Raw genomic sequence first — 72,089 nt, 5'->3', positions numbered from 1 at the left:
TTTAATTATGATAATTCTTGTTTGATAGATTGTATTTCCTTGTTGCAATCCATGTTGAATTCTCCTCATGCTTATAATCAAAATAAAGCTTTTACTAAACTTCACGTTGATGCTATGATGAAATCCTTTGAATAAAAACTTGAGTTGGAAGTTTCTATACCTAGAAAGCTTGATGATGAGTGGGAACCTACTATTGAGATTAATATCAAAGATTATGAGTGCTTTGCTTTGTGTGATTTAGGCGCTAGCGTTTCCATGATTCCAAAAACTTTATGTGATTAGGTTTCCGTGAATTTGATGAGTGTTCTCTGAATTTTCATCTAGCGGATTCCACTATTAAGAAACCTATGGGAAGGATTTATGATGTTCTTATTGTTGCAAATAGGAATTATGTGCCCGTACATTTTATTATGCTTAATATAGATTGCAATCCTACATGTCCTATTATTCTCGGTAGACCTTTCCTTAGAACGATCTGCAATTATTGATGAAACATTAGATTGCAATTTCCGATAAGGAAGGGCATGTAACACTTCCCAAGAAAGAAAATTAAGTTGCCATATGAATCTATTATGAGGGCTACTTATGGATTGCATACCAGAGATGACAATACGTAGATTTATGTTTTATGCCTAGCTACGGGAGTTAAACAATAGCGCTTGTTGGGAGGCAACCTAATTCTATTTTATGTTTTTGTTTTTGGTTCTATTTTTAAATAAATACACATTATTACCTCTGTAATAACTGAGTTTTGGTGTTTTAGTTAGTGTTTGAGCCAAGTCAAACCTTTGGGATGGCTTACGGTAATAGTTGATTTGATCTTGATGAAAAACAGAAACTTTTGCGCCCAGTAAAACAATTTTGAAAAATCACAAAAATGTGCTTTTGATCTGATATTTTCCCACAAGATTGATATAAAAATTGCCCGGATTGTCCTAAGTTTTTAGAATTATTGGAGTTACAGAAGTATACAAAGTTATCAGGTTGCTACAAGTTGTTCTGTTTTTGATAGATTCTGTTTTCTATGTGTTGTTTGCTTATTTTGATGAATCTATGGGTAGTATCGGGGGGTATGAACCATGGAGTAGTTGGAATACAGTATATATAACACCAATATAAATTTAGAATGAGTTCACAATAGTACCAAAAAGTCATGATTTATTTTCTTATACTAACGGATCTCATGAGTTTTTTGTTTAGTTTTGTGTTGTGAAGTTTTCAAGTTTTGGGTAGAGATTTGATGGACTATGGAATAAGGAGTGGAAAGAGCCTACGCTTGGGGATGCCCAAGGCACCCCAAGGTAATATTCAAGGACAACCAAGTATCTAAGCTGGGGATGCCCCGGATGGCATCCCCCCTTCCGTCTTCGTCCATCAGTAAATTTACTTGAGGCTATATTTTTATTCACCAACTGATATGTCTTTTGCTTGGAGCGTCTTGTATGATATGAGTCTTTTCTTTTTAGTTTGCCACAATATCCTTGTTGTATACATCTTTTCAGTGGGACACACATGAATCGTGAATTTATTAGAATACTCTATGTGCTTCACTTATATCTTTTGAGCTAGGCAATTTGCTCCAGTGCTTCACTTATACCTTTCTAGAGCACGGTGGCTTTATTTTATAGAAATTGTTGAAATCTCATGCTTTACATATATTATTTTGAGAGTCTCTAAACATCATGGTAATTTTCTTAGGTTTTGAATTTAGTCCTAATATGATGGGCATCTAAGAGGGATATAATAAAAACTTTCATATAAAGAGCGTTGAATACTATGAGAAGTTTGATGCCTTGCAGTTGTTTCGAGATATAAAGATAGTGATATTAGAGTCATGCTAGTGAGTAATTGTGGATTGTCATAAATACTTGTGTTAAAGTGTGTGATTCCCGTAGCACGCACGTGTGGTGAACCGTTATGTGATGAAGTCGGAGCATGATTTATTTATTGATTGTCTTCCTTATGAGTGGCGGTCGGGGACGAGCGATTTTCCTACCAATCTATCCCCCTAGGAGCATGCGTGTAGTACTTTGTTTTGATAGCTAATAAATTTTTGCAATAATTATGTGTGTTCTTTATTACTAATGTTGAGTCCATGGATTATACGCACTCTCACCCTTCCACCATTGCTAGCCTCTCTAGTACCGCGCATCTTTCGCTGGTGCATTAAACCCACCATATACCTTCCGAAAACAGCCACCATACATACCTATTATGGCATTTCCATAGCCATTCCAAGATATATGGCCATGCAACTTCCACCGTTCCGTTTTATTATGACACGCACCATCATTGGCATATTGCCTTGCATGATCATGTAGTTGACATAGTATTTGTGGCAAGGCCACCGTTCATATTTTTTATACATAATTGAAAGGATCGAAAAGAGGTGTCTAGAGGGGGGTGAATAGACACTTAACAAAGAAAAGTTGTTGTTTTTATTTTCTTCAAGTTAAGGTAGAGTTTTGGCACAAGTTTAAACATTCACAATACATTCAAGCAAGCATGGTAAGAGTATATGAGCAACGGAAAGTAAAGCATGCAATTTGCGATAATGTAAAGGGATGGGATTGGAGTGTGAAAATGCAATTGGAGACACGAAGATTTTTTTCGTGGTTCCAATAGGTGGTGCTATCATACATCCATGTTGATCGAGACTTCAACCCACGAAGGGTAACGGTTGCGCGAGTCCACGGAGGGCTCCACCCACGAAGGGTCCACAAAGAAGCAACCTTGTCTATCCCACCATGGCCAACGCCCACGAAGGACTTGCCTCGCTGGGGTAGATCTTCACGAAGTAGGCGATCTCCTTGCCCGTACAAACTCCTTGGTTCAACTCCACAATCTTGACAGAGACTCCCAAGTGACACCTAACCAATCTAGGAGACACCACTCTCCGAAAGGTAATAGATGGTGTGTTGATGATGAACTCCTTGCTCTTGTGCTTCAAATGATAGTCTCCCCAACACTCAACTCTCTCTCACAGATTTGGATTTGGTGGAAAGATGATTTGAGTGGAAAGCAAGTTGGAGAAGGCTACAGATCAAGATTTATGTGGTTGGAATGGAATATGTTGACCTCAACACATGAGTAGGTGGTTCTCTCTCAGAAAATGTATGCTGGAGGTGTAGGCATGTTCTGATGGCTCTCCTCACGAATGAAGAGTGGGTGGAGGGGTATATATAGCCTCCACACAAAATCTAACAGTTACACACAATTCACCAAACTTGGTGGGACCGAATTAGAAAATTCGGTCGGACCAATTCAGTTCATAATGTGACCATTAGGCATTTCGGTGGGACCGATATGATCAACTCGGTGGGACCGATGTGCTAGGGTTAGGGTAAACCTCATCTCGGTTTGACCGATTACACAAACTCGGTGAGATCGATTTTGGTAATGGGCTAACCAGAGAGTTGCTCAAGCAAACTCGGTGAGACCGATTACAAATCTCAGTAATACTGATCTTATTGCAATAGGAACCAGAGAGTTTGCAAGCCCATCTCGGTGAGACTAGGATCCCATCGGTGAGACCGAATTGATTATGGTTTCTGGCAGTGGCTATGTCAAGTGAACTCGGTGGCGCCGGATATAATATTTCGGTGGGGCCGAGTTTGACTTTTTGGTTTGGGACATATGTGGATATGAGAAAGTGGTTGAGGGCTTTGGAGCATATCACTAAGCACTTTGAGCAAGAAGGCCATTAAGCAACACCTCATCCCCTTTTAATAGTATTGGCTTTTCCTATGGACTCAATGTGATCTTGGATCACTAAAAGAAAAAGGCAGAGCCTTGAGCTTTTGAGATTGAGCCAATCCTTTATCCTTAGCATCTTGAAGGGGTTCCACATCCTCTTGTCCACACCACACCACTCCATCTGAAATATACTAGATGAAAACATTAGTCCAACAAGAGATATGTTGACATTAATTACCAAAACCACCCACGGAGCACTTGTGCTTTCAATAACACTCTTGATTATTGCACATCCCAGTACACCACCGGAGGCATTCATATAGAGTCATATCTTGTTCTAGTATTGAGTTGTAATTCTTGAGTTGTTAGTAAATAAAAGTGTGATGATTATAATTATTAGAGCATTGTCCCATGTGAGGAAAGGATGATGGAAGCTATGATTCCTTCACAAGTTGGGATGAGTCTCCGGACTTTATAAAATATAAAAGAGGGCAAAGAAGCCCAAATAAAAAAAGATAGGCCAAAGAAGCCCAAATAAAAAATGAGAGAAAAGAGAGGAGGGACAATGTTACTATCCTTTTTCCACGCTCGTGCTTCAAAGTAGCTCCATGATCTTCATGATAGAGAGTGTCCTATTTTGTCACTTTCATATATTACTGGGAATTTTTAATTATATAACTTGGCTTGTATACTTCAATGATGGGCTTCCTAAAATTACCCTAGGTCTTCGTGAGCAAGCAAGTTGGAGGCACACCCACTTAGTTTCTTTTTGTGCTTTCATACACTTATAGCTCTAGTGCATCCATTGCATGGCAATCCCTACTCACTCACATTGATATCTATTGGTGGGCATCTCCACATCCCATTAATACGCCTAGTGGATCTAAGACTTTCTCCTTCTTTTTGTCTTCTCCACAACCACCATATTCTATTCCACCTATAGTGCTATATCCATGGCTCACGCTCATGTATTGCGTGAAAGTTGAAAAAGTTTGATGTCGGTGAAGAAACAACACCTACGGGACCGCGTGGATCCCTTCTACGGTTTGGCAGGGAATAGGAGTGGTGCAAAGAGCAGATCTAATGATCAATACGACAGATTTTTACCCAGGTTCGGGCTGCTGAGAAGCGTAAAACCCTAGTCCTGCTTGAGTGTATATTCTGTGTTCTTGAGCTTCGGCTAGCCGCTCCGCACGCAAGCTGGGACGAGAGGTTCAAAAGTCTGCATCCTCCTCCAGTATTCCATGGGCCTCCTTTTACATGTCCAAGGGGTTGCCACAGTGGCACACAGGAGGTGTAAAGTAGCTAAAGTGCTTATGTTTATCATCGGTGTCTTAGGACAAACACATTATATGTGTTGCTTACGTGCTCTTCAGCTTTATCAGGGAAGGGAGTAGAACTCGTCCTGTCCGTCGCCGCCTCACTCTGTCTTGACACGCGTCCATGCCAACGAGGCATGTAGTGACAAGTTGGCTGGCCAGCTGCTGCGCTTGAGAGGTGGCAGGGTCTTCACGAAGATCTGCATGCCACCACGCAGGCGCTTGCTAGGCTGGCAGGTCAGCCACTACGCTAGAGTGGTGACGGGGTGGCGGAGCCTTGCCGCGGTCTTGCCGATGTCCCCGACAAGGATCTTGCCGGGGCCCCGCAGACGCCTCCGGCAAGGATCTCGCTAGGTACCTCGTCTTCTGGCCTTCACAAAGATCTGCACGCCACTACGTGCGCGCCCATGGATCTTGGCCTTAACATTGTCGACGGTGTCAGAGCTCGCAACCACCAGGGTGGTGCTCTGGTTAGTGCCCTACAAGTCGTCCCGGTAAGGATCTTGCCGGGGTCTCGCAAGCCGTCTCGGCAGGGATATTGCCGGGGGTCCAACCCGTCCTCTGTTCTCTGGTCTCTGGCTTGGCCGCTTCTCTTCGCCTTGTATCTCGTTTTTATCCTTGATCGCCCTCTTCGTGCCTCGCCGTGGGTGTGGCTACGACTGCCCGTGCACAAGTATGGGGTGCTAAAGGGCCCAAACTTTAGTACACCGACATTTGAGAACACCAAAAGTATGAAACAATTGCTTGGCTTGTCATCGGGGTTGTGCATGATAAAATACTTTGTGTGATGAAGATGGAGCATAGCCAAACTACATGATTCTGTAGGGATAACTTTCTTTGGCCATGCTATTTTGAGAAGACATGATTGCTTTATTAGTATGCTTGAAGTATTATTGTTTTTATGTCAACATTAAACTTTTGTTTTGAATCTTATGGATCTGCATATTCATGCCACAATAAAGAAGACTACATGGATGAATATCTTAGATAGCATTCCACATGAAAAATTATGTTTTTATCATTTACCTACTCGAGGACGAGTAGGAATTAAGCTTGGGGATGCTTGATATGTCTCCAACGTATCCATATTTTTGTTGTTGTTCCATGCTATTATATTATCTATTTGGATGTTTTTTATATGCATTAATATGCTATTTTATATTATTTTTGGGACTAACTGATTAACCTCAAGCCTAGTGCCAGTTTTTTTCCTTGTTTTCGAGTTTTACAGAAAAGGAATATCAAACGGAGTCCAAACGGAATAAAACTTTACGATGATTTTTCTTGTACCAGAAGACATCCACGGAGTTTGGACAGGGGGCCAGAAGAGTTCCGAGGGACCCACAAGCCCTGAGGCCGTGCTGTAGGTGGCGCACCTCCCTGGCTTGTGGGCTCCTCGGGAGTCCTCCAACCCTAATTCTTGTGCTATAAATTCCCTACAGGTCCATAGCTAGTAGCTAGATGGTTTCTTCTCTCTCTTTGATCTTCAATACAATGTTCTCGTCGATGTTCTTGGAATTCTATCCAATGTAACATTCTTTTGCGGTGTGTTTGTCGAGATCCGATGAATTGTGGATTTATGATCAGATTATCTATGGATATTCACTACAAAAAAATACACTTCCGTGATGATACGTGTTTGTCACAGTAGGTCGCGTTTTTTGTCATGCATGTACATCCATGACAAATTTATGACAGAATCAAGATAGTCATACCTGTGCTATCGTAGAAGTGTTCCATGACATTACCAAAATTATCATCACGGAAGTGTCCACTTCCATGACGACAAATCGCGCGTCACAGAAGTGCTTTCGTCATGGGTGACCGACACGTGGCATCCACCATAACGGAATGCCGTTAAGCTATCGGGTTGGGTTTTGGATCCGATAACCCGTTAACAGCCCCGTCCAATGGGGATTTTCCACGTGTAAAATCATCATTGGCTGGAGGAAACACGTGTCGGCTCATCGTTGGGACAGATGTCATCCACTCATTGGACAGAAGGTGCCTATGATACATCGACACGTGGCACGGCCCAACAGAGGCCCATTCCTGTGAAAAGGCCGGCCCGTTTGACTTGGTCAAAAGGTGGCGGGCCGGCCCATGGAAAGCGTGTTAACGGCCTGTTCGCATATAGCCCATTTATAGCCCGCTAACCCAAGGCCCGTTACGCCCTATCCGAATTAGGCCCAGTAGCGTCATCTCGGCTATCCAATATGATTCCAGCCCGTTTTCACTTCTGGCCCATGTATAGCCCATGACGTTTTTCGGCCCATATGAGGCCCTATGTAACTCTTGGCCTATTAACGACCCGTGGTGAAACTGGCCCATAATGAACAGTGTATCACTTTACACCCATTAACGGCCCATGGTGAAACTGGCCCGTAATGAACAGTGTATCACTTTATACCCATTAACGGCCCGTTATTCCGTTGGGCTGTTTCCAGCCCATGTTATCTTTCGGCCTTCTCAGAGCGCATTTATTCTTGGGCTCATTTCCAGCATTCGTTTACTTACGGCCCGTTACTGTCATTTTCTGCTTGTGGGCTAAATTCAGCCCGTGGTTACAGTCGGCCCGTTTGTGGTCCGTTAATACGTTGGGCCATTTTCATAGCGTCATCAAATACGGCCTATTAACGATGGCCTGTTATGGTCGGCCCATGAACGGACGATTCCAACTCTAGCCCGTTTACGACCATAATGCGGTCTGTTTGGCCCATGTTTGGCCAATCGATCATACGGCCCATATAAGGCCCATTGATGATACGGCCCGCAGAAGGCCCATTGTTTCTACGGCCCGTAGAAGGCCCATTGTTTCTACGGCCCGTAGAAGGCCCACTGTTTCTATGGCCAGTAGGAGGCCCAGTGTCACTACAGTAAATATTAGCCCATGGTTATTGTGGCCTAGTTTTAAAAAATAGGTTATTGCAGCCACTAGCTAACCGCGGAAAAAGAACTGCAATTACTACAAGCAAACAAATAAACAAGACAACAAGGAAATAAATAAGCAAGCAACTAACGCTAGGCTATCACGGCTATTACACATATTACATCCACTGGGCATCAAAGTTCGCCACCAGTGCAAATATAGGGAACAAAGCAGCATATCATATACACTGGTTGTCAAAGTTGGCGACCAGCGCAAATAAACGCCGCAGCAAAACAAATCCAGAACTGAAACCACTTCAGAAGATCTCAAGAAACAATATCCTGGGTACCCATAATGCTGGCAAGATGCTTAGCAAGCTTATTAACTTTGTCTTGTTTGGCGCTTAAATCCTCCAGCGCTTGCTGTTGCACCAGAAAATATGCATCTGAATTCTACAGGGACTTCCTCAGTCCTTCAGCTTCCTGTCGCAACACATCTGATCGATGTCTTCCAACTTGAGGTTGAGACTCAAGAAGACGAACTGATTCAGGCAGCGAGTTCGAAGAGCTTGTGCCAGTAGTAGTGGCCAGTAACTCAAACACTACATCAAGACAGGACTTTTGGGTTCCCTCACTGTCGTCAAGATAGTTTTTATCAGCTTTCTTGGAGACCAACAGGGATGTCTCACTATCTTGAACCTTATCTGCATTACTTCCTTTACCATTGGATAACGCGGTACTGTTCTCCAATATTTTGTCCGCATTCTAAAAGAGAAACAAGCAGACACATCACATGTTTACCATGTTGTATATGAAACTCATTTTGGTAAATGAGTTCAGTAGTAAAGTGGACAGGATAACAACATGAAACAAACATATATCTATGTACCATGGTCACTTTATGGTCTATATCATTCTAGTTTTTGTTGCCAAATCAAGATAGAGACACAGTTCAAATAATATTTGTTCAAGACAAAGCAGAATAGACAAAATATAAGTGTGGGTAACTATAGAGCAATAACAACACTTGTAATGTGCATGACATGAGAACATATCTGTTTATTCAATTGAAACTGAAATCAACATAGAGCAGGTTACAACAGCAAACTAGTTAAAGAATCAGGTTTAAAACATACCTGTTGCGCCATTGGAGTTTCAATTCCATCCTTCAAATTTGAAAATAGTTGGTATGAGTAAATACAGTAATGTAAGAGCAAAGGAGTATGAACCATAGCTACAGAACCTGACCTGAGAACAAATCTTCTTCTCCTTTAAGCGTTGAGTTGGGATTCGGAGTGGTGGTCCTCGTGCTTTGGGCACTGCAGTTCCCTTACTAACTGCTCGTGTTTGGGTGCTCTGTGGTGGAGACGGTGCTGTGTCAACTGGAACTGGGTTACTATCTGCCGGGGTTGGGGTTAGAAGGGGTGTAGCTAGTTCTCTGTCCAACTGGGTAGGGGTACAATCTGCGAGAGTCTGGGTTATGTGTGGTGGATCTGGTCCTTGGGCATGTACAACCGTGGTTCTATCTGCATCAACTGGTAGCACTATCTTTTCTGAAGACCGTGTTGTTTCTCCCTTAGATACTGCCATCACGCTCTCCAATTCAAATGGCTGATAAACAAGAAAAGTAATTGAAAGTATAGACATTGTATGATAGACAGGTGCAATGGATAGTGGGGAATAAAAGAGGCATTAAATAATTCATATTTATGTTGTCTAACCAAATAGGATAGCATGACACAATTTCACATATATGATGGCTAACTAAACAGGATAGCATGACACAATTTCACATTATGATGGCTAACTAAAAAAGATGGAAAGACATAGTTCAAAATATGAGACTATGTAAACAGGATGACATGACATAACTATATAATGTGTTTATTAAATAGGTTGGCATGCCATAATTCACATACATTCACGGATAGAATGCCATAATTCAAAATATGATGACTGTAAACACTAAACAGGATGAGATGATATAACTATATGATGTCTTTATTAAATGGGTTGCCATGCCATAATTCAGATAGATGATGTGTATGTACTATGTAAACATGATGGCATGATATAATTCAAATATATGATTTATATAGTAAGCAAGTAAGCAGATGTAAATCCATATATGATGTAAAAACTAAGCAATGCAAGACAACATGCATGACATGGGTAATATAACCCTGCCACGTTTGAGTATAGACCTCAGGGGGGAAATAGGACTGGTCATCAGTCTCTGAATCCTCCTCTGATGAGCTCTCTGTAACCAGCAAGATGTCTGCTTCAGCAGGTAGCATTGTCTGCTCTGAATACCTTGTTTTCACTCCAGATACTTCCATCACCGCTTCAAATGGCTGATGCACAGGAAGAGTAGTTGAATATACAAACGTTGTCGACAAATGGAACATGTAATACAAAAAAATGATAGCATGATATAATTCACATACATGATGATTGGCTAAACAGCATGGCATTGCATAATTCACATATATAATGCCTTTGCAGCAAGATAGCATTGTATAATTCACATATATAATGTCTTGCAACAAGATGGCAATGCATAATTCACATATATGGTAATTAGACACTGAACAGGTGGCATTCACACAAAGCATGTCTAAACTAATCAAATGACATAGCAATGCGAGACACCATAGGCACGATATGAGCAACATAACCCTGCCAAGTTAGAGCATACACCTCGGGGGGGATAGGACTGGTCATCTGTCTCTGAATCCTCCTCTGAGGAGCTATCCGTAACCAGCGAGATATGCGCTTCGTCAGATAGCATAGTCTGCTCTGAAGACCTTGTTTTCACTCCAGAATTTGCCATCACCGTGTCAAATGGCTGATGCACACGAAGAGCAGTTGAATGTACTAACATTGTTGACAAATGTAATATGTAACAAAAAAAAGGATGGCCTGATATATTTTACATATAAGATGACTCGCTAAGCAGGATGGCATTGCAAAATTCACATATATGATGCCTGGCTAAACAAGATGGCGTTGCATAATTCACATAAATGATGAATAAACTAAACATACGGCATTCGCACAAAGGATGTCTAAACTAAGCAGATGACATTTGATGTATAAAGTAAGCAATGCAAGACACCATATGCATGATATAACCAACATCAGCATGCCAAGTTAGAGCGAAGACCACAGGGGGTAAATAGGAGTTGTCTTCTCCTTCTGAATCCCCCTCGGAACAGATATCTTCCTCTCGTTTACAATCCGAAATGCGTGGAGGGGGGCTGCCATTGCGCCTACCATGGAGCGACGTCTGCATGAAATTTTATTGCCACGCAAGGCTCGTCTCTTTTGCTCTACATGTTCAGTTCCATTGTTTACAATAACTGTCATGCATAGGAATAAAACATAGTGAGATTATGTAAGGAGTGCATGCAGAAATCCAGAGTGATGGTAGCAACCTGTGGATAGACCCAAAACCAATAATAGCAGGCAGATAATGGCTTCAGTTAAAAAATACAGATAATGGCTTCTTTACTGTTTGTTTCCCACCCAACATGAAACTCATAGTAGACACCGGACATTAACTAGATAGTAGATAGATACTATTGATAGCGGCCCCGATATGTACCCCACAACCATTTAAAAACTCAAGTTTGGCCATTAGTTTGGAGCTGACTCAGAGCCTAATCGGTGAACAGGACGATAAAGTAGCATGTTATATTAAGCGATGCATAACGTAAGCAGACACGAAAGAGTGCGACCTCTCTTGCGGACCCGTGTAGTCCTCGAGGTCATCTTCTCGGTTGATGATGGTAATGCAGTTTTCATGGCTGCCAGCGGCAGGGAAGAAGATCTGAGGCGGTGAAATACAGTCTGGAGGCCGGATCCCTGTTGTGCTGGATCCTGCTGTCGTTGGAGCAGCTGAGTTGGGGTGGACGACGGCGCAGCAGGAGCGGGACAAACCACGCAAGGTTTTCTTTGACAACTATCTGTAAGAGAAGTAATTCTGTTATGGCTCGTTTGAATTGGAGGATTCCAACAATGCAGGGATAGGAAATAGACTGGAATAGGATAGGAATGCACGTGCAAAACAGAGAATTTAAAAACACAGGATTTCTACCAATCTGGGTGTTTGATTCACAACAATTGGAAGATCACAGGATGCAAAGAAGCATGGTGAGATTAAGTCAAACCACAAGAAAATGTACGGTTATAATGCTATTATGCTACTATCTCTTAGTCTTGTGCTTCATGAATAGGAATTTGAAAAGGAGGACAAGTGAAAATTAAAATTCCTACATTTTTTCTTTCAAGGAGACACTAAAGGAACAAATTCGTGTGCTCAGTGGACAATATATATAACATGTAGAGTTAAAAAGAGATGCAACAAGTGTACAACCTCTTTGGCGAAGCCATGTCGATCTCAGCGTGATTGGGTTAGCCGGTGAGGATGCTCCGGCTGACTTTGCTGTCGGAGGAGGGGAAGAAGATCTTAGGCGTCTAGAGATGGAGCCCGAGGTACTGCTCCGCTGTGATGGAGGGTTTCGTCGTTGGACCAGCTCCGGTGAGTTGTACGACGCCGAGGCTGAAGCAGGACAAGAGAGACAATGAACAACGTTAACCTGAGTGGAATTCTTATAGCATCTGCAATACATGACCTAAAATACATAACCACAAAGTGCTAGATGTAAAATACATCAGCCGCTCATCTCTGAACTTAACTGCCAAACCTGAACTTAACTGTCGAAACTGAACTTAACTGTCGAAACTAAACTTAACCGTCGAAACTGAATTTTGCTGTCGAAACTGAATTTTGCTGTCGAAACTGCACTAGCAAGGTGAGGCTACACGTCGGTCGACTGACTTGTTCATCTCTGGTCAGTCGATTTTGCAGCCGTTGGATACGAAATCAAGGGCCTGCAGTTTATCTTCAACCTCCACCCCCCTGAGCCGCCAGCCACCACCGGCCAAACAGCAGCCCCCCGCCGCCCACGGCCGGCGGTGCACCGGCCCGCCCGCCCCGAAAACACTCCCCACCGCCGGTCCACCGCCGCCCCGGCCATCCCTCTAGGCCCCCCCCCCCCGTGCCGAGCTTTTTCTCCGGCGATCCCCACGCCACCGCCCCGCCAACGCCCTGCCACCGCCGGCGACCACCGCCCCCATCCTGAACCCTAAGATAGATAGTGGGGTACCTCTCCGGCGAACCCCCTCCCCGCTGCGGCTGGTTCTTCCTTCACACGGCGAGCCCCCCCCCCCACCCCCTGAAAATCGACTGACCCAAAAGTCAATTTAGTCGACTGAAGTGTAGCTAAATCGGAGCAGCATCGCAACCAAGAGCAAGAACAAGAGCGAGAGCAGCAGCACGAGCAAGAGGAGACCAGGCAGGGGACCGAGAGCAAGAGCAGAGGAGCAGCGCGAGCGAGAGCTAAAGTAGCAGCAGCTCCTACTGATGTGGACGTCGCCGCCGAGGGAGCGACGCCGTGGAGGAAGTGGCCGGCGACGCCGCCGTGGATGGAGCCGCGCCGTGTCGGCTCGGGACAGAGCGCCGGCAGCACCGTGAGATCGAATCAAGAAGAAAATGCGGTGATTAGTGTACAACCTCTTTGGTGGCGCCGATTAGGCCACAGCTTCATCCGAGGAAACGGTGATGATGATGCTCTTCCGGTGGTGCAGGTGAAGACGGCGGTGTGGGAATGGAGGTGGCGCGAAAGACGAGGGTAACATCGGGGCAGCTCCTTGGAGGTGGAGGACAGGGTGCCTGAACCGGCGGGACGATGAGATCAACGACGGATCCTCATCCGGTACGGTGGATGAGGGACGTCGAGGTGTTGTTGTGGACGACGTCGTCGGGGAAGAGGCTCCGGCTGGGTGGCGGACGGAGCAGGGTGTGGGGTTTCGTCGCGGGTTTTCGCGGCCTCGGTGTACGAATGGGTGGGCGGATGGGATGGCAGTGGGGAACCATGGCTTAGAGACGCGCTTGTCCGAAATGTGGGGTAAGTTACGAAAGTACCCCCACCGATTTGAGGCAATTCTTTCGGTTCAGGGGTACCACGGGCATTTCGCGTGTCGGGATTTCACAGGAGGTGGGAGTTTTCGCGCGCGTTGTAATTTCGGAATAGCAAGGCGCGGGTTGAGATGGAGGGAGTTGTCGGAGCACAACGAGACAAAGATATATCTTAAATATTTCGGGCTAACAAGGCTCGGGTTGAAATTTCCGGACAAGCCTAACGTGTACTGTAGTAAATAAATGCGCACTACAAATGTCATTCAAAACTTTGAATTCATGTTATGTTCAATTAAAATATTTCGCTACGTGTATAATGCATGCAACCTACTACTCAAATGAATGTTTTAGTGCATTCCAAACGTATATACTACCGCTTCAATATGAACTAAATTTGAATTCGTTTCTCTATTTGAATAAGATCTACAGTAATGATTGTTGTGAAGTCAAAGCATTTGTCGTTTCTCTGTTTTAATAAGATCTACAATCATCATTATTGTCAAGTTAAACCATCGTTTGTGTATTATCTTCACAGCACACCACATGATTAGTCTCGAGTTACATATGAACTATGTGTACTATATGAACTCGAACTAGATTTTTTGAATCCACATTTCTAGCTCTAGCTAGATCTTCATAATCTAAACCATGTCTCATATGTATAATGTGCTTATCACATTATGTATGGTGCCCCGCCCCCTACGCCTACAAGTATTTAGATGTGAGTTGCAAACACCACACATTACCACAAATTCAAATAAAATGTGAGAACGTTTGATATATAGTATTGTTTAGATTGTTCGATATTTAGTTGTAAGCTGCAAACGCCACACATTATCACAAATTCAAATAAAATGTGAGATTGTTTGATGTATAGTATGGTTTAGATTGTTCGGCATTTAGCTGTGAGTTGCAAACGCCATGCATTATCACATTATGGTATAACATGTGCACAGCATGTGTATCACCGCTATATTCATGCATGCAATGTTTAAAACACTATGATCTCCTATTCAAATATATGAATCCACTTTTCTCTTACACCCACACAATCCTCTAACCTTTGTAGCTACCACTAACTTTCTCTCGTGCATGCACACGCCCTCCTCGCCCTCCCCCTCCCTCGGCATTCTATCCACCGGGCACATTCATTTTTTTCTTTAGGTCGTTCTCCCAGAGTCTCCACAACTCCTTTCTGACACACACTGATCGATAAACCTCTCCAGCGATGTCTGCCTACAACATACACACACACCTTTAATCTCCTCCTTTATGTGTCCTTGCCTCGTGTCTCTCCTACGATCACACACACGTGTAAACTCTCGCCCCTCTTTTCATCGATCTCACAACCGCACACTCCTCCCCCTATCTAGCTAGTAGTTGGGCCTCTCGCACCACCTCCTAGCTCCATTCTCTCTGTCTATCCGTCTCGCTGGGCCTTATTTACCTCTAACAAATGGACGTACACCGACCGATCTCTCGCTATACATATAGCTAGCTAGGTCCTTATAACTCGTTTTTACCCACACGTCAATCGATCTACCTCATTAGTTGTGTCTATCCCTTGCTCCGACAAACAACAATTGGTCTACCGATCTAGTTAGGTTTGCTTACCAAACACATGGTTCCCCTTCACCATCCATGGATGCGTCCCGACAGATCTATGACGCACAGGCACACACAGAAACACATCCCCACTCTTATAGATAACATTGCAATTCCACCCTCAGTTTGTCTAGTAGGCCTCTCCCACCATCTTCGAGAAGCAACTCCATCACCCATCCAGCACTCTACCCCTCTCCCTCCCTCTCCCTCCCTCTCTCTCCTCTCTCTCTCTGTCCCATCATATTTCCCGTCCTTCAGTTATGTATGGATGTCGACCGATCTCCCTCAAGACATAGCTGGGTCTCTCCTTCTCAACACATATACGAGTCGTTCTAACTCTATAGTTAGGCCTCTGCCTACCCCTCCCCCCACCCCACACACCGATACATCGAGCGCTCTAGTCATGTCTCCCTGCCACACACAAACTTGACATGTGCCCTCTAACGTTCCGGTAGGCCAGTCGCCCTATATCTTTGACTTGCACACCCACACAATTTCGATGGCTCTCTTCATCGATCTCGCACCCACCCACTTGATCCTCTCTTCGACTCTATCGATAGCTATGACCCCTCCCTCTCTTCTTGTGGATTGCCCGACCCTCTATGTATGATATGGATAGGCCTCCATTTCACACACATTGCATGCAAAAATTTGTTTGAGATGTCATCGACACATATTCCCACAAATAATTCACGAAATCAACCCCCCACCCCACCCCCACCCCCACCCCAAAACAAAAAACACTCACGAACGCGGTTTGTATCTCTCACACACACCCACGTAGGTGGGGGACGTGCACGAAGAGAAGAGGTGCATGCACGGCGCATGTACTCCCGTCTCTTTCCTAACCACATCCGTGCGGGTACACGGTGGAGCTCATTTCTGTACGAAAAAGGCAGCCCACGTGGTAATTTGGCACGTGTACTGGTTGTCCACTTGGTGGAGGGAGGATCGTCTACCACGGGTGAACAAACAAATTGTGACTTGACGTGTTATGTTAAAAAAAGAGGCAATCCATGTGGGGCCTACCTTAGAGGCAAGGCTCTATACACTGGAGTACTTTTGATATGTCCCGTCAACTTGCCGAACGAGGAGAAGCTTGCTGAGTATGCCGTCTCCCTCGCCCACGGGCGCGGTGGCTCGCAGTATGAGGTGAAGCTTGCTCCACCTTACGCCCGCTCCCTCGCCCATGCGCGCGGTGGCTCACAGGATGAGGAGAAAATTTTACTACTCCCTCCGTTTACTCCTCGTCCCTACTACCTTGGTTATAGAGATTATATCATATTGTTTGGAATATCTGTGTCCTTTAGTAGATTTCAATATGAACTACTAGTACATACTCCAAACACAGATGTATATAGACGTATTTTAGAGTGTAGATTCACTCATTTTGCTCCGTATGTAGCACTCTCCCTCGCCCCTCGACCCTCGCCCACGTGGTGGACGTGCATCAATTCATTCGGTCTCATATAGCCAGAACGATATATACTGCACTACCATTATTGCTCGACTTCCCGAAGAGGCGAAGAGCCAATCGCAAGGTTAATATTTTGGAGATGCCAAGCGCAAGGTTATAGGAGAACGAGTAGTACGTGCCGCGTCATTTATAAATAAAGTTTTTTTTCTTAAGTGGCACATACGCAATATGATAGGTTCATATGGAGAGAAAAGGAAACCGCTCCACTATATACATAGTCAGGACGGGCCAGCCTACACGGTTGCTTGCTGGGGTTGCTCTCTTCACACTCTCTCGCACAAAACGACTGTGGCCACATCTCTAACATCCCGGCCGATCACGTCCGCTTGGGGAAGGGGTGGATGCTTAGTGTAGATCCGGTGGCCGTCTCCGACGGCGAAAACCACTGTCGGCACGTCCCGATCAGGGGTCCCCGCCGTTCTCTCTCACAAAGCCGGTGAGGTTGCCTTCATCCCTTGCTCACTGCCGCGACGTGGGCAGTTGCCGCCTCCCGCCGCCCTCCTCAAGGTTGAGCTACGTCCCTCAGGTACAACTCCCTTTACAGCCGGTTTGCACCACTGCTCCAGCTGCCCACGTCACTCCCTGTGGATATTTCTCTACTTCTTTGGCCCACACATACCTCTACTGGCTTCTACGTACTGTATTTGTGATGAGTTTATGTCTCATCAACTAGTCCCAGTAATCTTATTCTAATCACGCTTCTTCAATTTCTTTGCCACACGGATGCTCATCTCGATTTTGGTGAAACTGCACAAAAATGATCCGATGGTCAAAAGGTTGCAAACTTCATTTATTAGGAAGCTCGAACATTGCCAGCAAATTGAAACCTGGTCAGGGTTCACGGTTCAAAGGCTAGGGACTGCATGGATCGTTTTTCTCTTTAGTTGCCTCTGTTCCAAAATAAGTGTCAACTTTAGTAGTAGTACAACTTTGTACTAAAGTTTGCACAAAGTTGAGACACTTATTTTGGAACGGAGGGAGTACATATTTGCTATGATCTGTCAATCATTGAGATGCAATAACATGCATGTTAGTCTCCTTTGTATTTGATGAAATGTTGCAACGGGCAACCTTGGACGCAAGATACATGTAACAGAAGCTGGAAGCTTCATAGCATTGTACAAATTTATCTCGCTGATAAATTACAGTACATACTATACTAGTACTTCCTCCGTTCCTAAATATAAGTCTTTGTAGATATTTCACCATGAACCACATGCGGATCTATATAGATGCATTTTAAGTGTAGATTCATTCATTTTGTTCCGTATGTAGTGGAATCTCTACAAAGACTTATCTACTAGTAATAGCTAGCCCCCACTACTAGGAATTCTCTATCTTCTCCTTGAGCCACATCATCAAAAATGATGTAGCCGTTAGATGAAGTAAATCAGTCCATAATAGCCGTCTGATCTAGACGTTGAGAGGCTCCGCACTAAGCCACATGCAAGCATGCAGAAATACCGTGGCACATGCATGTGAGTGGGTTTTAAATCACATCAACATGCCTGCATGCAAGCATGCACCGGTAGCATGCATGTAAGTGAGCTTTTAAGTCCCATTAACATGTAAAAAAGAAAAATATAATCCCATTATGCAGTAGGAGTTGGCTGATCTTTTTTCCTTATGTGGGATGATCTAAATGATGATGGGAGTTTATTTAGTTTGGCTACCACATATGTCATGCAGTTATAGAGTTTTTTTTAGTTCTATTAAATCTATAATTTTGCGCAGAGAGATATACTGCTGTTCCGCGGCAACGCGCGGGGACTCATCTAGTAATATTTAGGAACAGAGGGAGTACTATGTAAAGAGTTAGGTGTCGCACGGTGATAGTGTGAGGTGGGCCATGTAATCACTGAGCCTGTGTGTTTTCACTGCTCTTGCACGCCTCCGCTATAAGAATGGAGAAAATTGTAATCTAGTAGTAGTACCTCCTTTCGCCGAAAGCGTGGGACATCCAGCAGTCCTACCACCTCAGTAATAAAGACCAATGAGCCGTCAAATCACATAGACCCAGCAGTAAGTTGGACGGACGAAGCAATCATCACTCTTGCGCCAGTGAGAGGTCGCGTCCGCTCTGCCCGGGCATGAATGCGGCACCGATTCTTTGGAGCGCTCTGACCGTTTCGGGCGGGAAGCGCGCGCGGGCGATGGAGGGGCTTTGGGTGGGCCAGGCTGGTCAGGAGCGGGCGTGGCAGCTGTCCACATGTCCCTACCGGACACGCCCGAAAACGAGAGGATGCACCGACTCTTGCGGCTAAAATCGGAGTACTACACTACACAACATCTCTCTGTAGGAGTAGGTCGATCTGTCGCTCTCTCTAACACACACATGTTGTTAAACACACACACACACACACACGCACCTTGGTCACGTTGCACCTTCTAACATGACTTATTACACCTAGACGGAGGGAGTAGTAAGTATACGAGATACGGTGGCACACTGACTTAACTCGAATACAAGTGCCCAAAATTTGTGTGCATGTTATAATAAGGATTCACTTAAAATAGTACGTGAGCGAACAGAGGGATCAATTGGACAGTGTTACCGAGCAGTAGCGAGATGTGTGAGGTAACATACACCGCTGGCGCTTTTAATTTTTCTTATTAATTTGTTTGTTTCACCCTCTGACTGGTGGGACCCAACGTACTACGTGGAGAGAGGTAAGGTGAATAAGGCTGCATTATTTCTGCACCACTGTGGATAGTCTTACCACCAAAGCCACATGACACGATTATGATTGAAATCCCAATGACTCCCACACACACAAAAAAACACGGCATCCTTGTCACACAAATGCAGGAATGTATAAAAGGTTATTTCCCTCTCGTTGAACATAACGGGAGGGTCGTGTAGCTGGTTAGCCTGTTCGCTCATCAAACTTGAGGTCTCGGGTGGATTCTTTGACTGGTCAAAATGTTTTCTAGGGTTTGCACGCTTCACACTCTCTCAAGTATATATATACATGCTGGAGCCTCAGCGCTTATAGTTGCTCTCTTCACACTCTCTCGCCCTCTCCCGCTGGAGCCTCAGTGCTTGTAGTTGCTCTCTTCACACTCTCTCGCCCTCTCCAGATCTAAACAAGACTTTGTTGGCCTCTCTCTCCCCTCACTGCTGCTCAAAGAGCCGGCAGGATCCGTCCGCCGGGAAGGGAAGGAGGCTTAACGCTGTCGCTGTCGGCGAGGGACTACCGGCGCAGCTGTTCACTTTCCACCCAGCGGCAGCGCGGGAGGGCCTCCGACCCCTTCTTCGCCGCCGTCCCGTCGCCCACCGAACCACGCCCCAAGAACCTTAAGGTATAATTTACTTACTCCACATGCATTGCTCTAGCTGCATGTATACCATGAATCTAGGACGTGGTTCAAAGAGGAAAGGAGTGGGGGAAAGTAGTGGGAAAAGTTGTATATAGTATGAATCTAGGACGTGGTTCAAAGAGGAAATGAAGGGGGAAAGTTGTATAGCATGAATCTAGGACATGGTTCAAAGAGGAAAGGAATGGGGGAAAGTAGTGGGGAAAGTTGTATCACATAAATCTAGGACGTGGTTCAAAGAGGAAAGGAAGGGGCGAAAGTACTAGTTCAAAAAGGAAAGGAAGGGACAAGGCTGTAGAGTTTGAGCCGGACTAGATTTGCTGCTCTCACATAGGGAAAGGTGTCTAAAGATAACAAAACTGGGACCAACACAAATATGCTCCTTGGTTGTTTGTTCTTTGTTGCAACAGACTGTGCATGGCAACAGTACATTGGTAGATGCACATGGTGCTGGTGCGTCCACTGTCCCGTGCAACTCATTAGCTGTTGTTAATCTAAGGCCCTGTTTGGTAAAAAACTCCCTAGTCCCTACCTGCTTGGTTCCAGGGACTAAACATGCACTAGAGGTTATTAAATGACATGCTAAAAGACCATGTTACCCCTAGTAATGAACTAATAGAGACAAGGTGCGATGCGTGGCAGGGGCAACTGTTGGAAAAAGTCCCAAAAAGACTCCCTCGGGGTCTTTTTTCTTTAGTCCCAAATGCCCACTTTTAGTCCCTAAAAGTCCCTCCTGTTTGGTTTAGATGGGACTGACACGGAGTTTTTTTAGTCCCTACACCAAAATGTCCCTATAAACAAACACCCTCTAATAATGCCGCTGGAAAATTGATGCAATGCCACAGTTAAAAGCAAATTACATGTTTAACGAATTTTATTGTTAATATAATCTCTATGTTAATATTAATCAATGCCACCATTTGAGAAATGCTACTGTCTTGCTTTCTTTCCCATTTAGATAAGGTTGATGCTTCTTTTTGTTGGCTTATGTGTCATCCACCGTTCTTGACCACTAATTGTTTCCTTTGCACCTCTGTGTAAACAGGGTTATCTACTTCACCTCGTTGCCATTGTGACCTTTTGTTGCACTGCACAAAACACTTTTGTTTTAAGAGTGTTTTGTCCAGTTCAACCAAAATGTCACACCGACAACGTTGCTTGATTGCTTGATCTTAGTGGAACTGCACAAGAGGAGATCTTACTTCCTATCCGTTAAGGTGAATTTGGTTCAGATCTTCTTCTTGTGAGTTGTTTGAATTCTGCATCATGAGAGGTCAGTACTAGCCTTCTTTCACATGATTCTGCAGTGTGCTTTCATATGTTGTGCTACTTGTACGATAATGTTGCTTGATTTTAGTGAACTGCAGAAATGGAGACAAGACTTGCAATCTGTATGTGCACCGTAATATCCCATTGAGGTAAGATCAGGATATTTCACTACTGCTGGCCTGTATTTTGCCACTTTCATCAAAAAATTAAGTTTAGTACTATACTTGTGCTCCCTAATTGACATGCCAAATCTTACATTGAAGGAGAAGCTTGTCTGTCATTGAACCAAGTGATGAAGGGGAAGAACAAGCGGAAGAAAAACAAAAATCAACTCCCGGTGCTGTAATGAAGCACTGGAACTGTGATGACACAAGTAATGATATAGTTTTGCATCTTAATTTATTGCTATGGCTAGAACGAGCAATTGTTTTGCCACTGATTTGATGCCACTCTTAATGTAATATGTAATTATCTCTACTTGTGCAAACAGGGATCTTCTTTGAAGATACCATATATTTTAGTGGAACTGCACAAGAAGATGTTGGAAACATTAAACTAATCGAGGAGTATATAGTAAGCATGGCCACCACCGTAGATAGCAACAGATGGTTCCGGAGAAGTGCTTCATCTGTATGATCTACATAATAAGCCTCCTGACAAAGGTTGGTACTCGCCCACTGATTTCATCCATATGATTGAGCTTTGTCATCTCTATTGGTGTTGTGCTACTGTTTAGATACTGTCATGAAAAAGTGGTATTGTCCTTGAGAAGTGCTTCATCTGTGTTGTTTTAAATATTTCCTTTCCTTTTTTTTTCGAGCAAACAGGGATGCTAGCATTTAGTAGTCCTCTTGTCTTTGCACAACAGGATCATCTTCCTCTGAAGAAGAATATGGAGTACGTGAAGTGACTAGTTCCGATTATGCCAGGATGAAGAAGCCCTGTCTATCTTCTCATCAGAAGGAGCAGTTGAAGGATGGTTACATTACTCCCCACAAGACCAAACTAACTTCAGCTCAGAAGGACTGACAAATCTCCATTGTTTTGCTGTGATGCGCGAGTACAATGTTGTTCTAGGATTCTTTCTGGTGAGTTCCATTTTTCTAAAAGTGTGCTCTACATGGACCATGTATGTGCCTGTTGAAACTGTCAATTCATAGTACAATTTGCTTTATACTAATCACTTTTTTGTATTTGTGCAAACAGGGGTGCTCAGCTTGATTTCAATGGGAACTGCACAAAATGTTCATGAATACATCGTATCATTCATTTCCACCACAAGAAAGGAGGTGCCGATAAGTTCAAGGCGTTGCAACATATGAGGGCGAAATCATACAAGCTACGCGCGAATTTGGTTGATTTGGTGGAACTGCACAAAAAGAACAGCTGGTTTATTTAGCACGTGGTGCCATGTCAATGTCTGAACTGATGGCAAACCCTGCCCATTCCACAATCGTAGGCATTTGATATTTTGGAATGGGACAACCTTGTCAAATTTTGCTCATTGATTTTAGCAAGACATGCGTTTGATATTTTCGAATGGGACGCCCTTTGCTGTCAGCAGCGTCGATCAATTTTTTCTTTATTCTTTAGTTGTGAAGTAAATATTGCCTCTGACATGTGAGTCGCTGAGATGCATAATCACCGATTGTTTTGAATGTTCTCTATGAATTGCAAGGCATGTGTGTTTGATTGCAATGTACAGAAACGCTAAAAAGCTGCTCAAACTCTTTGTACTCCTTCTGTTCCTTTTTACTTCGCACATTGTGAAAGTACATACTTTTTTGTATAAGATTGGTCAAAGTAGAGATACTTTGACTGCAGACAAAACTTGTATGCAGACTAGAAAGGACCGGAGGGAGTACATGTGAAACTGGTGCAAACGAGGTGATCACCCTGGGAATAATGCTAGTACGTATTGTTTTCCATGTTCATCCAATGCCAGTGATACAGGAATTCGAACTGATCAAAATAAATTCATTCATACACGGTCGGATTTCATATAAACATGCCGAATTTCATTACATTTCATACATTCTTCAACTAAAAGGGGTGCGCTGGAGGTATAATTAATTAACCGAAGCTACCCACCTGTGTCCCGCTGAGCCGAACAAAAGCTTCAGTGACTTAACTGCAGGTGCAGTTGCGTAACTGACATGTGGCCTGTTGGGCCCATGTGTCAGTCAGCCAACTGCACCAGCAGTTAAGTAGAAGCAGCGTTCTTCTCCAGCGCAACACTCCGATTCCACGTCGCCGCCAAGAAGCTAACCGGCCGTCAATGGTCAATCTTCCTAGCTTGGCTTCAACCGGAGGGTAGCAGCGGTGGCCTTACTTGGACCCGAGCGGCGGCGACCTACCGTGTTCTACTCTTCCTCGTTTTCTGTGTGGCGCGACCTCGTTGGCAGCGGGGTGGGGCCTCGGCGGAGCTGGCGATGTCCTCTATCTCGTTGTCGGCGGGCGGCGCCTCAGCGGAGCGATGGAAATCCTCCCCCACGTTGCCGGCAGGGTGGGGCCTCGGCTGAGCAGGCGATGTCCTCTGCCTTGCTGTTGGTGGGGCGGGGCCTCGGCGGAGCCGGCGGTGTCCTCTGCCTCGTTGTTGGTGCCGCGGGACCTCGGCGGAGCAGGGCCTCGTCGACGCCAGCGGAGCGGGGACTCGTCGGAGCCGGCATTGTCCTCTGCCTCGTCCTCGGTCTCGCCAAATAGCGCCTCCCCCGCTTCATCGCCCTCTTTGCTAGCCTCTTTGTAGGTGGCCGCAGCCTCCGTCACCTGCATGCGGTACTGCCAGCGCTCGAGGCGGCCCTTGCAGGCGGAGCGGTACGAGTCGAGCAGCACCTCTTGCTCCGCCCGCTCCGCGGCGATCTGCTCCTCCGCCTGCAGGTGCTCCTGGAGGAGATGGTGGTTGTAGGTGGCGTTGGCCTGCGCCTCCCGGAACTGCTCCTCATGCATCTGCCTCACCTTGTCCATATATTGGGCACGGGCCTCGCCGATGGTCATGGTGCAATGCACCAGCGAGGATGCCGCGGAGGAGGGGGTTGGCGCCGGATCATCGACTACCATGTTCTCCATTGGGACGTCGTCGTCCTCCGGCTGCCTGCCGGCCAGCCGGTCGGCAGCAATGGCTGCCATCTCCATGTGGTCCGTCGTCCGCCTGTCCCGAAGAGCGCTGGAGCGCGAGGAAGCCACGGTGGGCAGTAGTGGTGTGGATAGGAGAAAGGGAACGGATGCGGATGACTGCGGCTATGGCCGGCGCAGCAGTTTATATAGCAATAGTGGGCGGGCGGAGGGACGGGCGTGTGGCACCGGAGTAGCCGCCTCGGCAACTGCGTACCATTAATGTGGTTGGCAGATGGACGGACGGACGACACTTGTGTCGTTTGAAGCCGGAGCAATCGCCTGCACCGGGAAGCGGGGCGGGCGGCGCTGACTGTTTCGCGCGGAAAGCGCGCGCGGGCGAGGAGATGACTTTACTTGGAGAGGATGACAATGGGGACCCACCAGGTCCATAGCCTCACGTACGCAAGTGCCTCCTTATTATATATATAACTATAACTTATTTTGCTTCCTCCTGGTTTCCTGACATCACGGTCCCACACCATTGTCAACCTATGTAGTAGTCAGTAAATGGGAGAATTGCACAAGAAGCGGCCGACAGCTGGGACCAAGCAGCTCGAGCAGTATTTGTGTTTTTGAGGTGTGAGCACTGCAGAGTTTTTCGATGTTTAGCCCAGATATTAATTTTTCTCCTCTGAACAACAACGAAAACATCGCTGCAGGTATTAACTGGGCGGGCTGTGGCCCGTCTAGCCCAGGCCAGATATCCAGCCCAGATATTAATTTTTTTTCAAGCTGAAAATGGCTAGCCCAGCTATACTTTTTTTTAGGAATACCCAGGCAAGGTCAAGTTGTTATTCTCCGCCCCGCTAGTCTACAAATCTTTCCTAGGAGGGATGCATTAGAATTAACAAGAAAATGGGCTTTAAGAAATAACAAATGGGATGTAATTATAAAAACTGGCAGTAACTATAAAAAAATGCACCAAACACGTGATTACTTTATAACATATTATTTTTGGATATTGAAAATTTTAATTTCATTAATTGTTGCGAGCGCAAGGTTTCGTTGGATTTTTACGTAATATCAATTTATATATATTTTAGGGTGAATGATAGTGGGAGAGGCTCCCACTGACTTTGTATTACTCACAAAGGAACAATTACATATGTGTTACAAAGGGTTTTTGTGGCCCCCCGGCCATGCAAGCTATCCACAGCCCTAGTAACCCAAATTTACAATGTAATTAGACAGGAAGGGGCGAAGTTCCTCTCTGCAGTTATGTGTTAGCAGCTCCAAGAGATGCTTGAATCTAGCCAGCCATGCTCCGAAAGAATGTTGAATCCCTCTAAAGTGTTGGTTGTTTCTCTCCATCCATAGACTCCAAGCAGCCAAAAGAAATATATCCATGAAAAGAGGTTGCCTCCAGTTATCCCTACCCCCACGCAGTAGAACCAATCTGTTGTCATCTGTCAGCCATGCCAATCCAACTTTATCCCAGCAGCGTTGGCTAAAGGGGCAATTGAAGAACAGATGTTCCACAGTTTCCTCTAGAGGGTTTTGACAGTACATGCATGCGTAGTTGCCCCCCGCGACAGCAAAATGTCTGCGTTTGAGCATATTCCTGGTATTCACACGATCAACTAGGAGTAGCCACCCAAACATCTTGAATTTGATCGGGCTTTTGGCTTTCCAGAGCCATCCGAACGCCTCATCTGCCACAACCTGTTTGTAGCAATGGTTATAGAATTTTTTGGACGAGAAACGCCCGAGCATGCATTCCCAGATGTCACAGCGGTCGTTGGCCACCCGATTTTGTGTCAACCCCTCCTGGATCTCTTTGATTTCCTCCCTCGCCTGGATCGAGAGAGGTAGACTAAAGATCATGGCTGGGTCAGTTGCAGTAAGAACCTTAGCAATGGAGTCGTCTTCATTCAAGGAAAATGAAAAAGCCCGTGGGTATATGTCCATGAGTGGGGAATCCTGAGTATTATCAGACCAAACATCTTTCCAGAATAAAGCACTAGAGCCATCCCCCGGGGTGACTTTGGTGATCCCTCGGAAGATCCCACTGAGATGCATCACGTCCTTCCACCAGAAAGAGCCCACTGCCTCAGTTGCATGTGGTATTCTGTTTCTGTAATAGGCATCCCAAACAAGCTCCACCCAGGGTACATCTTCATGATTATAGAATTTGAATAGATGTTTTAGGAGAAGGGCAACATTCTGTGTTTTGATATCAATAACACCAAGGCCTCCGCAGCGTTTTGGGCGGCAAACAAGTTCCCAGGCCGCAAGAGAGTTATTCTTGACCCCATCATCAGAGTTTTTTGCCCATAGGCAATATCTACGCAGTTTGTCCAGATGCTCGATCACCTTTGGGTGCAATTTGATTGTACACATTGCATATATCAGCATCGAAGTCACAACAGAATTGACCAAGGTCAGTTTAGCCCCGGATGACATCAGTGACAACGCAGTGGACGTCTTCCTCTCAACTGCATTTACTAGCGGCATAAGATCGAGAACACTTGGCCTCGTCATGCCCATTGGCAGGCCGAGGTAGGTGAAGGGCATGGAACCAACAGAACAACCAAAAACCCCAGCCAGTTCACAAGCACGTCGGTGATCAATGTTAATGGGTATAAGAGTTGATTTCTGAAAATTGATCTTCAGCCCAATCGAAATAGCATAATCCTACAAGATAGTTTTCATACGGGCAGCCTGCTCGGGACATGCCTGCATAACCAAAATCGTGTCGTCAGCGTATTGGACAACTGGGAGGTCACCCGCCCTGTCACGAGGGAGAGGAAGCTCAACTAGTCCTCGAGCAAAAGCATCGTTAACTGCTGCTTGGAGAAGGTCTGCCGCAAGGACGAAGATCAACGGTGAGAGAGGGTCCCCCTGTCGCACACCACATTTACAGTTGAATTTCTGACCAGGAACTCCATTAAGGAGTACAGAAGAAACCCCCGAGCCAAAGATCGTTTTCATCCATCCAAGCCATTTGTCATCAAAACCCATGTGCTTCATGATCTCCATCATGGGGGTGTGCTCAATAGTGTCAAAGGCCTTGGCAAAGTCTAACTTGAGGAGGATGATTTCCCTCGCTGAGGTATGGCATTGATGGATATATTCAAATGACCACGCCAGGCAATCTTGGATTGTCCTCCCTTTGATGAAACCGTACTGGTTTTTGTGGATGATTTTGAGGATGACTTTCTGTAGCCAGTTAGCCAAGATCTTTGTGATGATTTTCAGACAACAATTCAGTAAGGTAATTGGTCTATAATCATTTGCAATTTCTGGAGAAGAGTTCTTAGGGATCAAGGTGATGTACCCCTCACTAATGCTGGTGATATCTAGTCCTCCAGCATGAAAGGCATGGCACAGCTCATAGAAGTCCGACTTGATGATCTGCTAGCAGCTCTTAAGGAAACAACCGTTAAAACTATCAGGACCCGGAGCCCGGTCACTCGGCATTTCCTTAATAACAGTATCAATCTCTTCATTGGAAAAAGGTGCCGACAATTGATCCAGTCCCTCGATCCGACGGATGATTCTAGAAAGATCAAAACGCATGTTAGTGGGTTTAGAAGAATACAAACGATCCTTATAGGTTTTGAACAACACCCCTTCCTTGCCAACGTGGTCATGGATTTCCACAGCACCATCACGAAGCGTGGCGATAGAGTTATGTCTATATCTCTCAGTGGCCAGAGATTGAAAGAGCTTGGTGTTTTCATCCGCAAATCTGAAGTACCTGATCGTGCATCTTTTCCTCCAGTACTCGTTCTGAAACTGTACCAATGTCTGCAAGTGAGATTTCAAAATCTTCCGAAAGTTTGACTCCTGAATAAATAGAGTTCTTTTGTCCTCGAGACTATCCTTCCTAGCTAAAGATTCATTACTGTTCTGGATCAAGATTTTCAGTTTTGAGATATCTCTGCTCCATCTCTTGAGATCATATCTCAGAGTTTTCAGTTTTTTACAAATGCGGGCAGCAGCGTTCGGGGCATGGCATGCCTTGGACCAAGAGGCGGCAACCGTATCCATAAACCCAGAATGGTTAACCAAAAATTCTCAAAGCAGAAGAGTTTGGACTTGGGGATAGTTGATTCAACTGTAACCACACACGGAATATGATCAGACACCAGTTTCCCCAATGGCAAGACCATCGTGTTTGGGAAAGTGGTAGTCCAACAAGAGGGCGAAAAGAACCAATCGAGCTGTTCGAGCAGAGGGTCATCTTGCATATTACTCCAGGTATATGTTCTGCCCTTCACAGGTAGCTCCATCAGAGACTGCGCTCGAATGATTTCGTTAAATAACAACATGTCCGCAGCGTCGCCCCCAGGTTTGTTTCTATTATTCGTGGATCGAATAAAGTTGAAATCTCCAAGGATCAACCAATTTTCATCATCAGGTATATTTAGGTCAAATAACCAGTTAGTAAAATCCACCCGACGCTGACCAGAGCATGGACCATAGACATTGATCAATTTCCAAGAATCACTAGACTGAGTAGCAACAAAAGAGACACCCACAGCAAACGAGTCAACATACCAAGGCGTGCCCACAAACACAGAGCTATTCCATATGATAATAAGACCACCAGAAGCACCCACTGATGGGGCAAACACAAATTTATAAAAACACTTAGGGCAGAAAGTTTTAATAAATGCTAGATCAAAAGAGTCATGCTTTGTTTCCTGGATACATAGCACAGAACATCCACTAGTATCAATAGCGTTCCTAAGAGCCAAGTTTTTAGCATCAGAGTTGATGCCCCTGATGTTCCACGACTTATTCATGAACAAGCAAAAATTCAGTCTCCAGCTCCAGTGGACGAGCGCTGATCATCCAGCAGCTTCTCGGGAGAGAGAACATCCTGCGCAATCCCGCAGCGTCTGCCCATCTGTTGAAGATCTTCAATCATCATGGGAGGGCGACAAGCATCAGACCGAACCTGCACAGGGGCAGCAGCCAAAGAAACAGCTGTGATAAAAGAAGTCTCGCGTGGTTTCACCCGTGACTTAGAGCGCTTGGTGTCAGAGATGTGATTGATCTTGAAACCATCCTACTTATTAGATCGAGTGCTTCTTCTGACAGTGGTTATGTCAAGAGGCACTAGCACATTGTGGGACTGGGGAGCATTATAAAGAGAAGCAGAAGCAATCACCCGAAGAGCAGTCTCTTGATCAGACAGGGGCACTGACTGTAACCCTGTATCTTGAGAAGCAAGTCGTGAGATCGTCTTGAGGCCAGGAGAGCGAGCCGCCCTCTCCCAATCAGTATCAATCGCTTCAGACCTGCACTCAACAGACTCCTACAGCAGAGATGATGGTATGATGGCAGCCCCCAAATGAAAGATTGAACTGAACACCTCTGACATAACATCACGCTCTGGGACTATGCCTTCAAGCCAGGCAATCACAGCAACATTCAATTGGTTCTGTAGAAACTTGAATGGATTAAGGGGTAACATAAGAGCCTCAGATGGCTGAAAGGTGAGGGCCGGCGTATATATGCGTTTGAGCGTCCCTCCCATCCAAAGTAACAACTCATGATCGACTGCCACAAAGAAGTTAACTGAATCTCCTCCTGCTCTGACAAACGCAAGTCGTGCCGTAGGATTCCCAAGCACAAAGCCATCAGCCAACGCTTCCACCGCCTGAAACTCTGAGTCAGAAGACCAAATATTCGACAGGTTGCCCTGAACATTGTTTTCTGGGTCCACACCATCCATCAGGGATGGCCCGTCGTACTGGAAGAATGTTCTAAAACTGAACCCTGTGTATGGCGGAGGAACCACGGGCCACATAGGCCAACCATTTTCCTGAATGTGCACCTGGGCAGGATCCGGGGCGTTCCATGCCGCTTCATTCAGAGCCTCTTGAGAAGCCATCTCATCAATTCTTGCCTGCTGCATGAGAGTGTAATAGGGAAGCTCATATGGGTGGGGTGACACATTCAGAAGAGGAGGAACATCTTCGTTACCAACTAAGCCGGGAATAGTATTTCTGCCATTCAGAACATACACAGGTACATACCAAGATCGAGCAAGCCCTGGTAACAAACCAACCCTGGTAACCAACAGACTGTGCGGCACTTCAGCAACATCTTTGATATGACACTTAACCAGAACTCTAGCTTTGTTGTGACCCGGGCGTGGCCAGACAAGGAGCTTTCCAAAATTAGAAAAGGCCTTATGAATATAGTGCTCAGTCTGGTAGTCCATTGGGAAAGCTAGAAACATAACCCAAACCTCATATTCAAAAGCAGGCATGCGCATATTGAGACATTCATCATGAGGTACTAAAGAGAAAGTAGAATCCTCAGTCAGAGCGTGAGGTCCCTCCCTAATGGCAGCATCCCGACTCTCCATATCCGCAAGAACCACACAACCAATTCCCAGCGAGTAAATAAAATCATCCACCAAATCATACTCAAGATCCCCAGTGATAATGTGACAGACCTCGGCCAGCCAGAGCTCCTTTTGATGATCAGGGACTGGAGGATGGACTGAAACAATAGCATACCTGTCATGGTTGAGGGGCGGATCATCTACCACCATGACATGGCGCTGGACGCGATGAGCAGGGCCACGGTCAAAGGTCGATCCAACCGGAGCGAAGGCGAACGGGCGCACTGGGAAGTTCGCCATAGCTAGAGTTGCCGGAGGTTTGGAATCCGCCGAAAGGGGAATCGCCGATGATGGAGAGAGAGAAGGCGATGGGAGCGGGGGCAATGAAGGTGGGGGTGGTGAGCTCGAGGACGGCGGCTCACTCGATTGGGGTTTTTGGCAGGCTGAAGTGACTACACCCTGACTGGGGAGGCGTATCGTCAAGCAATGGGTGGTGGCCACTTCCGAGGAGCGTGGGATTTTATGTTTCTATTTCCAAACCCAATGGGCACGCGTATCCCTCACAACACGGGCCATACCAACAACCATAGAATTTCCAAACACAGACACACCCAACTCACCCCGAGGCAAGATCCTCTCAGATTTTGTTACTGGTAAGGATTTTTGTGCCCAAACCAAATGAGGTAAAAATTTGCAAGATTTTGGCTTACGGGCCGCATGACCCAGACGGTGGCAAAACGTGCAACGACGACGCCCAGGGCAAAGCCGAGTCATGTGATCAATTGCAGAGCAGGCATTGCATGGATGTCCTAAAGGGTCCGGGCCCACCTTGCATGGCACATGTTGATTGGAGTTTCTACGTGAAGAAAAACAGGAGCCATGCCCAGAAACATCCCCACAACTCTGATAAAAGTACCCAGTGCAATTCTCAGCGACATGACCAAGCCGATCACATGTAGCAATGCTTAAGCCGTTTGTATATATAATCTTTGCTTGGAACTGCTGAGATTTGTACCATTTGCTTAACACTATCATTATCATAACCAGCCTGCCATCCATCCAAGATGGAGTAAACAGTATCATCCGGGATGGACTCCCATGATCCCAAATCAGACAACCCACCTCGAAAAGAAGGCAACTTGGCCGAAATATCGAAGGACCCAATCCGAAAAAAATCCGGAGAAACCGGAGCCCGAAAACTACCAAAAGAGATCACAGCTGGAGGCTCGCCGGAATGCAAGTCCGTCGGCGGCGGGATCAAACCCAAATTCTGAAACACTGGGATAGATGCAGGATCCATAGGCACATTTGTTGAGAAGATAACCATTTAGATTTGATCGCCGGACCAGGTGAAGAAGCCAAACCAGTCAGCTCAGAGTCCGCATGCCATGATTGAATCCGGGGGCGATTGTCCATACCGCGATGCAGATGAAAATGACAAATAAAGTCCGGCCAAATACGGTCCCGTAGACCAAAGATAAAATGTCCCACTCGATTTGATGCCACCGAGAACCGGAAATGACGATCCCCCAAACGAACAACGTTGAAACCATCACTAAGCCCTCCAATACATGACTGAAGAGCCAAACCAACCGAATCCACCGAGAGGGGAAAAGAGGCCGAGGAGAAGGAAACTTCAAGGAAGAATTCCTTGGAGCCGGAGTTGGGGACGAAGTGGACCGTAGATCCAAACCGTGCACGCACCTGTGCCTCGACCTTAAGGCCGGGGGAAAAGTCCCAATGGAGGAGGCCATCCATTGGGTTCGCCAGGTGGAGATCATAGGGTTAAACCCTAGAATCGCCATCGGAGTCGCCAGAGGTGGAGAGGAGAGGGGTGGGAGTCACCATCCTCCTTGCGTATATCAATTTATATTGAAATTGTATTTAATCTAACTAGAAATTTCGGGATAAAAATATTTCGGATCCCATCAAAATGTGGGAAATTTTATTGAATTCTGTTTTGAACGGTTGGTTGAAATGGGCTGTATTTTTAACAAACTGTAAATGGGTTGTAGTAAATTCCGTCAGAATTCAAAAATGGGCTACACATTCTTACAAATCTCAAATGGGCTATAAGTTCTCTGCCACACACTTCTGGCCTTACTAAGTTGATGCGTCCCCTAAAAAAACAGAGTTGACGCGTATGCAAGGCTTTGTCAACTTATAGTCAACACACGGTTCTAGCAGCAGTGGCCGTTGGATGTCCATCAAACGGATGCCGTGCTTCTTCTTCAATCTCGGATATTCTAGCTTCACCCGCCCAAAAAATGATTCCTCCCCCTGACATCTGGGGCGCACCGTTTCGGAAGCTGACCTGTGGGCTTTGTCAACTTAGTCAATATAAACGATTCTAGCTGCAGTGACCGTACGATGTCCATCCAACGGCCGTCGTGCTTCTTCAACCTCTGGTCTTCTTGCTCCAGCCGCCCAAAGCAGTGCCGGTCGTGCCGCCTGCTGCTGCCTCCCGTGGCCGGCTGTGCTGCCGCGGAGGCCTCACCGCCCACTACTACTCCCACCGCTGGCCAGGCCATCCCCCCACTCACCCACACCCCCTCTTAATCTGCGGCGACGGAAGCGCAGCCGAACCAGTGAACCCTCGCACTCCTCTCCGCGTGTGCATCCACTGCCGCGTCTTCCCCGGCTCCGCGTCGTCCCCTTCCTAGGCCTCGCCGTCGTCCACCGCCCTGGTGCTCTCGGCGCGGCGTGGTCAACGTGGTCAAGGAACAACTTCCATTGGACGTGGACTGTACATGGAGAGGCTGACAGCTGGGTCCACGGCAGCCGCAAGGAAGTGCCTCCTTATTACGCGGAAAATAATTATTCCTCCACCTGACAGCGAGGACCCACCGAACGGGCCACCAGTATTTTGCGAAAAAAATCATTTCCCCCTGACTGCTGGGACCCACCGGACGGGCCACAGTATTTCGCGAAAAAAACGTTCCCCCCGCTGTCAGCTCGGACCCACCGGAAGTGCCTCCTTATTACGCACAAAAAAATGAATACTCCCCCGGCTAGCTGGGACCCACCTTGGTATGAGGCTGACTTGTGGGCCTACTAAGTTGACGGGGACGAAGGGCTTTGTCAACTTAGTCAATATGAACGATTCTAGCTCCAGTGACCGTACGATGTCCATCCAACGGCCGTAGTGCTTCTTCAACCTCTGGTCTTCTTGCTCCAGCCGCCCAAAGCAGCGCCGGTCGTGCCGCATGCTCCTGCCTCCCGTGGCCGGCTGTGCTGCCGCAGAGGCCTCACCGCCCCCTACTATTCCCACCGCTGGCAAGGCCCTGCGGCGACGGCAGCCTCACACCGCAGACGAACCAGTGAACCCTCGTACTCCTCTCCGCGCGGGCTTCCACTGCCGCGTCTTCCCCAGCTCCACGTCGTCCCCTTCCTAGGCCTCGCCGTCGTCCACCGCCGTGGTGCTCTCCGCGCGCCGTGGTCAACGTGGTCAAGGAACGACTTCCATCGGAAGAGTACTGTACGTGGAGAGGCTGACAGCTGGGTCCACGGCCACAGCCCAGTGTTTTTGTGATTTGCCAAGTAAGTCGCTTTGTCAGGCCTGTTGGGCTGCAAATCTTTCAAGACGAGGAGAGCTTTCATTCGGCTGGCCGAGAAAATGGCCCATCAGTAATGAGAAATGGGCTGTACATTTTTAAAACACATCAAACCGGCAATTAGTTTCAAATATCTTTTTTTTCATTTCAGGATTTTAAATTACATTAATTTTTATGCGTGGAGAATTTGTTGGATTTTATATTGATATACATTTATTTTTAAAATCAGTTTGAATGTGATTCGAAATTTCGGGATTAAAAACAGTTCGGACCGCACCGAAATATGCAAAATTTCGTATAATTTTTTAACTGTGGCCACAATATGGGCTGTAATGATAACAAAAAGAATATGGGCTCCAAAAAACCTTAAGAATTAGCAAATGGGCTGTAAGTTATTAGAAATAATGGCAGATGGGCTGTATGCTGTTTTCCACAGATTTGAGGCTTTCCTAAAAAAAAGGTTGACGCACAAGCACTGACTGTTGGATGTCCATCCAACGGCCGTCGTGCTTCTTCAATCTCTGCTCTTCCTGCTCCAGCCGCTCAAACAAGCGCCAGCGGGACTGCCTGCTCCCTCCTCCCCGCGGCCGGCTGTGCTGCCGCGCAGGCCTCACCGCCCCACCGTACTCCCATCGCTGGCCTAGCCATCCCTCTACTCACCCACACCTGCTGTTATTCTCCAGCGACGGCAGACGAACCAGTAAACCCTCGTACAGTCGTACTCCCCTCCGCGTGGGAAACAACTGCCGAGTCTTCCCTGCCTCCGTGTCGTTCCCTTCCTAGGCCTCGCCGTCGTCCACCGCCCTGGTGCTCTCGGGGCGGCCTGGTCAACGTGGTCAATGACCAACATGCATCTGAAGTGGAATGTACGTGGAGAGGCCGACAGCTGGGTCCACGGCCGCACGCAAGGAAATGCCTCTGTGTCGTTCCCTTCCTAGGCCTCACCGCCCCCTACTATTCCCACCGCTGGCCAGGCCCTGTGGCGACGGCAGCCTCACACCGCAGCCGAACCAGTGAACCCTCATACTCCTCTCCGCGCGGGCTTCCACTGCCGCGTCTTCCCCGGCGTCCCCTTCCTAGGCCTCACCGTCGTCCACCGCCCTGGTGCTCTCGGCACGGCGTGGTCAACGTGGTCAAGGAACGACTTCCATCGGACGTGGACTGTACGTGGAGAGGCTGATAGCTGGGTCCACGGCCGCAGCAAGGAAGTGCCTCCTTATTACGCGGAAAATAATGATTCCTCCACCTGACAGCTGGGACCCACTGGACGGGCCACTGTATTTCGCGAAAAAAACATTTCCCCCTGACTGCTGGGACCCACCAGCTACATCTTCGCACACAAGGAAGTGCGTCTGGGCAAAAAAACGATTCGCCCCCTGACTGCTGGGACCCACCAGCTACATCTTCGCAGGCAAGGAGGTGCCTGACAGTCGGGACCCACCTGGTCGAAGCATACGTAGCATTGTCATTCTGGTCGCGAACGTGTACGTACATAGTGGTCGATGTAGAGGCGCGCACGTGTCGTAGTAGAGGCGCGCACGTAGCATGTACATGTATGTACAGCGGCCAGTGTGCAAGAAATAAAATACGGCCACGTACGTACATACGGGCAGGGTCTCGAACGCCTACTCGCGCATACGTACGGCCAGGGCTCATGTACATGGCTGGGTCGGAACGGAGAAACAGCGTCGTCGTCGTGTTCATGGGGAGCCAACCGGCTGGGTCGGAACGGAATGCGTCGTCGTGTTCATCGGGAGGGCTTGGACGGAACAGCCGATGGAAACGAGGCCTGGCGTACCGCAGAACGGAGGAAACGGCCTTGTGTTCGACCGGCCATGTTTGAAACGGGATCCTGTTCATCGGGAGGGGTCTGGCGTACCGCAAAACGGAGGAAACGGACCTCCTACGGTCGATACGGGGGTCCTGTTGATCGGGAGGGGTGTGGCGTACCGCAAAACGGAGGAAACGAACTTGTGTTGGAGCGCTACGGTCGAAACGGGGGTCCTGTTCATCGGGAGGGGTGTGGCGTACCGCAAAACGGGACTCCAGGGGACACTGTTCATCTCCACCATCGACCCCCTCCCGCCTCCACGGGCTACTGTTCATCCACCGTCGACCTCCTCCAGCCTCCACCTGCGAATGTTCATCCACGGGCTCCTGTTCATCCAGCCTCCACCACGCGCTACTCCACCGGCTACTGTTCAACCAGCCCTCTCCACGGGCTCCTGTTCAACCACCCCTCCACGGGCTACTGTTCATCCAGCCCTCCACGGGGTGGTCCTGTTCATCCTGTCCTACACGGGGTCCTGTTCATCCAGCCCCAACCGGCTCGATCGATCGGGGTCCTGTTCATCCAGGGGCAACACCACGGGGTCCTGTTCATCCACCCCCACCGGGAACTGTTCATCCAAACCCCCCAGCAATGCTAACTGTTCATCCAGAGGCAGCATCGATCGGCTTCAGTTAGCAGCAGTAGCGAAGGAATCGCTCGATCGGGTTCAGTTAACAGCCATCGATCGATCGCTCGGGTTCAGTAATGCGTAGCCTGCAGTGCAATCGCTCGGGTTCAGTTAGAGCCAAACCCCTCTCTCGGGTTCAGTTAGAGCCAACGCCTCGCACACACGCGCGTACGTGTACAAGAGAAACGCGCATCGCTCGGCCCCCGACCTCCCACCGTAACCGGGAACTCCTCGAAATTTTCCTCGCTCTCGCTTCTACCATGGTTTTTTCCGTCATGGACGGCCCAAAGAATATCATGCAGCTGCGTCTCCAGCTCGCCCAGGACGAAAAGCCCATTTTCTGTCATGATTTTTTGTCATAGAAGTAGGAGCCCACCACGTCTATGATGATACCGGGTTTTGTCACAATTATCGTCATAGAAGTGTCATATGTATGACAGAAAAAAAATTCGTTTGGCCCAAAATGTCACGGATGTGTCTTTTTTTTGTAGTGATTATTTGAGTCTTTTCTGAATTCTTATATGCGTGATTTGATATCTTTGTATTTCTCTTTGAATTATCGGTTTGGTTTGGCCAACTAGATTTGTTCTTCTTGCAATGGGAGAGGTGCTTAGTTTTGGGTTCAATATCGCGGTGTCCTCACCCAGTGACACAGTAGGGGTAGCGAGGCACGTATTGTATTGTTGCCATCAAGGGTAAAAAGATGGGGTTTTCATCATATTGCTTGAGTTTATCCCTCTACATCATGTCATCTTGCTTAAGGCGTTACTCCGTTCTTATGAACTTAATACTCTAGATGCATGTTGGATAGTGGTCGATGTGTGGAGTAATAGTGGTTGATGCAGGCAGGAGTCGGTCTACTTGATACGAACGTGGTGCCTATATTCATAGTCATTGCCTTGGATATCGTCATAACTTTGCGCTTTTCTATCAATTGCTCGACAGTAATTTTTTCACCTACCGTAATATTATCTTTCAAGAGAGAAGCTTCTAGTGAAACCTATGGCCCCGGATCTATTTTCAATCATATATTTTCATATCTATAAACCAAAAACCCAAAAAATACCTTGCTGCAATTTATTTACTTTTATTTTGTTTTACGTTTTAGTAATATTTTATATCTATATCTATTAGATCTCATCCTTGCAAGTGACCGTCAAGGGATTGACAACCCCTCTATCGCGTTGGGTGCAATTGTTTGATTGTTTGTGTAGGTGCATAGATTGGAGATTTTCGTGTACCTCCTACTGGATTGATACCTTGGTTCTCAAACTGGGGAAAATACTTATCTCTACTTTGCTGCATCACCCTTTTCTCTTCAAGGGAAAAACCAACGCAAGCTCAAGAAGTAGCAGACCCCGCTGCCACGGGAGGGTAGGATAAAAGATGTCATGCTAGTTCTTATTATAATCAGGTATGACTATATACGAAATACATGCCTACATTGAATTGATGAATTGGAGTTATTGTGTATCGCTCTATGTTGTGACTGTTATATGATTAATATCATCCAACATAAATATCCATCGCTAAACCAATGCCTACACTTTTCTCATATTGATCTTTACTAAGTTACTACTGCTATTGCTGTTACAATCACTATAAACTTCTACTGTCACTGTTCCTATTACTATTGCTATTGTTAGTGCTATTATATAAACTATCAAACTAGTGTGCTACTAAACACTTTGCTGTAGAGATATTATTTTCCAGTTGTGGTTGAATTGACAACTCATCTCCTAAGGCTCATAAATATTCTTTGGCTCCCCTTGTGTCGAATCAACAAATTTGGGTGAAATACTGCCCTTGGAGACTGTCGCGATCCCCTATACTTGTGGGTTATCAAGACCTTTTTTGGTGCCGTTGCCGGGGAGCATAGCTCTATTTACTATATATCTGTTGATCACTATGAAGAATCTGAAAGATGCTAAGATCAAGATCGTACCCTCTAAGACGAGGGGAGGTAAGGAACTACCATCTAGCTCCGCACTTGATTCACCTTCTGTTTTTAAGTAGGATTGCGACACCGCCACCTTCTATTAACTACGATATGTCACAAGTGATTGATGATGCTACTTCTGTTAGAAATTTGTGATGATTCTAGTACCCTGCTTGATGATACTGTGCCACTAGGTGAATTTCTTTATGAACAACTTGCTAAAGCTAAAGAACTTGAGACTGCTGAAACTAATGAAAATTTTGATCCACCTGTTATGCCTAGCTCTCCTACTAGGGTTATGTTATGGATGGGGAGACAGCTAGAGAATTTCTTGCTTTTAATGATAGAGATGATGTTAAGAAATTACTGAGTAAGCCAGAAGAAAAATTTATGATAGAGAGAATGAAATATGATCCTAAGTTTGCTACTTCTCCTATCTCTGTTACTGATAAGGATCATGAGTTCTCTGTTTATCCTGAATCAATTACTTTTGGTAGAGTCTGATCCTTTTCATGGTTATGACTCTAAAATTGTTGTGGCACACCTTACTAAATTAAATGGCATTGCCACCCTGTTTGCTCATGAGAAAAAGATTTGAAACTACTATATCCTTAAGTTGTTTCCTTTCTCATTAAAGGGTGAAGCTAAAGAATGGTTTAATACTCTTGCTCCCGGGTGTTTGTAGTCCCTGGGATATGATATATTACTTCTCTGAAAAATATTTCCTGCTCATAAGAAACAAGCTGCCTTACAAGAAATATTTAACTTTGTGTAGTCTGAAGAAGAGAATCTCCCTCAAGCTTGGGAGAGGCTTCTCCAATTACTTAATGCTTTGCCTGATCATCCTATAAATAAAAATGAAATACTTGATATCTTTTATAATGGACTAACTAATGTTTATAGGGGCTACCTAGATAGTTGTGTTGGCTGTGTTTTCAGGGAACAAACTGTTCAGCAGGCTGAAGTTTTATTAAATAATATATTGAAGAATGTCAATGATTGGACACTTCCTGAACCAGCACCAAATCCAACTCCAAAGAAGAGAGGTATTTTATTCCTCAGTTCAGAAGATATGCAAGAAGCTAAGAAATCTATCAAAGAAAAGGGTATTAAATCTAAAGATGTTAAGAATTTACCACCTATTGAAGAAATACATGGACATGATGTTCTGACACAAGTAGTAGAGGTAAATTCTCTTCATAGATTCGATGAGGGTGACATTCCCTATAATAAATCTCCTAGTCAATTCCTGGATTAATTTGATAACTATATTGTTAAGCAAGAGAATTTCAACATCTATGTTAGTAATCGATTGAAACAAAGTGCTATCATAATTGAACGCTTGAGTGACTTGATGCTTAGGATTTCTAATGATGTTAGAGGCTTAAGTAAACATTCATCCATGGTGCATACTCAGTTAGAAAAAGTCTATAAGTCACAAAATGATTGGCTTAATGAAATGGATAATAAAAGGAATGATCATGCTATTAGAGTAGTGATTAGAGGTGGTATAATGACTCAGGATCCTCTATATCCTAAAGGTCATCCTAAAAGTATTGAGCAAGATTCTTAGAGAATTAATACTGATGCACCTAGTTCATCTAAGAAGAAAAAAGAAAAAGAAAAATGATAGAACTTTCCATGCTTGTAGTGAACCTGTGGTAGAAAAACCTTCCGAAAACATAATGATGTTTCTATTTCTGATGCTAAGACAAATCTGGTAATGAACATTCACCTACTGATAATGATAATGATGATGTTCATGTTGATGCTCAACCAGATAATGATAAAGAAGTTGATAATGAAGTGGAAATAGAACTTGTAGTTGATCTTGATAGCCCACCTCCTAAGAATAAAAAATATGATAAAAGGGATTTCATTGCTAGGAATCACGGTAGAGAAAGAGAAACATGGGTTCCAAAACCCATGCTATTTCCTAGTGAACTTCTGAAAAATAAGGATGAGGAGGACTTTGAACGCTTTGTTGAAATGCTTAGACCCGTCTTTTTGTGAACACGTCTGACGGATATTCTGAAAATGCCTCCATATGATAAATACATGAAAGATATTGTCACTAATAAAAGAAATATACCTGAAGCTGAAATTTCCATCATGCTTTGAAAATTATTCATTTGATGGAAAAGTACCTAAGAAGTTAGGAGATCCAAGAATACCAACTATACCATGCTCCATTAAAAGAAGTTATGTTAAAGTTGATTTATATGATTTAGGAGCCAGTGTTAGTGTTATGACTTTTTCTTTATATAGAACACTTGATTTGAGTAAGTTGACACCTATCTTTGCAAATGGATGATAAATCAACTGCTATGGGGTCGTCGGGATGTAACTAGGAGGGTGGCGGCGGGCAGGATCTACGCATACTGCGGCAGCGAGCAAGTGGCGAAGGCCCTACCGCGTGGAGCTTGGTCAGAGAGAATGGCAGGTACCGCAGATCGGGATGTGCTGCCTCGATGTCGTCGAACAGAGAAATGATGCATATCCTCCCTTCCCGCTGGCGGACGAGGTGAGGCCGGATCAGTGACCAATGGTGAGAAGAGAGAGGCCACCGCCGCCTTGTGTGAGATAGTGTGACGAGAGACAAACCCCAGCAGGCAGGCTCCATTGTATATAGTGCAGCGGATTTCTTTTTTCTCGATAACAATCATTTTATATTCTGTATGCACCATTGAGGAATATAACTTTATTTAAAACTAATGCGTCAAGTCGAACTTTGTTCCGTGTACTCGTGGTACACGACCCTCCTTCAAGTAAACAACTGCTACACGCGTCAGATTATCATGTGGGCTGCCTTTTCGTACGGAAATGAGCTCCACTGTGTACCCGCGCGGGTGTGGCCGGGAACGAGAAGTGAGTATGTGCGTCGTGTGTGCACCTCTTCTATACATGCAGGTACATACGTGGGTGTGTGTGAGAGAGATGGTTTGTGCGAAACAGAGGCAATGTGTCGATGATATCTCAAACAAAAAATGTAACATATGCAATGTGTGTGAAACAAAGGCTTGGATATATCATATAGAGAGGGAGAGATCCACAAGAATAGAGTGGAGGGATCATTGGCATGAGATATCGGTAGAATCGAAAAGGGGGATGAAGTGTGTGGGTGCACGATCGATAAAGAGTGCCATCGAATTTGTGTTTGCCCAAGTCCAAGATACAGGGTGGCTGGCCTACTGGAATGTGAGAGGGGAGAGGTGCAGTTTGTCTCTATGGCATGGATACCTACCAACAACATTCGACTATCGGTGTGTGGGGGGGCATAGACCTAACTATAGAGAGGTAGATCGACTGGTATATGTGTGGAGAAGGAGGGAGATCTAGCTATGTATTCAGGGAGATCGATCGGCATCCATGCATATGTGTAGCAGAGGAATAAGGTTGGGAGAGAGACAAAGCTAGTGTGTCGGAAGGTTGGTGGTGGAGTTGCTTCTCACAAATGGTGGGAGAGGCCTGCTAGACAAACGGAGGGTACGACTGCAATATCAATAAGAGAGGGGATGCTTGCCTGTCTATGCACGTGCATGTGAGAGACGGGTCGGGAGGCATGCAAGGATGATGAGGGGGACGATATGGTTGTGGTAAGAAGACGTAACTACATAGGAAGATCAATCGTCATTTGTCGGAGAAAGGAAGAGACATAACTTGTGAGGTACATCGATCGATGCATGGGGAAAAATACTTATAGCCGACCTAGATATATGTAGGGAGATCGGTAGGTATACATGCATGCATGTGTTAGAAGCAAATAAGGTCCGGAAAGACGGATAGAGAGAGAGAGGGATGCGGCTAGGAGGTGGTGCGAGAGGCCTACTATATCGAGGGGGAGGAATGTGCAAGTATGAGATTGATGAAAAGAGGGGCCGGAGTGTGCACATGCATGGAACCTTATTAGACAGAGGGGGGCATGGACGGTGAGAAGAGAAGAGTGAAAGAGTGTGTTTTTGGTAGGCACACTTGGCTAGAGAGGTATATCAACCGCTGTGTGCCGGAAAGAAGGAGCCGGGGGGCCTACACACACCATGGGTGAACGACCTAAAGAGAAATAACGAATGTGCGCGATGGAGGGGCGTCGAGGGAATGTCAGAGGGGGGCGGGCGTGTGCATGCACGAGAGAAAGTTAGTGCTAGCTACAAAGAGAAGAGGATTGTGTGTGTGTAAAAGACGAATAGAGATCATAATTCATTATAAAAGTATATTCGGATATTTGAAGAAGAGATCATAGTGTTTTAAAATGACGCATGCATGAATATAATGGTGATACACATGGTGTGGTTATGAACATGTTATACTACATATAATATATATAACATTTATTTGAATTTGTGATAATATGTGGCTTTTGCAACTCAGGGCTAAATACTTGTCATAATATAGGGGGCGGGGCACTATACTTTGTGTGATAAACACAAGGTACATATGAAACATGGTTTAGATTATGAAGATCTAGCTAGTACTTCAAATGTACTATTATTGGGAATCGACATCAAGTGTAATCAAAATTTTGAATTCGAGTTCATATAGTACACATAGTTCATATGTAACTCTATAGTAATCGTGTGGTGAGTTGTTAAGATAATGTACAAATGATGCTTTAACTTGGCAACAATCATGATTGTAGATTCTTATTCAAACAGAGAAACGAATTCGAATTTAGTTCGAATTGCAGTGGTAGTATATACATTTGGAATGCAGTAAAATGTTCGTATGAGTTGGTTACTTGCATTATATAGCTAGCGAAAAAATTGAAGTTGACATAACATGAATTCATAGTTTTGAATAGCATTTGTACAGTAAAACGGGACAAGACTCTCTCTTTGTGTGGTGCGAATAGTTTTCTTTTTGTTTTTTTCGTTGAGGGAAGTGTGAATTGATTTAGTACGTTCATTATTACATGTTAGGCTTGTCCCAAAATTTCAACCGACGCCTTATTATCCTGAAAATTCAGATATCACTTTGCCTCTTTGTGCTCTGAAAACTTGCCTTGCTATCCTGAAATTACAACGTGTATGAAAACTCCCTCCAGCTGCCAAATCCCGACACGCGAAATCCCCGTTCTAACCCTGAGCCGAAAGGGCCGCTAGTTCAAATCAATGGGGGTACTTTTCTAAAACACCCTACATTTTGGACAAGCGCGTCCCTAAGTCATGGTTCCCCCCTCCCATCACCTCCTTTTCGCCATTCAAAAACCTAGGCCACCATAACCTCTCCGCTCCAGCCGTGAAACACCACCCTCCGTTGTCCATCACGCCACCGCTACCCAGCCGGAGCCTCTTCCCCGATGATGTCGTCCACCACAATAGCTCGACGTCCCACATCCACCGCCCAGGATGAGGATCCGTCATCGATCTCTTCGTCTCGCCGGTTTAGTCGCCCCATCCTCCACCTCCAAGGAGCTGCTCCGACGATCGCGTCGTCTATCGCGGCTGCTCCATCCCCACAACAATGCCTTAACCTGCTCCACCGGAACCGCAACATCCTCACCGACTCCTCGGACAAAGCTGAGGCCTGCTCGGCGCCACCAAAGAGGTTGTACACTCATTGCATCGCACCATCTCTTTAACTCGACCTCTCAGCACCGCCGGTGGTTGATCCCGCTCCCCCATGGCGCGGCTACCTCGTAGTTGGTGCCGTCAGCGACATCTGCACGGCAGTTCTCCCCCAGTGCCCGGCTCCCTCGGCGATGGTGTCCATACCAGCCGGAGTTGCTCTTGTTGCTCCGGCTCTAGCTCGCGTTGCTGCTGCTCTGGCTCTCCTCACTCGCTTGCGCTATTGCTGCTGCTCTCGCTCGCTTGCTTGCTTGCGCCGCTGCTGCTGCTCTGGCTCTCTCTCTCGGTCGTGCTGCTGCTGCTGCTCCGGCTCTCGCTCGCTCGTGCTGTTGCTATGCTCTTCCTCTCTCGCTCGTGCTGCTGCTCTGCTCTCGCTCTCGCTCACGCTGCTGATGCTGGTACACCGGCTGCTGCAGCTACACGAGTTGCTGCTCTGGCTCTAGTTCGCGCTGCTGCTCCGGCTGCTATCTGCTAGTGTCTTCCCTGTCAATCGCCCGCTGATTTAGATCACTGTTTCTCTCTACTAGTGCTCGTGCGGCCTAAACTACATGTGAAGTGCTTCTCTGCTACCAGTGTGTTTAGTTTCGATAGTAATATTTAGATTCCACAGTAAATTTCAGTTTCGACAGTTAAGTTCAGAGTCAACAGTTTTTACCTCATCTATTGGAGTCAGGTGTTTTTTGGTGATGTAAATTTTAAATCTACCACTTTTTGGTAATGTATTTTACAACATCTATTGGAGACGCTATTAGAATCAGACTTGAGATTAATGATGTCTGTCTTGTACTGCTTCAGCCTCGACGTCTTACAGCTCGCCAGAGCTGATCCAATGACGGAACCATCCATCACAATATAGCAGTACCCTGGACGCATCTACAGACGCCTCAGATCTTCCTCCACACCTTTCACAGCCACCTCTGCTGCAACTTCTTCAGCGACCAACCCAATGATGCTAAGGTCGACACGGCTACGCCAAAGAGGTTGTACACTTGTCGCATCACTTATTACTCTACATTCATGTTGATCCATTAGGGCTATTTTTGTTCAAAGGAAAAAGTGAAGGAAAAACATAACAATAGGAAATTTTCCTACGGTACTCTACCTTTAAATAATTCTTGCATTTGGTTGAAAGGAATGGAGCAAAACATCCACCTGGGCCTACTTTTCAAAATCCTATGCATGAAAACAAGACTAAGTGCATTAGTGGCAGAATAACATTGTAACTATACACATTTTCATATGGTTTCACTTTAATTTGGCCATGTTTCTTTGCATTCCTCTATTCTTCCAATTCCTATGAACCAAACACCCAAGTTGACCAAAATCCTGTGTTTACAAATGCTCTGTTTCTCACGTGCATTCCTACCCTATTCAACTGTTTTTCCTATCCCTGCGTTTTTAGAATCCTACAAGTCAAAGGAGCCCTCACAGAATTACTTCAGTTACAGATAGCTGTCGAAGAAAACTTTGTGTGGTTTGTCCTGCTCCTGCCGCGATGTCGTCCACCTCACCTGAGCTGCTCCATCGACAGAAGCATCCACCCTAGCAGACATCATGACTCCTGACCTTCTTTCGCTGCCTCAGATCTCCTTCCCTGCTACTGGCACCCACCGCAATTGTATCACCATCATCAACTCAACAGATGAACCTGAGGAGTACACGGGTCCGCAAGAGAGGTCGCACTCTTTTGTTTCTACATATGTTATGCATTGCTTAATATTACCTGCTACTTTATCGTCTTGTTCACCTCTTAGACTCCAAGTTAGTTTCAAATTAATGTTCAATCTTGAGTTTTAAAATGCTCGTGGGGCACATATCGAGGCAGCAATGAATAATATCTTTGTCTATTATCTGGTTCATCTACACTGGTGCGCGTCGGTCCTAAACAAACGGTTCTTTACCCCTTTCCGTGACGGCATTTGGAACCATCGCCAAGTGAGTGTAGGCGATAGGGGGGTCCTTCCCACACGACCCAGAAACCGTCAGGGATATGCCCTCCTGGCACACACGTTCGGCAAAAATGAGGTCATGTGCGACCGGCGAGCGCTCAAATACGGAAATACGTATAGTAGAGCTAAAAAATACAATTATACGGCAAAATTGTTTCCAGTCGCAAGTACATCCCACACAGTCAGTCCCCGCTAAACGTTTCTGTTCGTATGCACATCCCACACAATCGCTCCAAGGAAAACGTTTCCGTCCACAGGTACATCACACAAAATTTTTCCCGTTAAATCGTTTGCGTTATTGAATGTATCACACACGGTCCGTAGAAGAAATTGTGTGGCAAAGGCTGTCCATCACACACAGTTTTTATGTGGTAAATATTTGCGCAAGGTGGCCTAACGCAGACAGTTTTCAAGAGAAAGTCATGTGTGATTGTTCATTGATCCAACACGGTTTATTCCTAGAAACTGTGTGCATTGCCTGAGGTCATCGCGCACGGTATATTTTTAACAACCGTTTGTAGTAGCAAAACACAATTAGCAGGCTAATTCACCATTAGCGGGCTAATTATCTGATTATTCATAATCCATTTATTAATCTAATTGAAATTTCATATTAAGCACACAATATATTTCATTTCCATATTAAGGAAGCACAATTTCAAAATTGAAATACATCAGAGTACAACATGATATAGCTTCAGCACTCAGCTACCCCATTACACAACTGCACCAGCAGCAAGTTCCACATGCAACATGTAGAACCTTTCAAAATTAGCATCATGGACGGTATATAGACAGATGCATCTCATCTGGAAAACTGTTGAAGGTCTTTGCAACTTTAGGCCAGTGCCTGTGGATGATTGACCGTCTATCCTTCGTCCTCTTCAGGAACACTTCAATATTGAACCGTGGGTGTTGTATGAAAACCTTCCTCGCCTCCTGACCATAGAGGTGCTTTGAGAGGTAATCATCAGTGAACTGCTTTGGAAAGGCCTGAAAACAAGGATGTGCATAAATATCTTCTCTATATTGGAAATGGGGCAAAGGAATAAAAAAAGGCAAGGTATAATACTTAGTACCATCTTGTAGTGAACTGATATCACCTTCATTGTGCAGACAAAGATCTTGTTGTTTTTTGTCGCTAATTTCTTTATCCTAACAATCTTTCTGAGTTTCTTGATTTGATTGATATTCATGGACAACTCATTTCCCCATATGCAAAAAGGGTCGAACAGCGGGTCAAAACCTCTAACAGTAGGACCTACATGTGCAAGACCAAATTGTTAAAAACAAAAATATTAGAATTGTTTCTCCAATTGCACAATAATGTGCTATTAGACAACGGACCATGCATGTGCTAACCTCGATTGTAAACCTCTGTGCTTCCCATTGTTTCCCTGCAACACATATAAGGTAGTTAGTCATCAGGTTAAGTAAGGGTTTGCATGCTATCAGTAAAGTATGTTGATGAAAAATAAGCACATTGCAGATTCATCAGATTAATTGAAGCCACATGGAAAACCCATTTACCCAAACTAAGCATGATTAAGAACTAGGAAATATAGCACTTGTATATGTTTCTCATGTATTAAGTGCAGTCAAATTCGATTTATTCCTCACATGCACAACAATACAAAATTCTACCCACGACAATTGGACATCGCATTGCAGAATTGAACCAAGCAGTTAACTAAACACCACAACAAATGAACCAAACATTAACTGAGCACCACATTGCACAATATAACATACTCCTAATAGAAGATCAGAGAGTTAACCAAATAGTTAACTACAACCAATTGTAGCAATTGTATTTGTTTCTCATGTATTTACTACAGCCAAATTCAATTTATTCCTCACATGGGATACAATAACAGAATGTACCCACAATTTTGTAAAGATAAAGTCGATTTATTTCTCACATGGAAGACAATACAAAATTGTAGCCTGAAGAATTGAACATCACATTTGCAGAATTGAACCGAAGAATTAACTGAAGACGACAACTAATTGACAAAACAGTTATTAAGTGACCACCACACTGCATGACATATAGAACATATACACTAGAGCAACAGATTGCATGGTGAAATTAGATAGCATAGTTCACTAGAATTTGTGAAGGAAAGGCAGGAGCAGCACACGGAACGGGTAAACCGAGCATGCTTAACCGGCATAGCTCGCAATTGGCAAGGTGCTCCTTCAAGATCTGGGGCTCTGCACAAATGGCAGCCATCGCGACCTCATCCGCGCATGCGGCCGTGATTTGCTTCTCCGCTGCCAAATGCTCCTTGAGGTCCTGGCTATACTACGTGCAGCATGGCTTAGGCTGACGCTTTTTTGGTGGAGGGGTCGGTGATTTGGGTGGAAGGTGTCGCTGATACGTCTCCAACGTATCTATAATTTTTTATTGTTCCATGCTATATTATATTCTGTTTTGGATGTTTAATGGGCTTTATTATACACTTTTATATTATTTTTGGGACTAACCTATTAACCGGAGGCCAAGCCCAAATTGCTGTTTTTTGCCTATTTCAGTGTTTCAAAGGAAAGGAATATCAAACAGAGTCCAAACGGAATGAAACCTTCGGGAACGTGATTTTCAGAACAAACGTGATCCAGAGGACTTGGAGTGGACGTCAAGAAATAAATGAGGAGGCCATGAGGCAGGGGGCACGCCTACCCCCCTGGGCGCGCCCTCCACCCTCGTGGGCCCCTCGTAGCTCCACCGACCTACTTCTTCCTCCTATATATACCTACGTACCCCCAAACCATCAGCAGAGGAGCCAAAACCCTATTTCCACCACCGCAACCTTCTGTACCCGTGAGATCCCATCTTTGGACCTTTTCCGCACTACTACAAAAACAGCTATAGCCAATATGGACACTAATGGCGCACTGTGCATGTGGTGCGCCATTACTAAATAGTAATGGCGCACCATGTGTTGGTGCGCCATTAGTGTGCAAATACTAATGGCGCGCCACATCCATGGTACGCCATTAGTAAAAAAAATTATTTTTTATTTTTTCAAAACTAGTAATGGCGCACCAGGGAATAGTGCGCCATTACTAGTTAAACTAGTAATGGCGCACCACTCCCACGGTGTGCCATTAGTAATTATGTTTCAAAAAAAATTCAATTTTTTTATTTTATTTTCTAAACTACTACTGGCGCGCCGTGGGAGTGGTCCGTCATTACTAGTTGAACTAGTAATGGCGCACCACTCCCACGGTGCGCCATTAGTAATTTGGCCCAAACATTCCCCCGAATGCACCCCCCCCCCCCCGGTGGACCGCCTTTTCAGTTTCAAAAAAAATAAAAGAAAATGATAGAAATGTCAAAAAAATAAAAGAAAATAAGATTCCCATGTGATATGTGGTCTAGTTGTTAGCAAAATTTACAAACATGAATTTTCGACTTTTTTGCAATATCTCTCGAGAATTTGTAAAAATGGGCATAACTTTTGCATACGAACTCGGATTAAAAAGTTTTTTATATGAAAAATCATCTACTCGAAAAGTTACATCCGAATTTAATCGGGGGGACCCCGTTAAACATTTTTAAAATCCTCAAAAACCTAACAGAAAAAAAGATACGGGGCTTTTAAGATCTGGAGAGGCAAAAAAATTCAAACTTACTAATGGCGCCCCTGCCCAGGGTGCGCCATTACTATCTTCCCGCCTTCAAAATTCGAAATAAATCAAAATAATAAAAAAAGTTAGTAATGGCGCACCTGCCCACGGTGCGCCATTAGTATGCCGTATATATGGCTGGGCGTGGTCCTCTCCTCCTTACCTCTTCATTCTTCTCCTCCACTCCACCTCTCCTCTACTCCATCTCCTTCTCTCCACCACTCCATCTCCCCTTCTCTCCTTCACCATACTACCCTCCTCCTCTCCGGCGACCTCCTCCTCCTCCTCTCCGGCGACCTCCTCCTCCTCCTCTCCGGCAACCTCCTGCTCCTCCTCTCCGGCGAGCTCCTCCTCCCCTCCCCTCACGGTTTCTCCTCCCTCCTCTCCGGTGATCTCCTCCTCCCTCCTCTCCAGTGATCTCCTCCTCCCTCCTCTCCGGTGAGCTCCCCCTCCCACCTCTCCTCCCCTACCCTCACGGTTTCTCCTTCCTCCTCTCCGGTGCTCCGGTGAACTCCTCTCCGGCGACCTCCTCTCCAGCGATGTAGGCGAGCGCCTCTCCGGTGACCTCCTCCTCCTCCTCTCCGGTGACCTCGGCCCTCCTCTCCGGCGAACTCCTCTCCGGCAAAAGAACACGGCAAAAGAACGTACAAGATACAAAAACGAGAACAAAATTTGAAAAAATATCGTGCAAAAAAACGAGCAAAAAAACGAGGAAAAAATGGGCAAAAAAATCGCAATCCAGATCCAAATTCAAAATTCAAAAATAGCAATGGCGCACGGTGGGGGTTAGACGGTGCGCCACTCCTATTTTCCCGCCTTCTAAATTCAAATATACTAATGGCGCACCGTGGCCTATACTAATGGCGCACCAGTGGTGCGCCATTAGTAAAAAATACTAGTGGCGTGGTGCTAGTGGCACACCAGTAGTGCGCCATTAGTAGGCAAAACTGGTGCGCCACTAGTAGGCCTTTTCCTAGTAGTGGGCCGGCGCTTCCCCGGAGGGGGCATCGATCACGGAGGGCTTCTACATCAACACCATAGCCTCTCCGATGATGTGTGTGTATTCTACCTCAGACCTTCGGGTCCATAGTTATTAGCTAGATGGCTTCTTCTCTCTCTTTGGATCTCAATACACAGTTCTCCTCGATTCTCTTGGAGATCTATTTGATGTAACTCTTCTTTTTGTGGTGTGTTTGTCGAGATCCGATGAATTGTGGGTTTATGATCAAGATTATCTATGAACAATATTTGAATCTCCTATGAATTCTTTGATGTATGATTGGTTATCTTTGCAAGTCTCTCCGAATTATCAGTTTGGTTTGGCCTACTAGATTGATCTTTCTTGCAATGGGAGAAGTGCTTAGCTTTGGATTCAATCTTGCGGTGCTCGATTATCAATTTATTTTCATTTCTTTACTTTTAGTCTTTACCATAAAAATACCAAATATATTATCTTATTATCTCTATCAGATCTCACTCTCGTAAGTGACCGTGAAGGGATTGACAACCCCTTTATCGCGTTGGTTGCGAGGTTCTTATTTGTTTGTGTAGGTGCGTGGGACACGCGCGTGGTCTCCTACTGGATTGATACCTTGGTTCTCAAAAACTGAGGTAAATACTTACGCTACTTTACTGCATCACCCTTTCCTATTCAAGGGAAAACCAACGCCGTGCTCAAGAGGTAGCAGTCGCGCTCGCACTGGCGGTCGGGGCATGTGGGATGTGGAAGGAGGAGGAGGATGGGGGTTGGGTGTGGATTACCTGCCAGGATAGAGGAGGCCGAGCAGCGTGAATGAGAGTCATCGGCGAGGAGGCGGTGGCGCTGCAAGCAAGGAGTGAAGGTTTCAACTTGGAAAGGAAGGCAGAAAGAGGGGAAATGTGGCTTTTGGTAAGGGGGAGGGGCGGGGAGGTAGATATTTCCGCGGAAGCCGAAAATTTGGAATCGCTTCAGCCAAAAAAATGGCGCACAAAGTGTCATCAGACACGGTCCCTTATTTAGAACTGTGTACGATATGTGGACATCACAAACGATTCAGATAGCTTAACCCATGTGTGATGAGTTTGAACGTCAAAAGTTTTGGTTTGAATTTCCATGGTTACAGTGGTCATCCACGTCATTGCATAATTTGGGTACACAAAGGAGACTACAACACACCCACACTTCTTAATCCAGCAGGTTCAGCAATTAAACATAGCTAGCTGACCTAAACATTACTCTAACAAATTCAAGACTGACGCTCTTAATTAAACAAAACAAAGAGTACTACTACGGCTGGTGCTTGTCGATCTTCGCCGCCGCCTCCATGTCCAGCTCGCGCCCGACGGTCTCCTGGGGAAGGGGCTCCATGGCATCCATCGCACCATACTCGACAAGCATCTCGCCATCCGCGTCTGCCATCTCTTTGGAAAAGGCCGCCACGAGCTGGGCGTGGGCGGACATGATCTGAGCTTGGACAGGCTCCGTCGTCGCAAGGTATTCGGCGGAGAACGGATGGCCGTGGATTGCCGACCGTTGTCAGAGAAGCTTCGTTCGATTTGTGCGGTGACCGACAGGAGCTGGGCGTGGGCGGCCTCCATCAGGGCTAAGGCCACCGCTGCGGAACGGACAGCTGCTGTGCCGCTCTTGCCAGTTGCTATCCCTGAGGTAGATGTTGCTGCCGCCACTTGAGAAGCAACATCGGCCGTTTGGTCTTCCATTGCTGCCTGGTCGCAAATTGCGGCCGTGCTCATGCACCTTCTTAGCACGCGCATGGCGTCTGCGGCCGCGCTCTCGCCGGAGTGGGCCATTAAAGTTGCCCTCACGACGCAGGTCCACGTGCCCATCTTTCACCGGCGACGATTGAACAGTGAAATGATATTTGGGGAGCGAGCTAGTGTGCTTAAGATGCTGGCTGTGGACTATAGGCAACGCACCTTCTCAGGTAAGCCATAGGCGTACTATACACCGACGGTGCTCCAAGATATTTTGTACTACATCTCACACGGTTGCTGATAATAAACTGTGTGCGATCTACTTGAGTTTTCTTCTTGATTTGAATTACATAATGGGGTCACAGCGGCAATGGACGGTGTTTGAATTGCTAGACCTTTTATCTGGAGTGAACATGCAACTATATGTGTGTCATAAAAGAATTGGAATTATTCAGGGTTCGCTTGAACATTTTATACATTAAATTGGTTTTCTAGCCATTTCAGGTGAACAATTCAAATTTGAACTACATGCACATGCTCCAGTGCATATAAATTGATTGAAAAATCAAATATGTGTCCTTGGGTGCATGCTTAGGTCCCATGCAAGAAATGGGAATGAATTTCAAACACCAGGGCACCGTTGATTGCCGGCAAAACATTGAGATGCCTGATTTTTAAATTCTAGTAAATCCAAAACTCCTCTGAAATTCATGAAACTTGGCATGCTATCATGGAGCGGCATCAACATGACGTGGTACAAATTTTGTCCCATTTGGGGCAGGTTTGGGTATATGCTTCTCACAAACCGGAGCTTCTCACAACAAGCATGATGGTTTTCGGTAGGGAACGTCCCACCTTTGGGGACGAAACGATATCCATTGCCTCTTATTGCTTTCAAAAAAATTCTCCTGTCAACATAGAACAACAGGAGTGTTGTGTGAATTTTTGTGATTGCTTGGGGTTCGTTTGGAAATTTTTATGCATTTACTGAGTTTTCAATGCATTTTATGTGCATAATTTAAATTTGAACTACATGCACATGCTCCGGTGCATATAAATTGGTTGAAAAATCAAATATGTGTCCTTGGGTGCATGCTTAGGTCCCATGCAAGAAATGGGAATGAATTTCAAACACCGGGGCACCGTTGATTGCTGGCAAAACATTGAGATGCCTGGTTTTTAAATTCTAGTAAATCCAAAACTCGTCTGAAATTCATGAAACTTGGCATGCTATCATGGAGCGGCATCAACATGCCATGGTACAAATTTTGTCCCATTTGGGGCAGGTTTGGGTATATGCTTCTCACAAACCGGAGCTTCTCACAACAAGCATGATGGTTTTTGCTAGGGAACGTCCCACCCTTGGGGACGAAACGATATCCATTGCCTCTTATTGCTTTCAATTTGTTTTCTCGTGTCAACATAGAACAACAGGAGTGTTGTGTGAATTTTTGTGATTTTTCGGGGTTCGTTTGGACATTTTTATGCAATAACTGAGTTTTCAATGCATTTTATGTGCATAATTCATATTTGAACTACATGCACATGCTCCAGTGCATATAAATTGGTTGAAAAATCAAATATGTGTCCTTCGGTGCATGCTTAGGTCCCATGCAAGAAATGGGAATGAATTTCAAACACCGGGGCACCGTTGATTGCCGGCAAAACATTGAGATGCCTGGTTTTTAAATTCTAGTAAATCCAAAACTCGTCTGAAATTCATGAAACCTATCATGGAGCGGCATCAACATGTCGTGGTACAAATTTTGTCCCATTTGGGGCAGGTTTGGGTATATGCTTCTCACAAACCGGAGCTTCTCACAACAAGCATGATGGTTTTCGGTAGGGAACGTCACACCTTTGGGGACGAAACGATATCCATTTCCTGTTATTGCTTTCAAAAAAAATCTCGTGTCAACATAGAACAACTGGAGTGTTGTGTGAATTTTTGTGATTTTCAGGGTTCATTTGGACATTTTTTATCCATTAACTGACTTTTCAATACATTTTATGTGCATAATTCAAATTTGAACTACATGCACATGCTCTAGTGCATATAAATTGGTTGAAAAATCAAGTATGTGTCCTTGGGTGCATTCTTAGGTCCCATGCAAGAAATGGGAATGAATTTCAAACACTGGGGCACCGTTGATTGCCGGCAAAACATTAAGATGCCTGGTTTTTAAATTCTAGTAAATCCAAAACTCGTCTGAAATTCATGAATGGCATGCTATCATGGAGCGGCATCAACATGCCATGGTACAAATTATGTCCCATTTGGGGCACGTTTGGGTATATGCTTCTCACAAACCGGAGCTTCTCACAACAAGCATGATGGTTTCGGTAGGGAACGTCCCACCTTTGGGGACGAAACGATATCCATTGCCTCTTATTGTTTTCAAATTTTTTTCTCGTGTCAACATAGAACAACAGGAGTGTTGTGTGAATTTTTGGAGTTTTTTGTGGTTCGTTTGGACATTTTTATGCATTAAGTGAGTTTTCAATACATTTAAGTGCATAATTCAAATTTGAACTACATGCACATGCTCGAGTGCATATGAATTGGTTGAAAAAACAAATCTGTGTCCTTGGGTGCATGCTTAGGTCCCATGCAAGAAATGGGAATGAATTTCAAACACCAGGGCACCGTTGATTGTCAGCAAAACATTGAGATGCTTGGTTTTTAAATTCTAATAAATCCAAAACTCGTCTGAAATTCATGAAACTTGGCATGGTATCATGGAGCGGCATCAACATGCCGTGGTACAAATTTTGTCCCATTTGGGGCAGGTTTTGGTATATGCTTCTCCCAAATCGGAGCTTCTCACAACAAGCATGATGGTTTTCGCTAGGGAAAGTCCCACCTTTGGGGACAAAACGATATCCATTGCCTCTTATTGCTTTCAAAGTTTTTTCTCGTGTCAACATATAACAACAGGAGTGTTGTGTGAATTTTTGTGATTTTCGGTGTTCGTTTGGCCATTTTTACGCATTAACTGAGTTTTGAATGCATTTATGTGCATAATTCAAATTTGAACTACATGCACATGCTCCAGTACATATAAATTGTTTGAAAAATCAAATATGTGTCCTTGGGTGCATGCTTAGGTCCCATGCAAGAAATGGGAATGAATTTCAAACACCAGGGCACCGTTGATTGCCGGCAAACATTGAGATGCCTGGTTTTTAAATTCTAGTAAATCCAAAATTTTGTAAACTATTCACGTGACGCCATGTGTCATGGTTTTAATGGCTGTAGGAGGTGCCGTGCGGACAGCTGCTTGACCTTAACTGAATGGGAGGCGTGCGAGCGCCGTCCAGTGCGCAGGCTTACCGAGAGACGTCCAAGCTGCCCTCAAGTGCAGAGGCTCACCGGGAAGCATGCGAGTTGTACGCTGCGCGGGCTCACTGGGAAGCGAGCCCTTTGACTTCCATGGCCGCCCGCCTTGCTCGCATCCTCTCCATTAATGGCTCCCAAGCCACATTTTAATTCGCTTTTTAAATATAAAATACTCATCGCAAACGTTTTAGTTAGAACACCCGTATGCAAACCGACAAATTCCCCAGGAAGCCAAGAGAAAATGTGCCGAGCAGGATTTCTGGAGCTCTTGATCGCAAACGTTTTAGATAAAACACCCATATGCAAAGTGAGAGCAGCGCAGGATTTGTGCATCCCTTCAACGCAAACGGTTGTTTTGGATGACCCATGTGCAACCACGTACAAACAATTTGGTAAGCTTTGTCAATCCTTGTAACACTGCGATTTGTCAAAATATGAAGATAAAAATCACTAGCAGTATCTAATTTTTGCAACTAAAATTCAGTAATTAAGCATAGATTTCATTCATGTATTAAGCAAACGTTCTTATTTTATACAAACAGTTCAACTCGACAGCTGAACCGACCAAACTTTTCCCCAATTGTTGCCAACCACGTACAGAAATAGCTAGTTCAACTATATATACTAGCTAATTTTAAGTACGGTATATAGTTCCACCACATCTATAGTCAAATGAACTGAACAAAATAGCCCCTAAATACTACTACTACTGGGGAGGGGCTTTGTATTACTTTCGGCTGCCTCTCATTTGCCGAGCGCGCTCAGTAAGAGAGGCGGAGGAGGAGGAGCCTACCGACGAGCTGGGCAACCGCAATGCGGTGCCTGCCGCTAATGCAGCTGTAGCGACGCTCACCTCGAACGCCCTCTGCCGCTCCAGACAACCCCTCTCGAAGCCGTGGTTCTCGTCGTAGATCTCCTGATTCCTCGCCTCTGGGGCGGCGTGTGCCGCAGCCACTGCGGCGGTAAGGCTCTTTGCGTGCTCGACGAGGCGCTCCTCATCCTCCCGCAGGAACTCGGTGTATCGCGCAAGGTCGCTGTCGCACGTGCGGGCATCCACCTCCGCCTCCCGCCTTCGGGCGGTGGTGGCAGAGCGGGTGATGACCCCAGTGGTCGAAGGTGGGCTGGCGGCCACGACCACCACCTCCCGCCTTTGAGCCGCGGTGGCGGAGCGGGTGATGGCCACAGTGGCTGGCAGTGGGGTGGTGGCCACGATGGCTATCTCCCGTCTTCGGGCCGCAGCGGCGGAGCAGGTGATGGCCCTAGCTTTTGACGGTGGTGTGGCGGCAACGGCGGCCGGCAACAGCTGCCGACGGGCACCGGCGGCGGAGCGTGTGGTGGGTGTTCCGCGCACACCCAACAGTGACGCCACACGCACTACACTATGCCGGGGACTGCGCTGCCGCCGCGGTGTAGCCACCCAGTTGGAGCTGTCCTCAGATGACGGCGGAGTGGCTGAGCGACGATGATGGACCGGTGCCATTGGCGAATGTGGGAGAAGCGGACAAGATAAGCTATAGGGATGGAGGGGAAAATGCGACGCAGGACTCGCCGGCCGTGAGGGTTTTTATAGCAGGCCGGTAAGCATTGGGATTTTGGGGGATTTCACCGAGTCGGGCGGGTAGCTTGCACGGGAACATGCGAGGTTGTGCGGGAACGGGCTCACCGACGATTCATTGGCGCCACCATTTGGCAAAAAGAACGCCCCCGCGAGCTGCGCAAGCTTGCGCTGTAAGCCGTCTGCGGCAGCGGGGTGACAAGACATGCGAGAGGAGGACGAAAGGCCACGTACACATACGGTTAATAAAAAAATGTTTGCGATTTAATTACCTACTATACCACCATCCTGGTTTATAAGTATGATTTAACAAATAAAATAGGAATGCATGTCACCAAAGATTATATAGTTGGATTTGTATTTGAACATAGTTTCCAATTATATAATTTGTAAAACATGCGTTAACATTTTGTTGGTTAAATTTGAGGGCAAAGTATGGCATGAATATAAAGGAGACTATAGACTAGACAGAGGTGGTACCACACTGCCGCTCTCTACGCAGCGACGCAACTGTCGGCCGGCTTGTAGGCGAGCATTTCCTGCGTGTTCAACTGCTCTATGCGTGTGGTTGCTTGCGATGCAGGTGGCCGTGGCGCGCTCTGCTCGCGTCCTGCCGCGCGCGCTCTGCTCTCACGTCCCTCCGGCTGCTCTGCCCTCGTCCCACCACGCGCGCTTCCAGTGTTTTGGGCCGGCGCACGATCACGCACGTTCGTGTGCAAGCGGTTCGCCGGGCGCGGTGCGACGATGCAGTTACCCGCTGCAAAAACTTCAATGCGGACGTGCCGAGAATCCATGCCGCCCGGCCCCCTTTTATTCCTACGGCCATTTACCTTCATCTCTCGTCTCACACGACACAATAAGCACACCCACGAGGACACATACAGAGATGACATCCAGCGGTTCCACTGGCGCTCCCAGTGGCTCCAATGGCGCTCCCAGCGGCCGATGACGACAACGGCGGGCAGTTCACCACGCATCACGTAGTGGACACCCACGTGAGGGGGGAGGCCCTCTCGGTGGTGTACACGAACGATCCGGTCTCGGTGGGGAGCTCCATCCAAACTATGGAGTAGTTCCTTGCCGAGGACAAGTACCGAGTGGTCGGCTTCGACCTCGAGTACACCATCGATCGTGCCGGGCACGATCAGAAGGTTGCCGTCGCCCAGTTGTGCGTGAGACATGACGTCCTTATCTACCAATTCCACCTTGCCACAAGGCCTTGCGAGCATTTCTCCAGGTTTATCAACAACTCCGACTACAGTTTCGCTACGGTGGACACCACAAACAATCTAAAAGCGCTCAAGGTTTCGGACTTGAAATGCCCGAATCTTGTCAACATCCAGCACCACTGCAAGGTCTGGGGCAGCGACCAAAGCAAACTGAACTCCCTGGTTGACCTCGCCTCGGCTATCATCGACCCCTACTACGCGAAGATGAAGCAAGAGAGCAATAAGGACAAGAATGCCTGGCGCCGTGTGTGGCATAAGAGACTGGATGAACAACATGTCAAGTACGTGGCCATGGACGCGTACACAAGCTACGAGATGTATAGGCGGATCGTTGACATGAGGAACTGTCTTCTTCCTAACCCAGACGAGGGATCGAGCCACATAGCAGTGGCGGGAGTGTCACAAGAAGTAGATGACTAGACGATCATTTCTCATACTTTAGAATGCATGCAATTGTTTATTGAGGTGTGTGCGAATGATCTGTATAGTCACTTATGTAATTGGATGTTTATTTCAGTTATATATATATACATGTTATTCTACTGTAGACAGAGCAATTCACACGGCTTATTAGCAGCAATCGTCTGTGTTATTATTGGTCTTCGCACACATTTCAGATTACGGACCTGTTTGCCGCGTATCACACACATCTTGTTCAGTTGAACCGTTTCCATTGTGTTGCCTAATCACACACAGTTCATCCCAGTGAACCGTATGCTGTATATCGCACAGGCCTTCATCTGCCTGCCCATTTCTTTTGTGCCTCCTCATCCCAAACAGTTAATTGAGTTGAACTGTATGCCCTGCATCGCACATGCAACTAAATTCTGAACCATGTTTGATGCATCTGTCATCGCAAACGTTTTGCACCTTTTTTGACGGTTTTTGACACTACCATTTGCGATTATGGCATCGCACATAGTTTCGTCGAAGGGTCTCTGATCGTAGTGTCGCGCTTGGATCATCCTACAGTAGTGCTAGGGTATGTCTATGTTGTTCATCTTGGGTGGAAAAAAATGGTATGTTCATCTTGGGTGGGAAACAAATAGTAAAGCAATCATCATCTGTCTTTTTATTAAATTAAAGCTATCATCAGCCTCCTATCATTGTTTTTGGATCTATCCACTGGTTGTTACCATCACTCTAGATTTCTGCATGCTCTCCTTACATAATCTCACTATATTTTTTTCATATGCATGTCAGTTATTGTACACAGTCGTGCTGAACATGTAGAGAAAAAGAGAAGATTTTTGCGCAGCAATACAATGTCATGCAGACATCGCTCCATGGTGGGTGCAATGGCAAACCCTCTCCCCTTTTTCCAGATTGTAATCCAGAGGTAGATGTCTATTCAGAGGCGGATTCAGACGGAGCTGGCCACTACTATTTACACCCCCCCCCCGAGGTGTTTTCTCTAACTTTGCATGATGATGTTGGTCATATCATGCATATGTTGCCTTGCAGTGCTTACTTTCGACATCATATGTCATCTCTTAGTTTACACATGTTCTGTAATGCCACCTATTTAGTTTGTATATCATATATGTGAACTATGCAATCTCATCTTTTGTAGCCACCCATAATATATGTGAAATATGCAATGCCATCCTGTTTAGCCAGGCATCATATATTTGAATTATATCTTTCCATTCCTTTTCTTCATTACATTTCCATTTGTCGACAATGTTTGTACATTCAACTACTCTTCCTGTGAATCAGCCATTTGAGTGGGTGATAAAAAAATCTGAAGTGAAAACAAGGTCTTCAAAGTAGACAGTGCTACCTGTCGAAGCAGATCTCTTGCAGGGTCCAGATAGCTCCTCAGAGATGGATTCGGAGATAGATGACCAGTCCTATTCCCCCACCGAGGTGTATGCTCTAACTTGGCATGGTTACACTGCTCATATCATGCATATGGTGTCTTGCATTGCATAGTTTAGACATCACACACTGCAGGATGCTGCTAACGGGACACTACGATCAGAGACCCTTCGACGAAACTGTGTGCGATGCCATAATCGCAAATGGTGGTGTAAAAAATCGTCAAAAAAGGTGCAGAACATTTGCGATGGCGGAGCCATCAAACACGGTTCAGATTTTAGTTGTGTGTGCGATGCAGGGCATATGGTTCAGTTCAATTAACTATTTGCGATGAGGAGGAACAAAATAAACGGGCAGCCAGATGGAGGTGTGCGCGATATACAACATACGGTTCACTCGGATGAACTTTTTGTGATTAGGCAACACAAAAGAAATGGTCAGCCAGATCAAGGTGTGTGTGATATACGGCATGCGTTTCACTTGGATGAACTGTTTGCGTTGAGACATGAGAATAGAAACGGTTCAACTTAACAAGATGTGTGTGATACGCGGCAAACAGGTCTCTAATCAGAAATGTGTGTGAAGACCGATAATAACACAGACGGTTGCTGCTAATAAGACGTGTGTGTTGTGCGATGGGATTGCATACAGAACAACAACATATATATATACACACACACACTTATAACGACATGCTTGCATAACCAAATTAAACATCCACTTACATAGGTGGCTACTACAACCATGGCATTTGCACACACCAAAGTAAACTATTACATGCATAATTACATAGGTGGCTACTACACACATGCCATTTCCACACACCAATAAAGTAAACTATATATTACATGCATGATTAACTTGAATAAACGATCATCTGATCATCATCTACTTCTTGTGACGCTTGCTCTGCTTGTGGCTCGATCCGGGCTCGTTGATTTGGTTAACGAGGCACTTCCTCATGTCAACGATCCGCTTGTGCATCTCGTAGCATGTGTACACGCTCTTGGCCTCGAACCTGAGGTGAGGTTAGTCAAGTTTCCGCATCCAGGCCCTGTGCCAGGATAGGGGACTTGTTCTCTGGGCATCCTGCTTCATCTTTTCTTAGTAGGGGTCGATGATGGTTGAGGCGAGTTCGACCAGGGAGTCCTTCTTCGTGCTCCCCCAGACCCTGTCGTGGTCACAGATTTCGACAAGGTTCTTGCAGGCCAAGCCCGTAGCACTGAGCGCATTTACATCGTCTTTGGTTTCCACCATGGCGAACTTGTAGTTGGTGCTGTTGACAAACCTGTTGAAACGGTCGCATGGCTGTGTGGCCATGCAGTAATGGTAGATGAGTACATGATGGTGCACGCACAACTAGGACGACCGGCGGTGTACTAGAGGTCGATGCCGACCACCTTGTACTTGTCTCGAGCAAGCAACTGCTCAACATTGTTGATGTAGTCATCCACCACGGCCGGGTCGATGGTGTACACCACCGAGAGATCCGTCTCCCTCGCGTGGGTCTCCACTCTATGCTCGCCGAACTCCATTGGAGCGCCGCTGGATATCCCCTCTCCATGTGTCGTCGTGGGTGTGCTTGTTGTGTTGTGGGGCACGATCGAAAGGTTGAAGAGACTAAGGTTACAATGGCCGCGGGAATTAAAGGGGAAGCCGGACGGCCAGGAATATCAGCGGGCCCTGATGGCAGTTCTAATTTGCAGCGCGTAACTCCATCGTGCTGCACGTAACTGCATCGCGTGGCAACACGTGCGGCGCAATAGCATGCACATGGGGCGCCCAACATGATCGTGCGCACGCCCAATCGCTGGCAAAGCGTGCACGGAGGGACGCGAGCAGAGTGCTCTGCGGTCGCCTCAACGGCGAGCAACCATATATATGCAAATAGGAGTTGAACGTGCAAAGAAATGCTGTCAACAAGCCGAGCGCGCCAACGGACGCGAGCAGAGCGCGCCAACGAACGCGACAGAGCACGCCGCGGCGCCTAACAGCGAGCACAGCACGCTGCGGCACCTAATGGTGAGCAGAGCTTCCCGAGGGACGCGAGCAGAGGCCGACACAGTGGTACGCGGCAAATAAGACGAACTGTGCGAGCGATGTCGGAGACATCAAGCACAAATCATATTAGAGTTGCGTGTGCGATACGTGGCATATAGTTGATCCATCCGAGCTGTTTGTGATGGAATAAGCCATGTGTGTTGCGGGCAAACGCTTGCTGGTATATAAAGTTAACCAAAAAAGTGTTAATGCATGTTACAAAAATTGTATAGCTGGAAACTATGTTCAAATACAACTCCAACGATATAATCTTTGGAGACATGCATTCGCATTTTATTAGTTAAATCCTGCTTATAAACCAGGACGGGGGTATAGTAGGTAATTAAATCGCAAACGTGTTTTTATTTACCGTATGTGTACGTGTCCTTTCGTCCTCCTCTCGCACATCTTGTCACCCCACTGCCACAGACGGCCTACAACGTAAGCTTGTGCAGCGCGGGGGCGTTCTTTTGGCCAAACGGTGGCGCCAATGAATCGTCGGTGAGCCCGTTCCCGCGCAACCTCCCAGGTTCCCGCGCAAGCTTCTCGCCCGACTCGGTGAAATCCCCCAAAATCCCAATGCTTACTGGCCTGCTATAAACACCCTCACGGCCGGCGAGTCATGCGTCACATTTTCCCCTCCCTCCTTGTAGCTTATCTCGACTTCTTCTCTCACAATCGCCAATGGCACCAGTCCGTCATCGTCGCTCAGCCACTCCGCCGTCATCAGAGGACAGCTCCAGCTGGGAGGCTACACCACGGTGGCGGCGCAGTCCCCGGCATAGTGTAGTGCGCGTGGCGTCCCTGTTGGGTGTGCGCGGAACACCCACCACACGCTCCGCCGCTGCTGCCCGTCGGTAGCTGTTGCCGGCCGCCGTTGCCGCCACACCACCGTTGAAAGTAAGGGCCATCTCCCGCTCCGCCGCCGCGGCCTGAAGGCGGGAGGTGGCCTTCATGGCCGCCACCCCACTTGTAACACCCACAATGCGGCTATATCTCCCACGTGTCGAGACACGACTTAGAGGCATAACCGCATTGTGGTTTTGTCGCAAGAAGGGTCATCTTCACACAATCCCATGTAATGAATAAGAATGGGATAAAGAGTTGGCTTACAATCGCCACTTCACACAAATAACAAGTTAAACATACATCATCCAGAATACAATCAAGGTCCGACTACGGAACCAAAATAAAGAAGACAACCCCAAATGCTCGATCCCTGATCGTCCCAACTGGGCTCCACTACTGATCATCGGGAAATGAAACATAGTAACAAACAAGGTCTTCATCGAACTCCCACTTGAGTTCGGTAGCATCGCCTGCACTGGTCTCAGCGGCACCTGCAACTGTTTTGGTAGAATCTGTGAGTCACGAGGACTCAGCAATCTCACACCCGCGAGATCAAGACTATTTAAGCTTATGGGTAGGAAAAGGGTAGTGAGGTGGAGCTGCAGCAAGCACTAGCATGTATGGTGGCTAACATACGCAAATAAGAGCGAGAAGAGGAGCAACGCAACGGTCGAGAAGCTAGAAGTGATCAAGAAGTGATCCTGAAACTACTTGTGTCCAAACATAACCCAAAACCGTGTTCACTTCCCGGACTCCGCCGAAAAGAGACCATCACGGTTACACACGAGGTTGATGCATTTTAATTAAGTCAAGTGTCAAGTTATCTACAACCGGACATTAACAAATTCCCATCTGCCACATAACCGCGGGCACGGCTCTCGAAAGTTTATACCCTGCAGGGGTGTCCCAACTTAGCCCATTATAAGCTCTCACGGTCAACGAAGGATATTCCTTCTCCCGGGAAGACCCGATCAGTCTCGGAATCCCGGTTTACAAGACATTTCGACAATGGTAAAACAAGACCAGCAAAGCCACCCGATGTGTCGACAATCCTGATAGGAGTCGCACGTACCTCGTTCTCAGGACACACCGGATGAACACTACGTACAACTAAAACCAGCCCTCAAGTTTCCCCGAGGTGGCGCTGCAAGTGGCTCTAGTCTGGACCAACACTCCGAGGAGCACTGGCCCGGGGGGTAAAATAAGATGACCCTTGAGTCTGCAGAACCCAAGGGAAAAAGGCTTAGGTGGCAAATGTTAAAACCAAGGTTGGGCCTTGCTGGAGGAGTTTTATTAAAAGCAAACTGTCAAGGGGGTCCCATAAATCACCCAACCGCGTAAGGAACGCAAAATCAAGGAACATAACACCGGTAGGACGGAAACTAGGGCGGCAAGAGTGGAACAAAACACCAGGCATAAGGCCGAGCCTTCCACCCTTTACCAAGTATATAGATGCATTAATTAAGACAAGAGATATTGTGATATCCCAACATATCCATGTTCCAACAAGGAAAAAACTTCATCTTCACCTGCAACTAACAACGCTATAAGAGGGGCTGAGAAAAAGCGGCAACATAGCCAAACAACGGTTTGCTGGGAAAGGTGGGTTAGAGGCTTGACATGGCAATATGGGAGGCATGATATAGCAAGTGGTAGGTAGCGCGGCATAGCAATAGAGCGAACAACTAGCAAGCAAAGATAGAAGTGATTTCGAGGGTTTGGTCATCTTGCCTGAGATCCCGGTAGGAAGAAGAACGAGTCCATGAAAAAGACAAACGGACGTAGTCGAACGGATCCTCACAATCGCAACGTAACCGGAACTATCAAGGAGAAGCGCAACAGGAAAGAAGCAAGCAATATAGTAAACAATCATCACATAAACATGGCATGATGCACAATCAAGTATGATGCATGTCCGATTTAATGAGGCATGGCATAGCAAAATGCACAAACAATACTACAAATTAAGTGGAGCTCAATATGCAACTCGTTGCATATTGACGAAACACCACATACGATTATTTAGTTCTCTCTCGGTTATGTACCCAACAATATTAAATGTTGTTAAACATGGCAAAAGGTGAAGCATAAGTAAACTAACTATTTAGGCAAGTTTAAATGAGGCCAGAACAACAAACAACAATTCCGGAAAAACCTCATGTACATATTTTAGATTTGGTACTGTTCTTCCCTAAACAGAATTTTAATGTTGTTAAACAGCAAAATAAAGTGCACCATGTTAAACTAGGCATTTTTCTACCCCATTTACATATAGAGTTTATTTAATTTGGAGCTATGGTTATTTAGTTAAGAAATAAATCATTTAGCATGGCAATTATGCAAAATAAATGTAAACAGCAACTTAAACATTTCAAACATGGATGAAAGTAGCATATTATGAAACTAGACAAAATTCTAAGAATTTTACATGTTTAAATCATTTTAATTCGATGCACGATTGTTGAGTTATTAAATGCATGATGTTGAGGGTTTTTCTGTAAAACTGCAGTTCCTGGAAAAATAGTTAAAATCGCAGAACCTAAAAAAACTTATGCGGGCCGAATCTGGCTAGCCCAACAGGAGCATGGGCACTGGAGGCTCACCAGAGGCCACAAGGGCCGGATGCGGGTTGGGGCCCAAGCGGCGGCTGCAGAGGCCTACGCGGGCGTGACGCTGGTCAACAGGCAGCGATCGAGCCGCTATTGCTCGATGCAGGGGAGGCTGCGAGCGGCGCCTGGAGGTAGCAGGGGAGCGGCGGTGGCGAACTTGGTGGGGAGGTGGCCTCCGGTGGCACGTGGATGGAGGGGACGTGAGGATCCGGCCCAGCACGGCCGGATCTGGCAGTCTCCGGTGTCGAACGTACCAGGCCAGCGGCGGGAGCCGATGGAGCTCGTGCTCCGGCGAGCTACTGCTCGTTCCCGGCCAGACGGAGACGGGGCTTGGCGCGGAAGACGCGGACGACGAGGAGGAGGCAGGGCCTCGGGTTCTTGCAAGCGGAAGGCAAGCTCCGGCTCGAACCAGACGAGGGACTTGGCAGAGCGGGCGTGGAAGAAAGAGCTCAGGCTCCAGCTTGCTTCTCGGGGGTCGCCGGACGAAGCAGGACGACGGAGGCGGGGCCATGGAGCTTGGCGAGCTCCTGCTCGTTCCTGTGAAGGAGAGAGAGATGGCCACCGTGAGAGAGAGAGGGGGGAAAACACAGGAGGGGGGAGAGGTCGCGGGGTCGCGTGGTGCTGGTGGAAGGCAGCACAGCGCGACTGCGGGAAATCGAGGAGAAGCTGGAGGCTTGGCTGTCTCGATCGCGAAGGAGGAGGCTGGTAGGTTGGGGATGGATCCCGAGGGGGATTTGGTAGAGAGTGGCGGCGGGCAGGAGGATGGATGGGACATCTTCCTAGAAGTTAGGGTTTATCCATATTTAGATTAGGGGTCTTTATATAGGGAAAGAAAGGGGTATTTGGATCATCCGATTAAAATCGGACGACTGAGAAAATATAGGTTAGGAAGTCCAATTAAGAAAACGGAGATATTTTATAGATGTTTGGGGATGATCCGGACCCAATGGTCATGACAGCCCGGGTCGGGTTCGGGACAGCTTCGGATGCGCGTGAGGGCTTTGAGTAAAGTGTAGAGAGGGTCAAACGGTCAGACAAGAGGGACTAAAAAATGGTTGGTCTCAGAACGGTCAACGAAGGCAAGGGGAACGCGGCAACTACGAGCAACTACAAGTTTTATGAAAACATGCGGATGCAATGCGAATGATGCGATGATGAATGCAACAAACAAATAAATAACACAGCTGGCACACAAAATAAGGACGACATCTGGAGCGTCGGTCTTGGGGCATTACAACACTCCACCACTACAAGAGGATCTTGTCCCGAGATCTAGGATGACACCGGAGAGAAACGGAAGAGGAAGAGGTAAAACAAATTTGCTTCTTTGACAAACGAGTGAAACCAAAGAACCTTGAGAGGTCGCAAAGCTTGAAGAAATGACACAACGGAGGTGAACAAAATTTAAAACAATCCGTTCAGCAAGAGGAACAAGGAACATTACAAGAACCTTGTCGGTTGAAAAACATGGAAATAAGAGCTTCACGAACGAAAAGAATATGTCCACACCGATAGAAAAGAGAAACAAGGAACACCATGTGAACTTTGGGGTTTGCAAAGCTATGAATGACGAGAACAATGGACGAGAAGTACATGCAAGCACTCCGGTTGAAACGAGATGTACAAGGAACGATAAGGATCAATTACGATAACGCTCCGGTTGGAAAATGGAAGGGATAGAATATGAACTTGGCAAAATGAAAGCACTTGGATGAGACTCCGGTTAAAAGAGGAATGATAGACACAACACTCCGGTTAAATGGATTAGTAAGAAAAGAACACGATCCTCACAATTCGAGATGATGAGCGAAGAGAGCAACATCACCATGCCTCCGGAAGAAAAAAAAATAGAAGAGAGATCATTGGAATAAAGGAATGGAGAAGAAAATGCCAACTTCTGCCACCAATGATCTTGGAAAGCCCCCTTCCAAGAAGGTTAGAACAGAGTTGTTGGAAAAACCAACAACGAAACGAATAAGCTTGTAGTGGGCTTATGGAAAACTTCTCAAGATAGAGGCAAAATTCTGCCACTACGGAAACAGTTGATTGGATTGAGATCAACAAGGAGAAGAAAACTTCTTCACCAAGATGAGAAGGAGAAAATTTGATCATTGATAAACACCACAAATAGCTACATTCCTTAGGGAAGGCTATAGGTGAAATCTATACCAAGATAACATCAACAAAGAAATTGTTGGGTTGAAAAGATACCATGAACGAAGAAAATATGATGGGTTTAAATATCTCATTCTTGATAACTTGTGAATCATGAAACATGAAAAGAAATTGTCAAGAATGACATATCACCATCTCAACATGAGGTAGAAAGAATTGCACTTCGGAATGCAAGATGAAGAATGCTTGAACTCCTCAAAACAACACATGTGTTGAGCACCATGTTTATTTTGAAGTATGGCTTGACAGATCACAGCTTCGAGAGAAATATTGAAGAACAATTGAACAATGAAAGGAATCCTTGATGAAGCACCATGTAGAGCCTCCATGAAGAACTCCGGTCAAACCAGGATGATAGAAAGAGAGAGAAGTTGAAAACACAAGGTGAAGCCTTGCGATGATTTAGATGTAGCTTCGCGACGAGATAATGCAAAAAAACTTGGAACTTCGGAAAAGAAAAGATGAATCATCCGGAATCGAGAATGTGATATGATGAACAACTCTGGAAAGAAGGAACTAGATCACTTGGATGAAAAATAATAAGAATTACGTTATGCGTATCCTTCACCAATTTAAATTGATGACAAGCAACGGATTTGGCATACTACTTATTTTCGTAGAAAGGATTAAGATAGATATGGCGCAAACTTGGGAAGGTCTTCAACGAACCACCGGTAGGATTGAAAAGAACGAATGAATCTATATGATAATGAAGGAAGACAACTCTTGAACGAACCACCGTAAGAATTGAAAATGAACGAAGAAAAGATAAAGAAACATCGGGAAGAATTAGAAAATGAACGAAGATACTTGAGAGAATTTAAATACGTGAGAACGAAGAGATCACGAGCTGATTAGAGAATACTTGAATGATGCACCGGTAAGATTTGGAGAACGGGAGCTGAAAGCTGAGAAAGAATAAATCTTCTGAAATGATGGCCTACGGAGAATCAATCTAAAAAGACTCTTGAATTGCTCTGGGTGGGTGAAAAGAATTCTCGCAGTCAAAAACAATTATGAGAGGATGGCAACAAGTTAGAACCACGCATCTTCAAGAGAATGGACAAGATTTAAGGGAAACTCTTCTTCGGTCTTCAAAATCCGAGAATGACGACGAGAAACCACCATGAATTGTTGAGATACTCCGGGATGAAAATTAGAAAGGTTGAACCAACGATGAAAAGAATTTGAAAGCGATCTTGGAGAAGGAATATGACTGATGATACTTCATTCTTACATCAAACTTCGAAAAGAATTTGGGAATAGCTCCGGGGAAATTAGAAGAGTCAGGTAAGATCCTGGGAAAAGACCTGTGGGTTAGGGCCCACTCAAAAGAAACACCGTTGAATGATTTAAAAGAGAGATTGCACTAGTTGAATTAAATGGCTTGAATGAGATAACAACCTCGAAATAGCTTGAATGGATTAGGAATGAAAACATGAATCTCCTGAGGCATCTTCAGCACTCCGGAACAATTGAATAGCAAGCGGGGAATGATTAAGAGATGCACCGGTATGAGAAAGCATTTGAAAGGAGGAAAGGGCTATAATCAACACTGAAAGCTTCAATTGAATCCACCGGAAAAGAATACGAGAATGAAGAATGATAAACTTGAAGCTTCGTTAGTATGTTCATGGGAAATCATCGGATCAGAACATTGATTGAAAAGAATGAAGAGACTTCGCATCAATAAAAAGGATACTTGGTTAAGAAATCTTAGTCCTTGAAGAAAAGGGTGGGAGGGCGGGAAAACAAAGGCAACTTGGGGCAGATGGAATAAACACCGTTGAGAAAACTTATAATTGATCTTCCGGATGGGAAGAATGATGGGATTATCTCGAAGAGAAATGCAACGGTTGGAAATAGAATTAAGATGGAAAACTCGATGATCAAGAAGGATTAGTATCCACATAGGAATATGAGAACACCACTTAGAAAAGGTAGGGAATCAACACCTGACAATGAAGCAACTCGAATACCACAACTTAAAACAAAACAAAGGATTGGCTCGCAGAATAAGCCGGAAACAAACATATGATAGATCCCATATCGTATCATGTGTCTGTTGGAAAGATAATCTAGGAGCTACTTGAATTCCCACTTATAAACTCCCGAAACTTTCTGGTTATGCAATCTGGTGTTGGGGATACAGGGGACGCAATATATCTCACCCAAACTAATAATCCCTAGATCCAGTTGTATCCATCCGTCAACACATAACCAAGAAAAACTCCGGAAATCGTGTGCCTCAACCTTCGAAAAGCATCCGTTATACGAGTTATGGCAATACTCCCGAACTCCCGTCCAGTACTGGGTGGCGTCGAGGTAATCTCACCAACAACTGCATAAACGAGATTTTCGATGTCGGCGAAACTCAGGTATTCCAGAACTGCAACGATAAAATTGTGACGACAACACCTCGGAGCTCAACTCCACGGGACACTGCCACAACCCCTAAATGTCAGGAGGCACCAAGAACAATGTTCTCGTCACAAAACCATCGGAACGATTCCAAGATACCCGCGTGATCCTAAATTTTTTTAGTGAAATTTGAGGAGAGGAAAGTCAAAACATCTACGTCAGGAGGCCTCACCAGAGCGACGAAGGGACTTGGGAGTAAAAAGAATCCTACTCTCCGATATATATAATGCTAAGACTCAAAACATTTTTGTTCTAGACTCAACAATGCCAGCGATTCGATCAACCAGGGCGCTCCTAAGTCGGGGATGGCTCTGATTACCAACTTGTAACGCCCATGATGCGGCTATATCTCCCACGTGTCGAGACACGACTTAGAGGCATAACCGCATTGTGGTTTTGTCGCAAGAAGGGTCATCTTCACACAATCCCATGTAGTGAACAAGAATGGGATAAAGAGTTGGCTTACAATCGCCACTTCACACAAATAACAAGTTAAACATACATCATCCAGAATACAATCACGGTCCGACTACGGAACCAAAATAAAGAAGACAACCCCAAATGCTCGATCCCTAATTGTCCCAACTGGGCTCCACTACTGATCATCAGGAAACGAAACATAGTAACGAACAAGTTCTTCATCGAACTCCCACTTGAGTTCGGTAGCATCGCCTGCACTGGTCTCATCGGCACCTGCAACTGTTTTGGTAGAATCTGTGAGTCACGAGGACTCAGCAATCTCACACCCGCGAGATCAAGACTATTTAAGCTTATGGGTAGGAAAAGGGTAGTGAGGTGGAGCTGCAGCAAGCACTAGCATGTATGGTGGCTAACATACGCAAATAAGAGCAAGAAGAGGAGCAACGCAACGGTCGAGAAGCTACAAGTGATCAAGAAGTGATCCTGAAACTACTTACGTCCAAACATAACCCAAAACCGTGTTCACTTCCCGGACTACGCCGAAAAGAGACCATCACGGTTACACACGCGGTTGATGCATTTTAATTAAGTCAAGTGTCAAGTTATCTACAACCGGACATTAACAAATTCCCATCTACCACATAACCGCGGGCACGGCTCTCGAAAGTTTATACCCTGCAGGGGTGTCCCAACTTAGGCCATTATAAGCTCTCACGGTCAACGAAGGATATTCCTTCTCCCGGGAAGACCCGATCAGTCTCGGAATCCCAGTTTACAAGACATTTCGACAATGGTAAAACAAGACTAGCAAAGCCGCCCGATGTGTCGACAATCCCGATAGGAGTCGCACGTACCTCATTCTCAGGACACACTGGATGAACACTACGT

The sequence above is a fragment of the Aegilops tauschii genome, chromosome 4, assembly GCF_002575655.3.
Source record: "Aegilops tauschii subsp. strangulata cultivar AL8/78 chromosome 4, Aet v6.0, whole genome shotgun sequence".
NCBI lineage: Eukaryota > Viridiplantae > Streptophyta > Magnoliopsida > Poales > Poaceae > Aegilops > Aegilops tauschii.
This window is presented reverse-complemented; position numbering follows the sequence as displayed.